General features: G+C 23.8%; 1 long non-coding RNA gene across 1 annotated transcript; it reads right to left on the minus strand.

The window, feature by feature from the left end:
• Positions 1–29,697: 29,697 nt before the first annotated feature.
• On the minus strand, positions 29,698–30,956 carry LOC148078946 (uncharacterized). The gene is made up of 5 exons (XR_015711406.1): positions 30,901–30,956; positions 30,764–30,799; positions 30,386–30,489; positions 29,938–30,040; positions 29,698–29,783 (listed from the first exon to the last, which is right to left on the minus strand). It is a non-coding gene; the product is annotated as an uncharacterized LOC148078946 (long non-coding RNA).
• Positions 30,957–69,794: the final 38,838 nt, after the last annotated feature.

Genomic DNA, 69,794 nt, shown 5'->3' on the forward strand with positions numbered 1-69,794 from the left:
TTTTGAAGAGGAAAAAAAAAGATTTTTTTTAATATTGGAGTTTTTAAGAGGTGAAAAAAAAAGAAATATTTTAATGTTGGAGTTTTGAAGAGGTAAAACAAAAAAAGAATAATGTTGTAGTTTGGAAGAGGTATAAAAAAGAAATATTTTAATGTTGGAGTTTTGAAGAGGTAAAAAAATAAGAAATATTTTAATGTTGGAGTTTTGAAGTGGTAAAAAATAAGAAATCTTTTAAAGTTGGTGTTTTGAAGAGTTAAAAAAATAAATAAAAATGTTGGAGTTTTGAAGAGGTAAAAAAAATAGATATTTTAATGTTGGAGTTTTGAAGAGCTAAAAAAAAAAAATAATGTTGGAGTTTTGAAGAGGAAAAAAAAAGATTTTTTTTAATATTGGAGTTTTTAAGAGGTGAAAAAAAAAGAAATATTTTAATGTTGGAGTTTTGAAGAGGTTAAAAAAAAGAAATCTTTTAATGTTGGAGTTTTGAAGAGGAAAAAAAAAAAATAATATTGGAGTTTTGAAGAGGTATAAAAAAATGATATTGGAGTTTTGAAGAGGAAAAAAAAAAGAAATCTTTTAATGTTGGCAGTTTGAAGAGGTAAAAAAATAATAATATTGGAGTTTTGAAGAGGAAAAAAAATATATATTTTAATGTTGGAAGTTTGAAGAGTAAAAAAAATAATAATAATATTGGAGTTTTGAAGAGGAATATAAAAAATAATATTGGAGTTTTGAAGAGGAAAAAAAAAAGAAATCTTTTAATGTTGGAGTTTTGAAGAGGTAAAAAAAAAAAGAAATATTTTAATGTTGGAGTTTTGAAGAGGTTAAAAAAAAAAAATCTTTTAATGTTGGAGTTTTGACGAGGAAAAAAATAATAATAATATTGGAGTTTTGAAGAGTTATAAAAAAAATAATATTGGAGTTTTGAAGAGGAAAAAAAAAGAAATCTTTTAATGTTGGCGTTTTGAAGAGGTAAAAAAATTATAATATTGGAGTTTTGAATAGGAAAAAAAAAAAAAAATTAATGTTGGAGTTTTGAAGTGGTAAAAAATAAGAAATCTTTTAAAGTTGGTGTTTTGAAGAGTTAAAAAAATAAATAAAAATTTTGGATTTTTGAAGAGGTAAAAAAAATAGATATTTTAATGTTGGAGTTTTGAAGAGCTAAAAAAAAATAAATAATGTTGGAGTTTTGAAGAGGAAAAAAAAAAGATTTTTTTTAATATTGGAGTTTTTAAGAGGTGAAAAAAAAGAAATATTATAATGTTGGAGTTTTGAAGAGGTAAAAAAAAAAAGAAATATTTTAATGTTGGAGTTTTGAAGAGGTTAAAAAAAAAGAAATCTTTTAATGTTGGAGTTTTGAAGAGGTAAAAAAATAATAATAACGTTGGAGTTTTGAAGAGAAAAAAAATATATATTTTAATGTTGGAGTTTTGAAGAGGAAAAAAAAAAAAATTATATTGGAGTTTTGAAGAGGTATAAAAAAAATAATATTGGAGTTTTGAAGAGGAAAAAAAAAAGAAATCTTTTAATGTTGGAGTTTTGAAGAGGTAAAAAAATAATAATAACGTTGGAGTTTTGAAGAGGTAAAAAAAAATAATATATTTTAATGTTGGAGTTTTGAAGAGGTATAACAAAACAAATATTTTAATGTTGGAGTTTTGAAGAGGTAAAAAAATAAGAAATATTTTAATGTTGGAGTTTTGAAGTGGTAAAAAATAAGAAATCTTTTAAAGTTGGTGTTTTGAAGAGTTAAAAAAAAAATAATTAATTTGGAGTTTTGAAGAGGTAAAAAAAAAAAAAAAATGTTGGAGTTTTGAAGATGAAAAAAAAAAAAACTTTTAATGTTGGAGTTTTGAAGAGGTAAAAAAAATAATAATAACGTTGGAGTTTTGTAGAGAAAAAAAGAAGAAATCTTTTAATATTGGAGTTTTGAAGAGGTAAAAAAATAAATAATAACAATAACGTTGGAGTTTTGAAGAGAAAAAAAGAAGAACTCTTTTAATATTGCAGTTTTGAATAGGTAAAAAAAATAAAAAATTAATGTGGAGTTTTGAAGAGGTAAAAAAAAGTAAAATAATAATAACGTTGGAGTTTTGAAGAGAAAAAAAGAAGAAATCTTTTAATATTGGAGTTTTGAATAGGTGAAAAAAATAAAAAATGAATGTGGTGTTTTGAAGAGGTAAAAAAAAAGACATCTTTTAATGTTGGAGTTTTGAAGAGCTAAAAAAAAATTAATAATTTTGGATTTTTGAAGAGGAAAAAAAAAAAGAATAATGTTGGAGTTTTGAAGAGGTAAAACAAAAAAAGAATAATGTTGGAGTTTTGAAGATGTAAAAAAAAAAAGAAATATTTAAATGTTGTAGTTTGGAAGAGGTATAAAAAAAGAAATATTTTAATGTTGGAGTTTTGAAGAGGTAAAAAAATAAGAAATATTTTAATGTTGGAGTTTTGAAGTGGTAAAAAATAAGAAATCTTTTAAAGTTGGTGTTTTGAAGAGTTAAAAAAATAAATAAAAATGTTGGAGTTTTGAAGAGGTAAAAAAAAGAGATATTTTAATGTTGGAGTTTTGAAGAGCTAAAAAAATAAATAATGTTGGAGTTTTGAAGAGGAAAAAAAAAGATTTTTTTTAATATTGGAGTTTTTAAGAGGTGAAAAAAAAAGAAATATTTTAATGTTGGAGTTTTGAAGAGGTAAAACAAAAAAAGAATAATGTTGTAGTTTGGAAGAGGTATAAAAAAGAAATATTTTAATGTTGGAGTTTTGAAGAGGTAAAAAAATAAGAAATATTTTAATGTTGGAGTTTTGAAGTGGTAAAAAATAAGAAATCTTTTAAAGTTGGTGTTTTGAAGAGTTAAAAAAATAAATAAAAATGTTGGAGTTTTGAAGAGGTAAAAAAAATAGATATTTTAATGTTGGAGTTTTGAAGAGCTAAAAAAAAAAAATAATGTTGGAGTTTTGAAGAGGAAAAAAAAAGATTTTTTTTAATATTGGAGTTTTTAAGAGGTGAAAAAAAAAGAAATATTTTAATGTTGGAGTTTTGAAGAGGTTAAAAAAAAAGAAATCTTTTAATGTTGGAGTTTTGAAGAGGAAAAAAAAAAAATAATATTGGAGTTTTGAAGAGGTATAAAAAAATGATATTGGAGTTTTGAAGAGGAAAAAAAAAAGAAATCTTTTAATGTTGGCAGTTTGAAGAGGTAAAAAAATAATAATATTGGAGTTTTGAAGAGGAAAAAAAATATATATTTTAATGTTGGAAGTTTGAAGAGTAAAAAAAATAATAATAATATTGGAGTTTTGAAGAGGTATATAAAAAATAATATTGGAGTTTTGAAGAGGAAAAAAAAAAGAAATCTTTTAATGTTGGAGTTTTGAAGAGGTAAAAAAATAATAATATTGGAGTTTTGAAGAGGTATAAAAAAATAATATTGGAGTTTTGAAGAGGAAAAAAAATAAATCTTTTAATGTTGGAGTTTTGAAGAGGAAAAAAAATATATAATAATATTGGAGTTTTGAAGAGGTATAAAAAAATAAAATAAATAAATGTTGGAGTTTTGAAGATGTAAAAAAAAAAGAAATCTTTTAATGTTGGAGTTTTGAAGAGGTAAAAAATAATAATATTGGAGTTTTGAAGAGGAAAAAAAAGAATTATTTTAATGTTGGAGTTTTGAAGAGGTAAAAAAAAAAAGAAATATTTTAATGTTGGAGTTTTGAAGAGGTTAAAAAAAAAAAATCTTTTAATGTTGGAGTTTTGACGAGGAAAAAAATAATAATAATATTGGAGTTTTGAAGAGTTATAAAAAAAATAATATTGGAGTTTTGAAGAGGAAAAAAAAAGAAATCTTTTAATGTTGGCGTTTTGAAGAGGTAAAAAAATTATAATATTGGAGTTTTGAATAGGAAAAAAAAAAAAAAAATTAATGTTGGAGTTTTGAAGTGGTAAAAAATAAGAAATCTTTTAAAGTTGGTGTTTTGAAGAGTTAAAAAAATAAATAAAAATTTTGGATTTTTGAAGAGGTAAAAAAATAGATATTTTAATGTTGGAGTTTTGAAGAGCTAAAAAAAAATAAATAATGTTGGAGTTTTGAAGAGGAAAAAAAAATTATTTTTTTTAATATTGGAGTTTTTAAGAGGTGAAAAAAAAGAAATATTATAATGTTGGAGTTTTGAAGAGGTAAAAAAAAAAAGAAATATTTTAATGTTGGAGTTTTGAAGAGGTTAAAAAAAAAGAAATCTTTTAATGTTGGAGTTTTGAAGAGGTAAAAAAATAATAATAACGTTGGAGTTTTGAAGAGAAAAAAAATATATATTTTAATGTTGGAGTTTTGAAGAGGAAAAAAAAAAAAAATTATATTGGAGTTTTGAAGAGGTATAAAAAAAATAATATTGGAGTTTTGAAGAGGAAAAAAAAAAGAAATCTTTTAATGTTGGAGTTTTGAAGAGGTAAAAAAAAAAAAATTAATGTTGGAGTTTTGAAGATGTAAAAAAAAAAAATATATTTTAATGTTGGAGTTTTGAAGAGGTATAACAAAACAAATATTTTAATGTTGGAGTTTTGAAGAGGTAAAAAAATAAGAAATATTTTAATGTTGGAGTTTTGAAGTGGTAAAAAATAAGAAATCTTTTAAAGTTGGTGTTTTGAAGAGTTAAAAAAAAATAATTATGTTGGAGTTTTGAAGAGGTAAAAAAAAAAAAATAATGTTGGAGTTTTGAAGATGAAAAAAAAAAAAAACTTTTAATGTTGGAGTTTTGAAGAGGTAAAAAAAATAATAATAACGTTGGAGTTTTGTAGAGAAAAAAAGAAGAAATCTTTTAATATTGGAGTTTTGAAGAGGTAAAAAAATAAATAATAACAATAACGTTGGAGTTTTGAAGAGAAAAAAAGAAGAACTCTTTTAATATTGCAGTTTTGAATAGGTAAAAAAAATAAAAAAATAATGTGGAGTTTTGAAGAGGTAAAAAAAAGTAAAATAATAATAACGTTGGAGTTTTGAAGAGAAAAAAAGAAGAAATCTTTTAATATTGGAGTTTTGAATAGGTGAAAAAAATAAAAAATGAATGTGGTGTTTTGAAGAGGTAAAAAAAAAGACATCTTTTAATGTTGGAGTTTTGAAGAGCTAAAGAAATTAATAATTTTGGAGTTTTGAAGAGGTAAAAAATAATAATAATAATGTTGGAATTTTGAAGAGGTAAAACAAAAAAATGTTGGAGTTTTGAAGAGGTAAAAAAAAAAAAAATGTTGGAGTTTTGAAGAGGTAAAAAAAAAAAAAAATGTTGGAGCTTTGAAGAGGTAAAAAAAAATAAAAATGTTGGAGTTTTGAAGAGGTAAAACAAATAAAAAATAAAATAATGTTGGAGTTTTGAAGAGGAAAAAAAAGAAAGAATTCTTTTAATGTTGGAGTTTTGAAGAGGTAGAAAAGAAAGAATTATTTTAAAGTTGGAGTTTTGAAGAGGTAAAAAAGAAAGAATTATTTTAATGTTGGAGTTTTGAAGAGGTAAAAAAAAAAAAAAATGTTGGAGCTTTGAAGAGGTAAAAAAAAATAAAAATGTTGGAGTTTTGAAGAGGTAAAACAAATAAAAAATAAAATAATGTTGGAGTTTTGAAGAGGAAAAAAAAGAAAGAATTATTTTAATGTTGGAGTTTTGAAGAGGTAGAAAAGAAAGAATTATTTTAAAGTTGGAGTTTTGAAGAGGTAAAAAAGAAAGAATTCTTTTAATGTTGGAGTTTTGAAGAGGAAAAAAAAAAATTATGTTGGAGTTTTAGAGAGGTAAAAAAAAAAAAGTTGGAATTTTGAAGAGGTTAAAAAGAAAGAATTCTTTTAATGTTGGACTTTTGAAGAGGTAAAAAAAGAAAGAATTCTTTTAATGTTGGAGTTTTGAAAAGGTACAAAAAAATTTTTTTTTAAATGTTGGAGTTTTGAAGGGAAAAAAAAAGGAAGAAAATTGTTGGACTTTTGAAGAGGTAAAAAAAGAAATAAATCTTTTAATGTTGGAGTTTTGAAGAGGTAAAAAAGAAAGAATTCTTTTAATGTTGGAGCTTTGAAGAGTTAAAAAAAAAAAATGTTGGAGTTTTGAAGAGGTAAAAAAAAAAGAAATTAATGTTGGAGTTTTGAAGATGTAAAAAAAATATATATATTTTAATGTTGGAGTTTTGAAGAGGTATAACAAAAGAAATATTTTAATGTTGGAGTTTTGAAGAGGTAAAAAAATAAGAAATATTTTAATGTTGGAGTTTTGAAGTGGTAAAAAATAAGAAATCTTTTAAAGTTGGTGTTTTGAAGAGTTTAAAAAAAAAATAATTATGTTGGAGTTTTGAAGAGGTAAAAAAAAAAAATAATGATGGGGTTTTGAAGATGAAAAAAAAATAAATAAAAATGTTGGAGTTTTGATGAGGTAAAAAAAATAATAATAACGTTGGAGTTTTGTAGAGAAAAAAAGAAGAAATCTTTTAATATTGGAGTTTTGAAGAGGTAAAAAAATAAATAATAATAATAACGTTGGAGTTTTGAAGAGAAAAAAAGAAGAACTCTTTTAATATTGGAGTTTTGAATAGGTAAAAAAAATAAAAAATTAATGTGGAGTTTTGAAGCGGTAAAAAAAAGTAAAATAATTATAACGTTGGAGTTTTGAAGAGAAAAGAAGAAGAAATCTTTTAATATTGGAGTTTTGAATAGGTGAAAAAAATAAAAAATGAATGTGGTGTTTTGAAGAAGTAAAAAAAAAGACATCTTTTAATGTTGGAGTTTTGAAGAGCTAAAGAAATTACTAATTTTGGAGTTTTGAAGAGGAAAAAAATTATAATAATAATGTTGGAGTTTTGAAGATGTAAAAAAAAGAGAAATATTTGAATGTTGTAGTTTGGAAGAGGTATAAAAAAAGAAATATTTTAATGTTGGAGTTTTGAAGAGGTAAAAAAAATAAAAATAACGTTGGAGTTTTGAAGATGAAAAAAAAAAAAAAATTTTAATATTGGAGTTTTGAAGAGGTAAAAAAAAAAAGTCTTTTAATGTTGGAGTTTTGAAGAGGTAAAAAAATAATAACGTTGGAGTTTTGAAGAGAAAAAAAGAAGAAATCTTTTAATATTGGAGTTTTGAAGAGAAAAAAAGAAGAAATCTTTTAATATTGGAGTTTTGAAGAGGTAAAAAAAAATAAAATAATAATAACGTTGGAGTTTTGAAGAGAAAAAAAGAAGAAATCTTTTAATATTGGAGTTTTGAATAGGTGAAATAATAATAAAAAATAATGTGGTGTTTTGTAGAGGTAAAAAAAAAAGACATCTTTTAATGTTGGAGTTTTGAAGAGCTAAAAAAAAATTAATAATTTTGGATTTTTGAAGAGGAAAAAAAAAAAATAATAATGTTGGAGTTTTGAAGAGGTAAAACAAAAAAAGAATAATGTTGGAGTTTTGAAGATGTAAAAAAAAAAAGAAATATTTAAATGTTGTAGTTTGGAAGAGGTATAAAAAAAGAAATATTTTAATGTTGGAGTTTTGAAGAGGTAAAAAAATAAGAAATATTTTAATGTTGGAGTTTTGAAGTGGTAAAAAATAAGAAATCTTTTAAAGTTGGTGTTTTGAAGAGTTAAAAAAATAAATAAAAATGTTGGAGTTTTGAAGAGGTAAAAAAAAGAGATATTTTAATGTTGGAGTTTTGAAGAGCTAAAAAAATAAATAATGTTGGAGTTTTGAAGAGGAAAAAAAAAGATTTTTTTTAATATTGGAGTTTTTAAGAGGTGAAAAAAAAAGAAATATTTTAATGTTGGAGTTTTGAAGAGGTAAAACAAAATAAGAATAATGTTGTAGTTTGGAAGAGGTATAAAAAAGAAATATTTTAATGTTGGAGTTTTGAAGAGGTAAAAAAATAAGAAATATTTTAATGTTGGAGTTTTGAAGTGGTAAAAAATAAGAAATATTTTAAAGTTGGTGTTTTGAAGAGTTAAAAAAATAAATAAAAATGTTGGAGTTTTGAAGAGGTAAAAAAAATAGATATTTTAATGTTGGAGTTTTGAAGAGCTAAAAAAAAAAAATAATGTTGGAGTTTTGAAGAGGAAAAAAAAAGATTTTTTTTAATATTGGAGTTTTTAAGAGGTGAAAAAAAAAGAAATATTTTAATGTTGGAGTTTTGAAGAGGTTAAAAAAAAGAAATCTTTTAATGTTGGAGTTTTGAAGAGGTAAAAAAATAATAAAAACGTTGGAGTTTTGAAGAGAAAAAATATATATATTTTAATGTTGGAGTTTTGAAGAGGAAAAAAAAAAAATAATATTGGAGTTTTGAAGAGGTATAAAAAAATGATATTGGAGTTTTGAAGAGGAAAAAAAAAAGAAATCTTTTAATGTTGGCAGTTTGAAGAGGTAAAAAAATAATAATATTGGAGTTTTGAAGAGGAAAAAAAAAATATATTTTAATGTTGGAAGTTTGAAGAGTAAAAAAAATAATAATAATATTGGAGTTTTGAAGAGGTATATAAAAAATAATATTGGAGTTTTGAAGAGGAAAAAAAAAAGAAATCTTTTAATGTTGGAGTTTTGAAGAGGTAAAAAAATAATAATATTGGAGTTTTGAAGAGGTATAAAAAAATAATATTGGAGTTTTGAAGAGGAAAAAAAATAAATCTTTTAATGTTGGAGTTTTGAAGAGGAAAAAAAATATATAATAATATTGGAGTTTTGAAGAGGTATAAAAAAATAAAATAAATAAATGTTGGAGTTTTGAAGATGTAAAAAAAAAAGAAATCTTTTAATGTTGGAGTTTTGAAGAGGTAAAAAATAATAATATTGGAGTTTTGAAGAGGAAAAAAAAGAATTATTTTAATGTTGGAGTTTTGAAGAGGTAAAAAAAAAAGAAATATTTTAATGTTGGAGTTTTGAAGAGGTTAAAAAAAAAATCTTTTAATGTTGGAGTTTTGACGAGGAAAAAAATAATAATAATATTGGAGTTTTGAAGAGTTATAAAAAAAATAATATTGGAGTTTTGAAGAGGAAAAAAAAAGAAATCTTTTAATGTTGGCGTTTTGAAGAGGTAAAAAAATTATAATATTGGAGTTTTGAATAGGAAAAAAAAAAAAAAAATTAATGTTGGAGTTTTGAAGTGGTAAAAAATAAGAAATCTTTTAAAGTTGGTGTTTTGAAGAGTTAAAAAAATAAATAAAAATTTTGGAGTTTTGAAGAGGTAAAAAAAATAGATATTTTAATGTTGGAGTTTTGAAGAGCTAAAAAAAAATAAATAATGTTGGAGTTTTGAAGAGGAAAAAAAAAAGATTTTTTTTAATATTGGAGTTTTTAAGAGGTGAAAAAAAAGAAATATTTTAATGTTGGAGTTTTGAAGAGGTGAAAAAAAAAAGAAATATTTTAATGTTGGAGTTTTGAAGAGGTTAAAAAAAAAGAAATCTTTTAATGTTGGAGTTTTGAAGAGGTAAAAAAATAATAATAACGTTGGAGTTTTGAAGAGAAAAAAAAATATATATTTTAATGTTGGAGTTTTGAAGAGGAAAAAAAAAAAAAATTATATTGGAGTTTTGAAGAGGTATAAAAAAAATAATATTGGAGTTTTGAAGAGGAAAAAAAAAAGAAATCTTTTAATGTTGGAGTTTTGAAGTGGTAAAAAATAAGAAATCTTTTAAAGTTGGTGTTTTGAAGAGTTAAAAAAATAAATAAAAATGTTGGAGTTTTGAAGAGGTAAAAAAAATAGATATTTTAATGTTGGAGTTTTGAAGAGCTAAAAAAAAAGAATAATGTTGGAGTTTTGAAGAGGAAAAAAAAAGATTTTTTTTAATATTGGAGTTTTTAAGAGGTGAAAAAAAAAGAAATATTTTAATGTTGGAGTTTTGAAGAAGTTAAAAAAAAAGAAATCTTTTAATGTTGGAGTTTTGAAGAGGTAAAAAAAATAATAATAACGTTGGAGTTTTGAAGAGAAAAAATATATATATTTTAATGTTGGAGTTTTGAAGAGGAAAAAAAAAAAATAATATTGGAGTTTTGAAGAGGTATAAAAAAATGATATTGGAGTTTTGAAGAGGAAAAAAAAAAGAAATCTTTTAATGTTGGCAGTTTGAAGAGGTAAAAAAATAATAATATTGGAGTTTTGAAGAGGAAAAAAAAAAAAAAATTTAATGTTGGAAGTTTGAAGAGTAAAAAAAATAATAATAATATTGGAGTTTTGAAGAGGTATATAAAAAATAATATTGGAGTTTTGAAGAGGAAAAAAAAAAGAAATCTTTTAATGTTGGAGTTTTGAAGAGGTAAAAAAATAATAATATTGGAGTTTTGAAGAGGTATAAAAAAAATAATATTGGAGTTTTGAAGAGGAAAAAAAATAAATCTTTTAATGTTGGAGTTTTGAAGAGGAAAAAAAATATATAATAATATTGGAGTTTTGAAGAGGTATAAAAAAATAAAATAAATAAATGTTGGAGTTTTGAAGATGTAAAAAAAAAAGAAATCTTTTAATGTTGGAGTTTTGAAGAGGTAAAAAATAATAATATTGGAGTTTTGAAGAGGAAAAAAAAGAATTATTTTAATGTTGGAGTTTTGAAGAGGTAAAAAAAAAAAGAAATATTTTAATGTTGGAGTTTTGAAGAGGTTAAAAAAAAAAATCTTTTAATGTTGGAGTTTTGACGAGGAAAAAAATAATAATAATATTGGAGTTTTGAAGAGTTATAAAAAAAATAATATTGGAGTTTTGAAGAGGAAAAAAAAAGAAATCTTTTAATGTTGGCGTTTTGAAGAGGTAAAAAAATTATAATATTGGAGTTTTGAAGAGGAAAAAAAAAAAAAAATTAATGTTGGAGTTTTGAAGTGGTAAAAAATAAGAAATCTTTTAAAGTTGGTGTTTTGAAGAGTTAAAAAAATAAATAAAAATTTTGGAGTTTTGAAGAGGTAAAAAAAATAGATATTTTAATGTTGGAGTTTTGAAGAGGTAAAAAAGAAAGAATTCTTTTAATGTTGGAGCTTTGAAGAGTTAAAAAAAAAAATGTTGGAGTTTTGAAGAGGTAAAAAAAAAAGAAATTAATGTTGGAGTTTTGAAGATGTAAAAAAAATATATATATTTTAATGTTGGAGTTTTGAAGAGGTATAACAAAAGAAATATTTTAATGTTGGAGTTTTGAAGAGGTAAAAAAATAAGAAATATTTTAATGTTGGAGTTTTGAAGTGGTAAAAAATAAGAAATCTTTTAAAGTTGGTGTTTTGAAGAGTTTAAAAAAAAAATAATTATGTTGGAGTTTTGAAGAGGTAAAAAAAAATAAATAATGATGGGGTTTTGAAGATGAAAAAAAAATAAATAAAAATGTTGGAGTTTTGATGAGGTAAAAAAAATAATAATAACGTTGGAGTTTTGTAGAGAAAAAAAGAAGAAATCTTTTAATATTGGAGTTTTGAAGAGGTAAAAAAATAAATAATAATAATAACGTTGGAGTTTTGAAGAGAAAAAAAGAAGAACTCTTTTAATATTGGAGTTTTGAATAGGTAAAAAAAATAAAAAATTAATGTGGAGTTTTGAAGCGGTAAAAAAAAGTAAAATAATAATAACGTTGGAGTTTTGAAGAGAAAAAAAGAAGAAATCTTTTAATATTGGAGTTTTGAATAGGTGAAAAAAATAAAAAATGATTGTGGTGTTTTGAAGAGGTAAAAAAAAAGACATCTTTTAATGTTGGAGTTTTGAAGAGCTAAAGAAATTACTAATTTTGGAGTTTTGAAGAGGAAAAAAATTATAATAATAATGTTGGAGTTTTGAAGATGTAAAAAAAAGAGAAATATTTGAATTTTGTAGTTTGGAAGAGGTATAAAAAAAGAAATATTTTAATGTTGGAGTTTTGAAGAGGTAAAAAAAAAAAAAATAACGTTGGAGTTTTGAAGATGAAAAAAAAAAAAAAAATTTTAATATTGGAGTTTTGAAGAGGTAAAAAAAAAAAGTCTTTTAATGTTGGAGTTTTGAATAGGTAAAAAAATAATAACGTTGGAGTTTTGAAGAGAAAAAAAGAAGAAATCTTTTAATATTGGAGTTTTGAAGAGAAAAAAAGAAGAAATCTTTTAATATTGGAGTTTTGAAGAGGTAAAAAAAAATAAAATAATAATAACGTTGGAGTTTTGAAGAGAAAAAAAGAAGAAATCTTTTAATATTGGAGTTTTGAATAGGTGAAATAATAATAAAAAATAATGTGGTGTTTTGTAGAGGTAAAAAAAAAAGACATCTTTTAATGTTGGAGTTTTGAAGAGCTAAAAAAAAATTAATAATTTTGGATTTTTGAAGAGGAAAAAAAAAAAATAATAATGTTGGAGTTTTGAAGAGGTAAAACAAAAAAAGAATAATGTTGGAGTTTTGAAGATGTAAAAAAAAAAAGAAATATTTAAATGTTGTAGTTTGGAAGAGGTATAAAAAAAGAAATATTTTAATGTTGGAGTTTTGAAGAGGTAAAAAAATAAGAAATATTTTAATGTTGGAGTTTTGAAGTGGTAAAAAATAAGAAATCTTTTAAAGTTGGTGTTTTGAAGAGTTAAAAAAATAAATAAAAATGTTGGAGTTTTGAAGAGGTAAAAAAAAGAGATATTTTAATGTTGGAGTTTTGAAGAGCTAAAAAAATAAATAATGTTGGAGTTTTGAAGAGGAAAAAAAAAGATTTTTTTTAATATTGGAGTTTTTAAGAGGTGAAAAAAAAAGAAATATTTTAATTTTGGAGTTTTGAAGAGGTAAAAAAAAAAAGAAATATTTTAATGTTGGAGTTTTGAAGAGGTTAAAAAAAAGAAATCTTTTAATGTTGGAGTTTTGAAGAGGAAAAAAAATAATAATAATATTGGAGTTTTGAAGAGGTATAAAAAAAAATAATATTGGAGTTTTGAAGAGGAAAAAAAAAAGAAATCTTTTAATGTTGGCGTTTTGAAGAGAAAAAAAAAATAATAATGTTGGAGTTTTGAAGAGGTAAAACAAAAAAAGAATAATGTTGTAGTTTGGAAGAGGTATAAAAAAGAAATATTTTAATGTTGGAGTTTTGAAGAGGTAAAAAAATAAGAAATATTTTAATGTTGGAGTTTTGAAGTGGTAAAAAATAAGAAATCTTTTAAAGTTGGTGTTTTGAAGAGTTAAAAAAATAAATAAAAATGTTGGAGTTTTGAAGAGGTAAAAAAAATAGATATTTTAATGTTGGAGTTTTGAAGAGCTAAAAAAAAAAAATAATGTTGGAGTTTTGAAGAGGAAAAAAAAAGATTTTTTTTAATATTGGAGTTTTTAAGAGGTGAAAAAAAAAGAAATATTTTAATGTTGGAGTTTTGAAGAGGTTAAAAAAAAATAAATCTTTTAATGTTGGAGTTTTGAAGAGGTAAAAAAATAATAATAACGTTGGAGTTTTGAAGAGAAAAAATATATATATTTTAATGTTGGAGTTTTGAAGAGGAAAAAAAAAAAATAATATTGGAGTTTTGAAGAGGTATAAAAAAATGATATTGGAGTTTTGAAGAGGAAAAAAAAAAGAAATCTTTTAATGTTGGCAGTTTGAAGAGGTAAAAAAATAATAATATTGGAGTTTTGAAGAGGAAAAAAAAAAAATATTTTAATGTTGGAAGTTTGAAGAGTAAAAAAAATAATAATAATATTGGAGTTTTGAAGAGGTATATAAAAAATAATATTGGAGTTTTGAAGAGGAAAAAAAAAAGAAATCTTTTAATGTTGGAGTTTTGAAGAGGTAAAAAAATAATAATATTGGAGTTTTAAAGAGGTATAAAAAAATAATATTGGAGTTTTGAAGAGGAAAAAAAATAAATCTTTTAATGTTGGAGTTTTGAAGAGGAAAAAAAATATATAATAATATTGGAGTTTTGAAGAGGTATAAAAAAATAAAATAAATAAATGTTGGAGTTTTGAAGATGTAAAAAAAAAAGAAATCTTTTAATGTTGGAGTTTTGAAGAGGTAAAAAATAATAATATTGGAGTTTTGAAGAGGAAAAAAAAGAATTATTTTAATGTTGGAGTTTTGAAGAGGTAAAAAAAAAAAGAAATATTTTAATGTTGGAGTTTTGAAGAGGTTAAAAAAAAAAAATCTTTTAATGTTGGAGTTTTGACGAGGAAAAAAATAATAATAATATTGGAGTTTTGAAGAGTTATAAAAAAAATAATATTGGAGTTTTGAAGAGGAAAAAAAAAGAAATCTTTTAATGTTGGCGTTTTGAAGAGGTAAAAAAATTATAATATTGGAGTTTTGAATAGGAAAAAAAAAAAAAAAATTAATGTTGGAGTTTTGAAGTGGTAAAAAATAAGAAATCTTTTAAAGTTGGTGTTTTGAAGAGTTAAAAAAATAAATAAAAATTTTGGAGTTTTGAAGAGGTAAAAAAAATAGATATTTTAATGTTGGAGTTTTGAAGAGCTAAAAAAAAAAAATAATGTTGGAGTTTTGAAGAGGAAAAAAAAAAGATTTTTTTTAATATTGGAGTTTTGAAGAGGTGAAAAAAAAGAAATATTTTAATGTTGGAGTTTTGAAGAGGTAAAAAAAAAAAGAAATATTTTAATGTTGGAGTTTTGAAGAGGTTAAAAAAAAAGAAATCTTTTAATGTTGGAGTTTTGAAGAGGTAAAAAAATAATAATAACGTTGGAGTTTTGAAGAGAAAAAAAATATATATTTTAATGTTGGAGTTTTGAAGAGGAAAAAAAAAAATAATAATATTGGAGTTTTGAAGAGGTATAAAAAAAATAATATTGGAGTTTTGAAGAGGAAAAAAAAAAGAAATCTTTTAATGTTGGAGTTTTGAAGAGGTAAAAAAATAATAATAACGTTGGAGTTTTGAAGAGAAAAAAAAAAATATTTTAATGTTGGAGTTTTGAAGAGAAAAAAAAATAATAATAATGTTGGAGTTTTGAAGAGGTAAAACAAAAAAAGAATAATGTTGGAGTTTTGAAGATGTAAAAAAAAAAGAAATATTTAAATGTTGTAGTTTGGAAGAGGTATAAAAAAGAAATATTTTAATGTTGGAGTTTTGAAGAGGTAAAAAAATAAGAAATATTTTAATGTTGGAGTTTTGAAGTGGTAAAAAATAAGAAATCTTTTAAAGTTGGTGTTTTGAAGAGTTAAAAAAATAAATAAAAATGTTGGAGTTTTGAAGAGGTAAAAAAAATAGATATTTTAATGTTGGAGTTTTGAAGAGCTAAAAAAAAAAATAATGTTGGAGTTTTGAAGAGGAAAAAAAAAGATTTTTTTTAATATTGGAGTTTTTAAGAGGTGAAAAAAAAAGAAATATTTTAATGTTGGAGTTTTGAAGAAGTTAAAAAAAAAGAAATCTTTTAATGTTGGAGTTTTGAAGAGGTAAAAAAATAATAATAACGTTGGAGTTTTGAAGAGAAAAAATATATATATTTTAATGTTGGAGTTTTGAAGAGGAAAAAAAAAAATAATATTGGAGTTTTGAAGAGGTATAAAAAAATGATATTGGAGTTTTGAAGAGGAAAAAAAAAAGAAATCTTTTAACGTTGGCAGTTTGAAGAGGTAAAAAAATAATAATATTGGAGTTTTGAAGAGGAAAAAAAAAAAAAATTTAATGTTGGAAGTTTGAAGAGTAAAAAATAATAATAATATTGGAGTTTTGAAGAGGTATATAAAAAATAATATTGGAGTTTTGAAGAGGAAAAAAAAAAGAAATCTTTTAATGTTGGAGTTTTGAAGAGGTAAAAAAATAATAATATTGGAGTTTTGAAGAGGTATAAAAAAAATAATATTGGAGTTTTGAAGAGGAAAAAAAATAAATCTTTTAATGTTGGAGTTTTGTAGAGGAAAACACATAATAATAATATTGGAGTTTTGAAGAGGTATATAAAAAATAATATTGGAGTTTTGAAGAGGAAAAAAAAAAGAAATCTTTTAATGTTGGAGTTTTGAAGAGGTATAAAAAATATAATATTGGAGTTTTGAAGAGGTATAAAAAAAATAATATTGGAGTTTTGAAGAGGAAAAAAAAAAAAAATCTTTTAATGTTGGAGTTTTGAAGAGGAAAAAAAAAAGAAATCTTTTAATGTTGGAGTTTTGAAGAGGTAAAAAATAATAATATTGGAGTTTTGAAGAGGAAAAAAAATATATATTTTAATGTTGGAGTTTTGAAGAGGTAAAAAAAATTACGTTGGAGTTTTGAAGAGGTAAAAAAAAAAATAATAATGTGGAGTTTTGAAGAGGTAAAAAAAAAAAAGACATCTTTTAATGTTGGAGTTTTGAAGAGGTAAAAAAAAAAATAATGTTGCAGTTTTGAAGAGGAAAAAAAAAAGAAATCTTTTAACGTTGGAGTTTTGAAGAGGTAAAAAAATAATAATATTGGAGTTTTGAAGAGAAAAAAAAATATATATTTTAATGTTGGAGTTTTGAAGAGAAAAAAAATTATAATAATATTGGAGTTTTGAAGAGGTATAAAAAAATAATATTGGAGTTTTGAAGAGGTATACAAAAAATAATATTGGAGTTTTGAAGAGGAAAAAAAAAAGAAATCTTTTAATGTTGGAGTTTTGAAGAGGTAAAAAAATAATAATATTGGAGTTTTGAAGAGGAAAAAATATATATATTTTAATGTTGGAGTTTTGAAGAGGTAAAAAAATAATAATATTGGAGTTTTGAAGAGGTATACAAAAAATAATATTGGAGTTTTGAAGAGGAAAAAATATATATATTTTAATGTTGGAGTTTTGAAGAGGTAAAAAAAAATACGTTGGAGTTTTGAAGAGGTAAAAAAAATAATAATAATGTGGAGTTTTGAAGAGGTAAAAAAAAAGAAGATATATTTTAATGTTGGAGTTTTGAAAAGGTTAAAAAAAAAGAAATCTTTTAATGTTGGGGTTTGAAGAGGTAAAAAAAAAGAAGATATCTTTTAATGTTGGAATTTTGAAGAGGTTAAAAAAAAAGAAATCTTTAAATGTTGGAGTTTTGAAGAGGTAAAAAAAAAAAATAGTCTTTTAATGTTGGAGTTTTGAAGAGGTAAAAAAATAATAAAAATAATGTTGGAGTTTTGAAGAGAAAAAAAGAAGAAATCTTTTAATATTGGAGTTTTGAAGAGGTAAAAAAAAAAATCTTTTAATGTTGGAGTTTTGAAGAGGTAAAAAAATAATAATAATAACGTTGAAGTTTTGAAGAGAAAAAAAGAAGAAATCTTTTAATATTGGAGTTTTGAATAGGTAAAAAAAATAAAAATAATAATGTGGAGTTTTGAAGAGTTAAAAAAAAGACATCTTTTAATGTTGGAGTTTTGAATAGGTAAAAAAAATAAAAAAATAATGTGGAGTTTTGAAGAGCTAAAAAAAAAATAATGTTGGAGTTTTGAAGATGTAAAAAAAATAGAAATCTTTTAATGTTGGAGTTTTGAAGAGGTATAAAAAATTAAAATAAATAAATGTTGGAGTTTTGAAGATGTAAAAAAAAAAGAAATATTTTAATGTTGGAGTTTTGAAGAGGTAAAAAATAATAATATTGGAGTTTTGAAGAGGAAAGAAAATATATATTTTAATGTTGGAGTTTTGTAGAGGTAAAAAAAAAAATAATGTTGCAGTTTTGAAGAGGAAAAAAAAAAGAAATCTTTTAACGTTGGAGTTTTGAAGAGGTAAAAAAATAATAATATTGGAGTTTTGAAGAGAAAAAAATATATATATTTTAATGTTGGAGTTTTGAAGAGAAAAAAAATAATAATAATATTGGAGTTTTGAAGAGGTATAAAAAAATAATATTGGAGTTTTGAAGAGGTATACAAAAAATAATATTGGAGTTTTGAAGAGGAAAAAAAAAAGAAATCTTATAATGTTGGAGTTTTGAAGAGGAAAAAAAATAATAATATTGGAGTTTTGAAGAGGAAAAAATATATATATTTTAATGTTGGAGTTTTGAAGAGGTAAAAAAATAATAATATTGGAGTTTTGAAGAGGTATACAAAAAATAATATTGGAGTTTTGAAGAGGAAAAAATATATATATTTTAATGTTGGAGTTTTGAAGAGGTAAAAAAAATAATAATAATGTGGAGTTTTGAAGAGGTAAAAAAAAAGAAGATATATTTTAATGTTGGAGTTTTGAAAAGGTTAAAAAAAAAGAAATCTTTTAATGTTGGGGTTTGAAGAGGTAAAAAAAAAGAAGATATCTTTTAATGTTGGAGTTTTGAAGAGGTTAAAAAAAAAAGAAATCTTTTAATGTTGGAGTTTTGAAGAGGTAAAAAAAAAAAATAGTCTTTTAATGTTGGAGTTTTGAAGAGGTAAAAAAATAATAAAAATAATGTTGGAGTTTTGAAGAGAAAAAAAGAAGAAATCTTTTAATATTGGAGTTTTGAAGAGGTAAAAAAAAAAATCTTTTAATGTTGGAGTTTTGAAGAGGTAAAAAAATAATAATAATAACGTTGGAGTTTTGAAGAGAAAAAAAGAAGAAATCTATTAATATTGGAGTTTTGAATAGGTAAAAAAAATAAAAATAATAATGTGGAGTTTTGAAGAGTTAAAAAAAAAAGACATCTTTTAATGTTGGAGTTTTGAATAGGTAAAAAAAAATAAAAAAATAATGTGGAGTTTTGAAGAGCTAAAAAAAAAATAATGTTGGAGTTTTGAAGATGTAAAAAAAATAGAAATCTTTTAATGTTGGAGTTTTGAAGAGGTATAAAAAAAGAAATATTTTAATGTTGGAGTTTTGAAGAGGTAAAAAAATAAGAAGTATTTTAATGTTGGAGTTTTGAAGTGGTAAAAAATAAGAAATCTTTTAAAGTTGGTGTTTTGAAAAGTTAAAAAAAAAAAAAATAATGTTGGAGTTTTGAAGAGGTAAAAAAAATAGATATTTTAATGTTGGAGTTTTAAGAGGTAAAAAAAAAAGACATCTTTTAATGTTGCAGTTTTGAAGAGCTTAAAAAAAAAAGAAATATTTTAATGTTGCACTTTTGAAGAGGTTAAAAAAAAGAAATATTTTAATGTTTGAGTTTTGAAAAGGTTAAAAAAAAGAAATCTTTTAATGTTGGGGTTTTGAAGAGGTAAAAAAAAAGAAGATATCTTTTAATGTTGGAGTTTTGAAGAGGTTAAAAAAAAAGAAATCTTTTAATGTTGGAGTTTTGAAGAGGTAAAAAAAAAAAAGTCTTTTAATGTTGGAGTTTTGAAGAGGTAAAAAAATAATAATAATAATGTTGGAGTTTTGAAGAATTAAAACAAAAAAATAATAATGTTGGAGTTTTGAAGATGTAAAAAAAATAGAAATCTTTTAATGTTGGAGTTTTGAAGATGTAAAAAAAATATATATATTTTAATGTTGGAGTTTTGAAGAGGTATAAAAAAAGAAATATTTTAATGTTGGAGTTTTGAAGAGGTAAAAAAATAAGAAATATTTTAATGATGGAGTTTTGAAGTGGTAAAAAATAAGAAATCTTTTAAAGTTGGTGTTTTGAAAAGTTAAAAAAATAAATAATAATGTTGGAGTTTTGAAGAGGCAAAAAAATAAAAATAATAATGTGGAGTTTTGAAGAGTTAAAAAAAAAGACATCTTTTAATGTTGGAGTTTTGAATAGGTAAAAAAAATAAAAAAATAATGTGGAGTTTTGAAGAGCGAAAAAAAAAATAATGTTGGAGTTTTGAAGATGTAAAAAAAATAGAAATCTTTTAATGTTGGAGTTTTGAAGAGGTATAAAAAAAGAAATATTTTAATGTTGGAGTTTTGAAGAGGTAAAAAAATAAGAAGTATTTTAATGTTGGAGTTTTGAAGTGGTAAAAAATAAGAAATCTTTTAAAGTTGGTGTTTTGAAAAGTTAAAAAAAAAAATAATAATGTTGGAGTTTTGAAGAGGTAAAAAAAATAGATATTTTAATGTTGGAGTTTTAAGAGGTAAAAAAAAAAGACATCTTTTAATGTTGCAGTTTTGAAGAGCTTAAAAAAAAAAGAAATATTTTAATGTTGCACTTTTGAAGAGGTTAAAAAAAAGAAATATTTTAATGTTTGAGTTTTGAAAAGGTTAAAAAAAAGAAATCTTTTAATGTTGGGGTTTTGAAGAGGTAAAAAAAAAGAAGATATCTTTTAATGTTGGAGTTTTGAAGAGGTTAAAAAAAAAGAAATCTTTTAATGTTGGAGTTTTGAAGAGGTAAAAAAAAAAAAGTCTTTTAATGTTGGGGTTTGAAGAGGTAAAAAAATAATAATAATAATGTTGGAGTTTTGAAGAATTAAAACAAAAAAATAATAATGTTGGAGTTTTGAAGATGTAAAAAAAATAGAAATCTTTAAATGTTGGAGTTTTGAAGATGTAAAAAAAAAATATATATTTTAATGTTGGAGTTTTGAAGAGGTATAAAAAAAGAAATATTTTAATGTAGGAGTTTTGAAGAGGTAAAAAAATAAGAAATATTTTAATGATGGAGTTTTGAAGTGGTAAAAAATAAGAAATCTTTTAAAGTTGGTGTTTTGAAAAGTTAAAAAAATAAATAATAATGTTGGAGTTTTGAAGAGGCAAAAAAATAATAATAATAATGTTGGAGTTTTGAAGAGAAAAAAAGAAGAAATTAATGTTGGAGTTTTGAAGAGGTAAAAAAGAAAGAATTATTTTAATGTTGGAGTTTTGAAGAGGTAAAAAAAATAATAATAATAATTTATGTTGTAGTTTTAGAGAGGTAAAAAATAAATAATTCTTTTAATGTTGGAGTTTTGAAGAGGTAAAAAAAAAAAAAAAAATGTTGGAGTTTTGAAGAGGTAAAAAAAAAAAAAAATTAATGTTGGAGTTTTGAAGAGGTAAAAAAGAAAGAATTTTTTTAATGTTGGAGTTTTGAAGAGTTAAAAAAAAAAAAAAGAATTCATGTTGGAGTTTTAGAGAGGTAAAAAGGAAAGAATTCTTTTAATGTTGGACTTTTGAAGAGGTAAAAAAAGAAATAAATCTTTTAATTTTGGAGTTTTGAAGAGGTAAAAAAAAATTAAAAAAATGTTGGAGTTTTGAAGAGTTAGAAAAGAAAGAATTATTTTAATGTTTTAGTATTGAAGAGGTAAAAAAGAAAGCATTGTTTTAAAGTTGAAGTTTTGAAGAGGTAAAAAAAATAATAATAATAAATTAATGTTGGAGTTTTGAAGAGGTAAAACAAATAACAAATAAAATAATGTTGGAGTTTTGAAGAGGTAAAAAAAAAAAAAAAAATTATGTTGGAGTTTTAGAGAGGGAAAAAAAAAAAGTTGGACTTTTGAAGAGATAAAAAAAAATAAATTAATGTTGGAGTTTTGAAGAGGTAAAAAAAGAAAATCTTTTAATGTTGGAGTTTTGAAGAGGTAAAAAAAAATTGAAAAAAAATGTTGGAGTTTTGAATAGGTAAAAAAAATAAAAAAAATAATGTTGGAGTTTTGAAGATGTAAAAAAAATAGAAATCTTTTAATGTTGGAGTTTTGAAGAGGTATAAAAAAAGAAATATTTTAATGTTGGAGTTTTGAAGAGGTAAAAAAATAAGAAGTATTTTAATGTTGGAGTTTTGAAGTGGTAAAAAATAAGAAATCTTTTAAAGTTGGTGTTTTGAAAAGTTAAAAAAATAAATAATAATGTTGGAGTTTTGAAGAGGTAAAAAAAATAGATATTTTAATGTTGGAGTTTTAAGAGGTAAAAAAAAAAAAAAAGAAATTATGTTGGAGTTTTAGAGAGGGAAAAAAAAAAAAGTTGGACTTTTGAAGAGATAAAAAAAAAAAATTAATGTTGGAGTTTTGAAGAGGTAAAAAAAGAAAATCTTTTAATGTTGGAGTTTTGAAGAGGTAAAAAAAAATTGAAAAAAAAAGTTGGAGTTTTGAAGAGGTAAAAAAAATTAAAAAAATAATGTGGAGTTTTGAAGAGCTAAAAAAAAAATAATGTTGGAGTTTTGAAGATGTAAAAAAAATAGAAATCTTTTAATGTTGGAGTTTTGAAGAGGTTTAAAAAAAGAAATATTTTAATGTTGGAGTTTTGAAGAGGTAAAAAAATAAGAAGTATTTTAATGTTGGAGTTTTGAAGTGGTAAAAAATAAGAAATCTTTTAAAGTTGGTGTTTTGAAAAGTTAAAAAAATAAATAATAATGTTGGAGTTTTGAAGAGGTAAAAAAAAAGAAGATATATTTTAATGTTTGAGTTTTGAAAAGGTTAAAAAAAAGAAATCTTTTAATGTTGGGGTTTTGAAGAGGCAAAAAAAAAGAAGATATCTTTTAATGTTGGAGTTTTGAAGAGGTTAAAAAAAAAAGAAATCTTTTAATGTTGGAGTTTTGAAGAGGTAAAAAAATAATAATAATAATGTTGGAGTTTTGAAGAATTAAAACAAAAAAATAATAATGTTGGAGTTTTGAAGATGTAAAAAAAATAGAAATCTTTTAATGTTGGAGTTTTGAAGATGTTAAAAAAAAAAAAAAAATTTAATGTTGGAGTTTTGAAGAGGTATAAAAAAAGAAATATTTTAATGTTGGAGTTTTAAAGAGGTAAAAAAATAAGAAATGTTTTAATGATGGAGTTTTGAAGTGGTAAAAAATAAGAAATCTTTTAAAGTTGGTGTTTTGAAAAGTTAAAAAAATAAATAATAATGTTGGAGTTTTGAAGAGGCAAAAAAATAATAATAATAATGTTGGAGTTTTGAAGAGAAAAAAAGAAGAAATTAATGTTGGAGTTTTGAAGAGGTAAAAAAGAAAGAATTATTTTAATGTTGGAGTTTTGAAGAGGTAAAAAAAATAATAATAATAATTTATGTTGTAGTTTTAGAGAGGTAAAAAATAAATAATTATTTTAATTTTGGAGTTTTGAAGAGGTAAAAAAAATAATAATAATAATTTATGTTGTAGTTTTAGAGAGGTAAAAAATAAATAATTCTTTTAATGTTGGAGTTTTGAAGAGGTAAAAAAAAAAAAAAAATGTTGGAGTTTTGAAGAGGTAAAAAAAAAAAGAAATTAATGTTGGAGTTTTGAAGAGGTAAAAAAGAAAGACATTTTTTAATGTTGGAGTTTTGAAGAGTTAAAAAAAAAAAAAAAGAATTCATGTTGGAGTTTTAGAGAGGTAAAAAAGAAAGAATTATTTTAATGTTGGACTTTTGAAGAGGTAAAAAAAGAAATAAATCTTTTAATTTTGGAGTTTTGAAGAGGTAAAAAAAAATTAAAAAAATGTTGGAGTTTTGAAGAGTTAGAAAAGAAAGAATTATTTTAATGTTTTAGTATTGAAGAGGTAAAAAAGAAAGCATTGTTTTAAAGTTGAAGTTTTGAAGAGGTAAAAAAAATAATAATAATAAATTAATGTTGGAGTTTTGAAGAGGTAAAACAAATAACAAATAAAATAATGTTGGAGTTTTGAAGAGGTAAAAAAAAAAAAAAAAATTATGTTGGAGTTTTAGAGAGGTAAAAAAAAAAAAGTTGGACTTTTGAAGAGATAAAAAAAAAGAAATTAATGTTGGAGTTTTGAAGAGGTAAAAAAAAAGTTGGACTTTTGAAGAGGTAAAAAAGAAAGAATTATTTTAATGTTGGAGTTTTGAAGAGGTAAAACAAATAAAAAATAAAATAATGTTGGAGTTTTGAAGAGGAAAAAAAGAAAGAATTCTTTTAATGTTGGAGTTTTGAAGAGGTAAAAAAAAAAAAAAAAATTATGTTGGAGTTTTAGAGAGGTAAAAAAAAAGTTGGACTTTTGAAGAGGTAAAAAAGAAAGAATTCTTTTAATGTTGGAGTTTTGAAGAGGTAAAAAAAAAAAAAACGTTGGAGTTTTGAAGAGGTAAAAAAAGAAATAAATCTTTTAATGTTGGAGTTATGAAGAGGTAAAAAAAAAAAAAAAAATTATGTTGGAGTTTTAGAGAGGTAAAAAAAAAAAAGTTGGACTTTTGAAGAGGTAAAACAAATAAAAAAAATGTTGGAGTTTTGAAGAGGTAAAACGAAAAAAAAGAAAAATGTTGGAGTTTTGAAGAGGTAAAACGAAAAAAAAGAAAAATGTTGGAGTTTTGAAGAGGTAAAAAAAAAAAAAAATTATGGAGTTTTGAAGAGGTAAAAAAAAAGTTGGACTTTTGAAGAGGTAAAAAAGAAAGAATTATTTTAATGGAGTTATGAAGAGGTAAAAAAAAATAAAAAAAAATGTTGGAGTTTTGAAGAGGTAAAAAAAAAAATTATGTTGGATTTTTAGAGGGGTAAATAAAAAAAAAGTTGGACTTTCGAAGAGGTAAAAAAAGAAAGAATTCTTTTAATGTTGGAGTTTTGAAGAGGTAAAAAAATTAAATTAAAAAAATGTTGGAGTTTTGAAGAGTTAGAAAAGAAAGAATTATTTTAATGTTTTAGTATTGAAGAGGTAAAAAAGAAAGCATTGTTTTAAAGTTGAAGTTTTGAAGAGGTAAAAAAAATAATAATAATAAATTAATGTTGGAGTTTTAGAGAGGTAAAAAATAAATAATTATTTAATGTTGGAGTTTTGAAGAGGAAAAAAATAAAAAAAATAACGTTGGAGTTTAAGAGAGGTAAAAAAGAAAGAATTATTTTAATGTTGGAGTTTTGAAGAGGTAAAAAAGAAAGAATTCTTTTAATGTTGGATTTTTGAAGAGGTAAAAAAAAAAAAAAATTATGTTGGAGTTTTAGAGAGGTCAAACAGAAAGAATTATTTTAATGTTGGAGTTTTGAAGAGGTAAAAAAGAAAGAATTATTTTAATGTTGGAGTTATGAAGAGGTAAAAAAGAAAGAATTCTTTTAATGTTGGAGTTTTGAAAAGGTAAAAAAAATAATAATAATAATAAATAGTGTTGGAGTTTTAGAGAGGTAAAAAAGAAATAATTATTTTAATGTTGGAGTTTTGAAGAGGTAAAAAAGAAAGAATTCTTTTAATGTTGGAGTTTTGAAGAAGTAAAAAAGAAAAAAATATTTTAATTTTGGAGTTTTGAAGAGGTAAAAAAATAAATAAAAATGGTTGAGTTTTGAAGGGGTAAAAAAATAAATAAATATTTTAATGTTGGACTTTTGAAGAGGTAAAAAAGAAAGAATTCCTTTAATGTTGGAGTTTTGAAGAGGTAAAAATATATATATATATATATGTTGGAGTTTTAGAGAGGTAAAAAAGAAAGAATTATTTTAACGTTGGAGTTTTGAAGAGGTAAAAAAGAAAGAATTCTTTTAATGTTGGAGTTTTTGGTGGCCAGGGATCCTTTCATGTTTGTCTTTGACAACAAGGAGGATATGCAAATGTTTATGAGAGTGTCTTGATCGGATAGATCCGAGAGATTGTGCTGAATGTATTTTAGATGCTTGTGAGTCGGTGAGTTGTCTTTGTATTCAACTGTTGGGGAATTTGTAAATAAAGTGGGTTTGTACTTGTTTTGTTATGAAATTGAATTGTTTCTTCATGAAAGTTGTTTTGTCATAAACCAAGTTAACCACTGACACCTTGGATGCAATATGTATAAACAGGTCTCTCTTGAAAAAATAAATAAAGGTTAATGATGCAAAATAGAAAATAAAACTGCACAAACAAACAATTTACACATCTTGATTTTAGAGCATCTATGATTTTTATGGCAATCAAAATTATATTAAAGATTTTGATTTACAAAAAAGTTTGATACCTGAATAAAAACATTTAAATTCCAAACTAGCAAGAATGACAGTAAATATATAAAGTCTTAATAAAAGATACATTCTCGAAATGTATACTCAAAACAAAATAAGGGTAAAAGCCTAATAAACATGTTTCCTGATGACAGTGTTTCATATTAAAAAAATTAATCGTAATATAATCCACGCCTAATTACTGGATATTTTCTCCTAACTCGTTCATTTAAGTACGAACAAATATTTCGTAGTGATTGTAGTCAAAGTTTATATTTAGATTCAATTATTCTCTGTCCAAACATTGATCTAACTGTGTTATACAAACAAGTATTTGTTTAGAAATAACTGGAAATAATTGATCCAAAAATTAGCTTCACTAGTATTCAAAGTAGCATTTGATGATGTACAAAATAGTTTTATCAACGCTCGTAGTTAATTCATTTTCATTAAAGTTCATTTTTATTATACACATTACTCCCATCTAGTGACCATTTAGTATAACTACATCGATTATTCTAAATAAATTAGTTGGAATATTCTGTATTTTTAAATCTACAACAATTTGGAGTACAATTACTGTATGCAGACATAGAAATAAATGTGACTGTGTTCTTGTACACACTGAATGTTTTTATTAACACACCATAATAAATAAAACCACTTCTGTAAAAAAAGAAAATGTTCTTTGTTTTGCAACATTGGATCCTCCAATTTTTAATGAAGAAGACGAGGGTGAGAGGCTTTGATGCCCAGTGTCGATGCTTAACAGAAGAGTGACTAATTTATATTTTAATGTTTAAGTTTTGAAGAGGTAAAAAAAAAAAAAAAAAAAAGTTTAATGTTGGAGATTTGAAGATGAAAAAACAAACAAAATTGTTTTTAATGTTGGAGTTTTGAAGAGGTAAAAAAAAAGAAACATTTTTTTTTTTAATGTTGGAGTTTTGCTCCATGCTCAGTTTTGTGGGCGTGTTAGTACGCCAATTTAGTGTGCATGGCGCACAGACGTACTAAAAATACTAACTTTGAGTACGCTAGAATGCGATTTGAGACACAGCAATGCTGAATCAAATTTTTACAATGCTGATGTGATGATCAGTCACAATATAGACAATGCTGACTTAAAATTATGCTTGACTTGTAGGGGAGTACCGGTAGTTATACATTACTGTCACCGGGGGACCTGAGCCGGTGCCTGGCCATTGCTCCCCTGGGCTCATGCGGTGGCACTCGACCCGGCTACTGGCCATGTCCGCAGGGTATTGGGGGGGGCTCCGCCGCCGCTGCTGTGGTGGATCCCTATCTCCTTGACTCGGTCCCCTGCTATGGACTTGGTGGCAGCCTGACGGTCTGGGGGTCTTCCGTGGCCCGGCCTGGCCCCGGGGCCCTATCCCCTGACTGGTTCTTCTGGCTGTCCCTCTGCCTCCGTGCCTGCGCCTGGTGCCTCCCCCTCTCTGCTTCCTCAGTCGTCCTCGCCTGTGCTTGCCCTCTCACGCCCCCCGTGGTGGTCCGCCTTCTCGCTGGTGTTTGGGGTTGGCTCTGGTGGTTATCTCGCCTGCCGGGTCCTGGTCTCCCGCGGGTTCCTGCTGCAGCTTGGGCCCCTGTGTCTGGATCCTGCTGTGCTAGGTATGTGCCCTCTGGCCTGGCTATTTCAACCCCCCCCTCTCCCCTCTATATATCTTCACCCGTCACCAGAGTCTGTATACCTGTGTATTGTATACATTTGTCCCAAATCCACACCTTTTTATTTCTCTCCCGGAGCCCCAGGGATCCATCTCCAGAGCTGCTGCTGATCCAGGGATCCACCTCCAGAGCTGCTGCTGATCCAGGATCTTCACCACGTCATCAGATCCCGAGTTCTCTCCAGCACCCCCATGGACCCTCCTACACTCTCCTCTTTTCTCTCACTATATCCTCCCTCACTCCTCTCCTTATCCATCTGTCTACCCCCCCATCCTTCCTCCCAGCCGGTCAAAGCGGCAGGCCGTCAACAAGGAGTCTGGTTCCGCTCTAGGTTTCTGCTCACTGTACAGTGTTTTGTTTCTTGCTCTTTGTTGAATTGCTGGGATCTATTTTTCCTTAATCAACCGTAGTCTTATTTCAACTGTATAGTGTCTTGAGATAACTTTGTTATGATAAGACACTTTAAATAAAATTGAATTGAATTGAATAGTTAGTTTTCAAAGGACATTAACACCGTCACTGCTGTAGGACTATAAGATGTTTTCCCACACCTGTTATGATTATTTTTTAATCTTGAGCATAACCAAAGTCTTTATATCCTATACATATAATACATTCACCTGTTAAGGTAAGGTATGGTAAAACTGTATTGATCCCTCAGGAGAAATTGTTTTTTTTCATAAAAAAATAAATCGAAATTATATTTTGCATAGTTACCAGACCAGAGCGTCGAGGGGCGTTAAAGTTAGTGTGGCTGGGTGGTGTTGATTCATTTAAACATACTTTATCATCTATAGACAGCCAGGTTTTGGTTAAGCAGAATAAGTCAATGTTTTTTATCTGATATGAGTTCATTAATAAGTGCAGCTTTTGAGGACAGGGATCCGATATTCAACAATCCACACTTAATTCTCCTGTCCTGTACACTAGAAGGGGAAGAATGTATTTGAATTAGATTTGCTTTAACAACTCTTATACTGCAGACATTTGTTCTTGGTTTTATTAAACAGGGCTGCCTCCTGATCTGCGCTCTCAGTTGTCATGAGTTGTAATGATGAATATTTGTTATAAGAGAACAATTGTTTCAATTGTATTGAAGCATAAATGTTTGCTATTTACCAATTAGTGTTAAATATTAGTTGTATTGATAATGACAAAATGGGGACACTTGAAAAAAAAGAATGCCCCCTACTGTTAAGTCTTTCTGTAAGTTTGTTTATTGGATATAATGAATAGTTTTAGTAGCACTAGAGGGCAGCAGAGAGTACAAGTTGCTTTGCGTGCAGGTGGAGAGAGAGGACGAGCTAATGAGCTCACCTGTGCAGGTGAAGCTTCTGTCTACAGAGCATGACTGCAGCCAAGGTAATGTTAACTCTTCTGTTAAATTGTTCTCATTTGGAGAGAATATCTAAGGATTATTGACATAAACGTGTGGTGTGACTGCAGTTCACACTTTTAATGATGTCGTCATTAAGTAGAAAAATGATTAATGACATACATGACCTTTAGATCGTCCAGCTCTTTCTGGAGGACCCCCTGTGTTTCCAGACATCAGAGACAAGTAAGTTTAGATAAAAGTTCCTTTTAATTCACTAAGATTCTCACCGATGCTCATCAATGAAGATTTATTTTCTTCCATCACCTTTTCCTAATTAATAAGAGTCAAATGTTATCAAACAAGATTCAGACTAGAATCTGATTCATTATGAATTAAACATATTTAAACTTGGGTAGGTAACAATTTCACTGTAACAAAATTAATTTAATGAGTTAGATTAAAAATACTGGAAAGGAAAATCAATTCTTACATACCTCTGGTCTTCTTCTGTGGTCTTTTTTGTCTGGTTAAGAAGAAAATAAGTAAAACAAACCTGCCCAGATGTTCATAAATCAATGTACAAATGAGATTTCATTGGACTTTTACCTCTTTGTCTTTTTATAAACAAAACTACAGAACATGTGATCAGTAGAACGATCATAATCACAGCAACAATAATTCCAGCCACTTCTCCTGGTGTCAAACCTTCTCGACATACAGAGTCAGAAGAAATGGTTCCTTCTCGTAGATATGTTGAACATCTACAAAGACAAGTGGAGACAATTTAGAAGAAAACATCTGGAGCAAACATTTGTGAAGCTTCACTCACTGTTTGTGATCCTGACATGACGTGAACGTTCCATTTGAAAATGTTCTTCACTGCAGGTTCCACACTCAGTGTCTGTGGAGGACGTTCCTGTGAAGAACATTGTGTGTGTCTTATAGTTTCTGCACTCTTGCATTTCACATGTTGGATGTGAAACTCACCTGCTCTGATGATGAACCGTCCTGGTTCACATGTGGAGTGTTGCTGTGCTGCCACACATGTGTCCACTGAGCCGTCCACACAGAAAAAACCCTCCAGAGGTTCACACTTGGTGTTTGCTGTGAAGGTACATGATCTGATCTCTCTCAGTCCTGTTAGTCAATAACAAATTCTACATCAAATCTACATACTGACCAACTCATCATTCTAGTGATGAACAAACTTTACCTTCAGTAGAGACGAGACACTTGAAACGATGTTTCTCTCCGTTATATTTGTTCATGTAAGTTCCATCATCACAGTCAGTGCAGGACGTACCTTGAAATTCTATACAATCAACTCTTACTTTGTTACCTGTTAGACAAATAAATAAATCAGTAGTTTAAGTGAAAGTTTGAGACTTGATCCCACTATTGTCTGAGAACTGATAATGAAGTCTCGACCACTTCTTACTTAAAATCAATATAAGTCATAAATCAACACTTCGAGGACTAAGACTGGATCTTACCTGGAAAACACTTTGGACAACATTCTTCTCCTTCATCTGTCCTCAACACATATTCAGTTGAGTGACAGGTGAGTGTGTTTACCTCCGTTATAGTAGAAAACAACTGTATAAACAAAACAACATAAATCACTGATCAAAGAAATAATGCTCAGTTGTTCATGCAAATATTTAACACTGACAAAAGAGCGACTGATATTTAAATCAAAATAAATGGTATATTTTTCTTTCTTTAAATCGTATTATCCTATTGACATACTTTACATTATACTTCACAGTTTTAACAAGATAAAGGACTGATTCCTGGTTTTACCTTCAACAAAATACCTTCATATTAAGAACATGTTATAGAATCACACACACAGTAACTATTCTGGTTGAAGATCACACTAAATGTTTTACTACAAATAATCTCACAGTGAAAATTGTATCATATAAAAACAAAACTCACCAGTAAAGGAAGAATCGACATAAATCCACTCGTCATGTTTTCAGGACTTTATCCAGAATTAATTCATGAACTCTGGTTTAAAAACATCTGTCAACAAGGAACATCTGGAGTGAAAAAAATTCAAAAGGATTCAACTGAAATCATGTTTGTTTTTTACCTTTATACTTCATTTGGACCTTTGACTGCTATAAACACTGTAGGTTGTCAGTGAAAAAAAAGATAATAATCTTCAATATCAATGTCAGTTGGATTCTGTTTCTATCTCATCCATGCACACATTGTTAATATTTAAACTCTAACAAATATAAAGTTGAAAATGTTGATCTGCTAATTTATTTGGAAATACATTTACTTTCTATAAAAACAAAAACATTTTACCTGGTGACTCTACTTTGCTCCTGGTCCTTTGTGACGCTGAATACAGGAAAAAAACGTTTAAATCTTTAACATCCTGGTCCTTGTCTTACATTAGAAACACAACACTACACAACATCTACACACTTTTACTTGCTCACCATTTCCCTGAGAAAATTCAAAAGGTTACAATCTTATCGGTTGTGTTGGTTCTGACCCTGCAGCGTCTTCCTGAAAGTCTTGTGGAGTCAGTTCTAGAATCAAAGTTCACAACATTTAAAGGAGGAGAGACAGAGTTAATGTTTCATCTTGTCGCACATGCGCAGATGGATCATGGTTTACTGACGCTAAAATAATGTATAATATATCTACACGCGCAAACATAAAACGAATGCGCACGCGCACACATAAAACGAATGCGCACGCGCAAACATAAAACGAATGCGCACGCGCACACATAAAATGAATGCGCACGCGCAAACATAAAACGAATGCGCACACATTAAAATGAAGAGACTTTAATAAACAACAACATGTACCTCTGCTCCTTTCAGCTGCTATCATTGATAGCTTCGTAGATTCTTCTGCGTCTGACTGCTCTCCTCCTACCGTAACATCTTCACAAAAGCGCAAGTTTTTTTTTTATAGTTGCGGTTGTCGTAGTGACTTTGACTGTTATAAACCACCATGTAGGTGGACAACGCATGTGCAAATGCATCGTTTCCAACTTTGTGTACTGTACTGACACTAATATATAAACAATTTCCCAAAGGAGACCTCCTGAGGGATCAATAAAGTTTTACCTTACCTTACCTTACCTTATATAATGTTTTTCCATCATATTTGTCCATCATGACGAGTGCCATGGATCATACATGAACACACATGTTTAATGATAAATATTTGTTACCAGAGAACAATTGTTTCAACTGTAATGAAGCATAAATGTTTGCTATTTACCAATTAGTATTAAATATTAGCAATATTGATGTTTGAGACAAAATGGGGACACTTGAAAAAAAGAATGACCCACACTGTTAAGTCTTAAACAGTGTGGGTCACTGTTAAGAGGGCAGCAGAGAGTACAAGTTGCTTTGCATGCAGGTGGAGAGAGAGGACGAGCTAATGAGATCACCTGTGCAGATGAAGCTTATGTCTACAGAGCATGACTGCAGCCAAGGTAATGTTAACTCTTCTGTTAAATTGTTCTCATTTGGAGAGAATATCCAAGGATTATGGACATAAACTTGTAGTGTGACTGCAGTTCACACTTTTAATGATGTCGTCATTAAGTAGAAAAATGATTAATTACATACATGACCTTAATAATTGATCCAGATCTACTGTATGTTCATGTGTCAAAAACATTAAAAAAAAAGAAATCTTTATATTTTGGAGTTTTGAAGAGGTAAAAAAATAATAATAATAATAATTTAGGAGTTTTGAAGAGGTAGAAAAAAAAAGAAATGTTTTAATGTTGGAGTTTTAGGAGGTACAAATAAAATAAATCTTTTAATGTTGGAGTTTTGAAGAGATAAAAAAATAATAATAATAATGTTGCAGTTTTGAAGAGAAAAAAAGAAGAAATCTTTTAATGTTGGAGTTTTGAAGAGGTAAAAAAATATATATATATATATGTTGGAGTTTTAGTAGAGGAAAAAAAAATGAATGTTGGAGTTTTGAAGAGGTAAGAAAAAAGAAATATTTTAATGTTGGAGTTTTGAAGAGGTAAAACAAATATATATTTTAATGGTGGAGTTTTGAAGAGGTAAAAGAAAAGAAATATTTAAATGTTGGAGTTTTGAAGAGTTAAAAAAAAGAAATATTTTATCGTAGGAGTTTTGAAGAGGTAAAAAAAAAGAAATCTTTTAACGTTGAAGTTTTGAAGAGGAAAAAAAAAAATCTTTTAATGTTGGAGTTTTGAAGAGGTAAAAAAATAATAATATTGGAGTTTTGAAAAGGAAAAAATATATATATTTTAATGTTGGAGTTTTGAAGAGGAAAAAAAAAAATCTTTTAATGTTGGAGTTTTGAATAGGTAAAAAAAAAAAAATATTGGAGTTTTGAAGAGGAAAAAAAAAAGAAATCTTTTAATGTTGGAGGTTTGAAGAGGTAAAAAAAAAAAAAACTTTTAATGTTGGAGTTTTGAAGAGGTAAAAAAAAAATAATAATAATGTTGGAGTTTTGAAGAGAAAAAAAGAAGAATTCTTTTAATATCGGAGTTTTGAATAGGTAAAAAAATTAAAAGAAATAAATGTTGGAGTTTTGAAGATGTAAAAAATAAGAAATCTTTTAATGTTGGAGTTTTGAAGAGGTAAAAAAAAAGAAATATTTTAATGTTGGAGTTTTGAAGAGGCTAAAAAAAAGAAATATTTTAATGTTGGAGTTTTGAAGAGGTAAAAAATAAAAAATAAAAAATAAAAAAAATGTTGGAGTTTTGAATATGTAAAAAAAAAGAAATCTTTTAATGTTGGAGTTTTGAAGAGGTAAAAAAATAATAATAACGTTGGAGTTTTGAAGAGAAAAAAAGAAGAAATCTTTTAATATTGGAGTTTTGAATAGGTAAAAAAAATAAAAAAATAATGTGGAGTTTTGAAGAGATAAAAAAAAGAAGACATCTTTTAATGTTGGAGTTTTGAAGAGCTAAAAAAAAAATAATGTTGTAGTTTTGAAGAGGAAAAAAACAAAAATAATAATGTTGGAGTTTTGAAGAGGTAAAACAAAAAAAGAATAATGTTGGAGTTTTGAAGATGTAAAAAAAATAGAAATATTTTAATGTTGGAGTTTGGAAGATGTAAAAAAAATATATATATTTTAATGTTGGAGTTTTGAAGTGGTAAAAAATAAGAAATCTTTTAAAGTTGGTGTTTTGAAGAGTTAAAAACATAAATAATAATGTTGGAGTTTTGAAGAGGTAAAAAAAAGAGATATTTTGATGTTGGAGTTTTGAAGAGCTAAAAAAAAAAAAATAATGTTGGAGTTTTGAAGATGAAAAAAAAAAGATTTTTTTTAATATTGGAGTTTTTAAGAGGTGAAAAAAAAAGAAATCTTTTGCTGTTGGAGTTTTGAAGAGCTAAAAAAAAAATAATAACGTTGGAGTTTTGAAGAGGAAAAAAAAAAAAATCTTTTAATGTTGGAGTTTTGAAGAGGTAAAAAAAAATAAATCTTTTAATGTTGGAGTTTTGAAGAGGTTAAAAAAATAAATCTTTTAATGTTGGAGTTTTGAAGAGGTAAAAAAAAAAGAAATCTTTTAATGTTGGAGTTTTGAAGAGGTAAAAAAAATTAAAAAAATAATATTCGAGTTTTGAAGAAAGTTGGAGTTTTGAAGAGGTAAAAAAAAAATGAATGTTGGAGTTTTGAAGAGGTAAAAAAAAAGATTTTTTTTAATGTTGGAGTTTTGAAGAGGATAAAAAAAAAGAAATCTTTTAATGTTGGAGTTTTGAAGAGGTAAAAAAAAAAAAAATGAAAGTTGGAGTTTTGAAGAGGTAAAAAAAAAAATGAATGTTGGAGTTTTGAAGAGGTAAAAAAAAAGATTTTTTTTAATGTTGGAGTTTTGAAGAGGTAAAAAAAATAAATAAATTACTCTTCGAGTTTTGAAGATGTAAAAAAAAAAGAAATCTTTTAATGTTGGAGTTTTAGGAGGTAAAAATAAAATAAATATTTTAATGTTGAAGTTTTGAAGAGGCAAAAAAAAAAGAAATATTTTAATGTTGGAGTTTTGAAGAGGTAAAAAAAATAAATAAATTACTCTTCGAGTTTTGAAGATGTAAAAAAAAAAGAAATCTTTTAATGTTGGAGTTTTAGGAGGTAAAAATAAAATAAATATTTTAATGTTGAAGTTTTGAAGAGGCAAAAAAAAAAGAAATATTTTAATGTTGGAGTTTTGAAGAGGTAAAAAAAAAAAATGATGTTGGAGTTTTGAAGAGGTAAAAAAAAAGAAATATTTTAATGTTGGAGTTTTGAAGAGGTAAATAAAATAAATCTTTTAGTGTTATAGTTTTAAGAGGTAAAACAAATAGATAACTTTAAATGTTGGAGTTTTGAAGAGGTAAAAAAAAAAGATTTTTTTTAATGTTGGAGTTTTGAAGAGGATAAAAAAAAAATATATTTTAATGTTGAAGTTTTGAAGAGGCAAAAAAAAAAGAAATATTTTAATGTTGGAGTTTTGAAGAGGTAAAAAAAAAAAATGATGTTGGAGTTTTGAAGAGGTAAAAAAAAAGAAATATTTTAATGTTGGAGTTTTGAAGAGGTAAATAAAATAAATCTTTTAGTGTTATGGTTTTAAGAGGTAAAACAAATAGATAACTTTAAATGTTGGAGTTTTGAAGAGGTAAAAAAAAAAGATTTTTTTTAATGTTGGAGTTTTGAAGAGGATAAAAAAAAAGAAATCTTTTAATGTTGGAGTTTTGAAGAGGTAAAAAAAATAAATATATTTTAACGTTGGAGTTTTGAAGAGGTAAAAAAAAAAAATGATGTTGGAGTTTTGAAGAGGTAAAAAAAAAGAAATATTTTAATGTTGGAGTTTTGAAGAGGTAAATAAAATAAATCTTTTAGTGTTATAGTTTTAAGAGGTAAAACAAATAGATAACTTTAAATGTTGGAGTTTTGAAGAGGTAAAAAAAAAAGATTTTTTTTAATGTTGGAGTTTTGAAGAGGATAAAAAAAAAGAAATCTTTTAATGTTGGAGTTTTGAAGAGGTAAAAAAAAAAAAAAATACTCTTCGAGTTTTGAAGATGTAAAAAAAAAAGAAATCTTTTAATGTTGGAGTTTTAGGAGGTAAAAATAAAATAAATCTTTTAATGTTGGAGTTTTGAAGAGGTAAACAAAAAAGAAATATTTTAATGTTGGAGTTTTGAAGAGGTAAAAAAAAAGAAATATTTTAATGTTGGAGTTTTGAAGAGGCAAAAAAAAAATAAATATTTTAATGTTGGAGTTTTGAAGAGGTAAAAAAAATAAAAATATTTTAACGTTGGAGTTTTGAAGAGGTAAAAAAAAAAAATGATGTTGGAGTTTTGAAGAGGTAAAAAAAAAGAAATATTTTAATGTTGGAGTTTTGAAGAGGTAAAAAAAAAAAATGATGTTGGAGTTTTGAAGAGGTAAAAAAAAAGAAATATTTTAATGTTGGAGTTTTGAAGAGGTAAAAAAAAAAGATTTTTTTTAATGTTGGAGTTTTAGGAGGTAAAAATAAAATAAATCTTTTAATGTTGGAGTTTTGAAGAGGTAAACAAAAAATAAATATTTTAATGTTGGAGTTTTGAAGAGGTAAAAAAAAAGAAATATTTTAATGTTGGAGTTTTGAAGAGGCAAAAAAAAAAGAAATATTTTAATGTTGGAGTTTTGAAGAGGTAAAAAAAATAAAAAGATTTTAACGTTGGAGTTTTGAAGAGGTAAAAAAAAAAAATGATGTTGGAGTTTTGAAGAGGTAAAAAAAAAGAAATCTTTTAATGTTGGAGTTTTGAAGAGGTACACAAATAAAAAAAAATAATCTTCGAGTTTTTAAGATGTAAAAAAAAAAGATATCTTTTAAAGTTGGAGTTTTAGGAGGTAAAAATAAAATAAATCTTTTAATGTTGGAGTTTTAGGAGGTAAAAATGAAATAAATCCTTTAATGTTGGCGTTTTGAAGAGATAAAAAATAATAATAATAATGTTGCAGTTTTGAAGAGAAAAAAAGAAGAAATCTTTAAATGTTGGAGTTTTGAAGAGGTAAAAAAATATATATATATATATATGTGGGAGTTTTGTATAGGAAAAAAAAATGAATGTTGGAGTTTTGAAGAGGAAAAAAAAAAATAATATTGGAGTTTTGATGAGGAAAAAAAAAAAAAATATTTTAATGTTGGAGTTTTGAAGAGGTAAAAAAAATAAAAATATTTTAACGTTGGAGTTTTGAAGAGGTAAAAAAAAAAAATGATGTTGGAGTTTTGAAGAGGTAAAAAAAAAGAAATATTTTAATGTTGGAGTTTTGAAGAGGTAAAAAAAAAAGATTTTTTTTAATGTTGGAGTTTTGAAGAGGATAAAAAAAAAGAATTCTTTTAATGTTGGAGTTTTGAAGAGGTACACAAATAAAAAAAAATAATCTTCGAGTTTTTATGATGTAAAAAAAAAAGAAATCTTTTAAAGTTGGAGTTTTAGGAGGTAAAAATAAAATAAATCTTTTAATGTTGGAGTTTTAGGAGGTAAAAATGAAATAAATCCTTTAATGTTGGAGTTTTGAAGAGATAAAAAATAATAATAATAATGTTGCAGTTTTGAAGAGAAAAAAAGAAGAAATCTTTAAATGTTGGAGTTTTGAAGAGGTAAAAAAAAAATATATATATATATATATGTTGGAGTTTTGTATAGGAAAAAAAAATGAATGTTGGAGTTTTGAAGAGGAAAAAAAAAATAATATTGGAGTTTTGAAGAGGAAAAAAAAAAGAAATCTTTTAATGTTGGAGGTTTGAAGATGTAAAAAAAAATAAATCTTTTAATGTTGGAGTTTTGAAGAGGTAAAAAATAAAAAATCCAAAAAAAAAAAAAAAATTTTGGAGTTTTGAAGATGTAAAAAAAAAGAAATCTTTTAATGTTGGTGTTTTGAAGAGGATAAAAAAAAAGAAATCTTTTAATGTTGGAGTTTTGAAGAAGTAAAAAAAAAAAATGAATGTTGGAGTTTTGAAGAGGTAAAAAAAAAGATTTTTTTTAATGTTGGAGTTTTGAAGAGGATAAAAAAAAAGAAATCTTTTAATGTTGGAGTTTTGAAGAGGTAAAAAAAAAAAAAAAATTACTCTTCGAGTTTTGAAGATGTAAAAAAAAAAGAAATCTTTTAATGTTGGAGTTTTAGGAGGTAAAAATAAAATAAATATTTTAATGTTGAAGTTTTGAAGAGGCAAAAAAAAAAGAAATATTTTAATGTTGGAGTTTTGAAGAGGTAAAAAAAAAGAAATATTTTAATGTTGGAGTTTTGAAGAGGCAAAAAAAAAAGAAATATTTTAATGTTGGAGTTTTGAAGAGGTAAAAAAAAAAAATTATATTTTAACGTTGGAGTTTTGAAGAGGTAAAAAAAAAAAATGATGTTGGAGTTTTGAAGAGGTAAAAAAAAAGAAATATTTTAATGTTGGAGTTTTGAAGAGGTAAATAAAATAAATATTTTAGTGTTATAGTTTTTAGAGGTAAAACAAATAGATAACTTTAAATGTTGGAGTTTTGAAGAGGTAAAAAAAAAAGAAATATTTTAATGTTGGAGTTTTGAAGAGGATAAAAAAATATATATATTTTAATGTTGAAGTTTTGAAGAGGCAAAAAAAAAAGAAATATTTTAATGTTGGAGTTTTGAAGAGGTAAAAAAAAAAAAAAAATTACTCTTCGAGTTTTGAAGATGTAAAAAAAAAAAGAAATCTTTTAATGTTGGAGTTTTAGGAGGTAAAAATAAAATAAATATTTTAATGTTGAAGTTTTGAAGAGGCAAAAAAAAAGAAATATTTTAATGTTGGAGTTTTGAAGAGGTAAAAAAAAAGAAATATTTTAATGTTGGAGTTTTGAAGAGGCAAAAAAAAAAGAAATATTTTAATGTTGGAGTTTTGAAGAGGTAAAAAAAATATATATATTTTAACGTTGGAGTTTTGAAGAGGTAAAAAAAAAAAATGATGTTGGAGTTTTGAAGAGGTAAAAAAAAAGAAATATTTTAATGTTGGAGTTTTGAAGAGGTAAATAAAATAAATATTTTAGTGTTATAGTTTTAAGAGGTAAAACAAATAGATAACTTTAAATGTTGGAGTTTTGAAGAGGTAAAAAAAAAAGATTTTTTTTAATGTTGGAGTTTTGAAGAGGATAAAAAAAAAGAAATCTTTTAATGTTGGAGTTTTGAAGAGGTAAAAAAAAAAAAAAATTACTCTTCGAGTTTTGAAGATGTAAAAAAAAAAGAAATCTTTTAATGTTGGAGTTTTAGGAGGTAAAAATAAAATAAATCTTTTAATGTTGGAGTTTTGAAGAGGTAAACAAAAAAAAAAAATTTTAATGTTGGAGTTTTGAAGAGGTAAAAAAAAAGAAATATTTTAATGTTGGAGTTTTGAAGAGGCAAAAAAAAAAGAAATATTTTAATGTTGGAGTTTTGAAGAGGTAAAAAAAATAAAAAGATTTTAACGTTGGAGTTTTGAAGAGGTAAAAAAAAAAATGATGTTGGAGTTTTGAAGAGGTAAAAAAAAAGAAATCTTTTAATGTTGGAGTTTTGAAGAGGTACACAAATAAAAAAAAATAATCTTCGAGTTTTTAAGATGTAAAAAAAAAAGAAATCTTTTAAAGTTGGAGTTTTAGGAGGTAAAAATAAAATAAATCTTTTAATGTTGGAGTTTTAGGAGGTAAAAATGAAATAAATCCTTTAATGTTGGAGTTTTGAAGAGATAAAAAATAATAATAATAATGTTGCAGTTTTGAAGAGAAAAAAAGAAGAAATCTTTAAATGTTGGAGTTTTGAAGAGGTAAAAAAATATATATATATATATATATATGTGGGAGTTTTGTATAGGAAAAAAAAATGAATGTTGGAGTTTTGAAGAGGAAAAAAAAAAATAATATTGGAGTTTTGAAGAGGAAAAAGAAAAGAAATCTTTTAATGTTGGAGGTTTGAAGATGTAAAAAAAAAAATATATTTTAATGTTGGAGTTTTGAAGAGGTAAAAAATAAAAAATCCAAAAATAAAAAAAAAATGTTGGAGTTTTGAAGATGTAAAAAAAAAGAAATCTTTTAATGTTGGTGTTTTGAAGAGGTAAAAAAAAAAAAATCTTTTAACGTTGGAGTTTTGAAGAGGTAAAAAAAGAATAATAACGTTGGAGTTTTGAAGAGAAAAAAAGAAGAAATCTTTTAATATTGGAGTTTTGAATAGGTAAAAAAAATAAAAAAATAATGTGGAGTTTTGAAGAGATAAAAAAAAAAAATAATGTTGGAGTTTTGAAGAGGAAAAAAAAAAATAATAATGTTGGAGTTTTGAAGAGGTAAAACAAAAAAATAATAATGTTGGAGTTTTGAAGATGTAAAAAAAATAGAAATATTTTAATGTTGGAGTTTGGAAGATGTAAAAAAAATATATATATTTTAATGTTGGAGTTTTGAAGAGGTAAAAAAAAAGAAATATTTTAATGTTGGAGTTTTGAAGAGGCAAAAAAAAAAGAAATATTTTAATGTTGGAGTTTTGAAGAGGTAAAAAAAAAGAAATATTTTAATGTTGGAGTTTTGAAGAGTTAAAAAAAAAAGAAATATTTTAATGTTGGAGTTTTGAAGAGGAAAAAAAAAAGAAAAATTGTATTGTTGGAGTTTTGAAGAGGTAAAAAAAATAAAAATATTTTAATGTTGGAGTTTTGAAGAGTTAAAAAAAAGAAATATTTTAATGTTGGAGTTTTGAAGAGGAAAAAAAAAAGAAAAATTTTAATGTTGGAGTTTTGAAGAGGTAAAAAAAATAAAAATATTTTAATGTTGGAGTTTTGAAGAGGTAAAAAAAAAAATGATGTTTGAGTTTTGAAGAGGTAAAAAAAAAGAAATATTTTAATGTTGGAGTTTTGAAGAGGTAAATAAAATAAATCTTTTAGTGTTATAGTTTTAAGAGGTAAAAAAAAATAGATAACTTTAAATGTTGGAGTTTTGAAGAGGTAAAAAAAAAAGAAATCTTTTAATGTTGGAGTTTTGAAGAGGTAAAAAAAAAATGATGTTTGAGTTTTGAAGAGGTAAAGAAAAAGAAATATTTTAATGTCGGAGTTTTGAAGAGGTAAATAAAATAAATATTTTAGTGTTATAGTTTTAAGAGGTAAAAAAAATAGATAACTTTAAATGTTGGAGTTTTGAAGAGGTAAAAAAAAAGATTTTTTTTAATGTTGGAGTTTTGAAGAGGATAAAAAAAAAGAAATCTTTTAATGTTGGAATTTTGAAGAGGTAAACAAATAAAAAAAATTAATCTTCGAGTTTTTAAGATGTAAAAAAAAAAGAAATCTTTTAAAGTTGGAGTTTTAGGAGGTAAAAATAAAATAAATCTTTTAATGTTGGAGTTTTAAGAGGTAAAAATGAAATAAATCTTTTAATGTTGGAGTTTTGAAGAGATAAAAAATAATAATAATAATGTTGCAGTTTTGAAGAGAAAAAAAGAAGAAATCTTTTAATGTTGGAGTTTTGAAGAGGTAAAAAAATATATATATATATATGTTGGAGTTTTGAAGAGGAAAAAAAAAATGAATGTTGGAGTTTTGAAGAGGTAAGAAAAAAGAAATATTTTAATGGTGGAGTTTTGAAGAGGTAAAACAAATATATATTTTGATGGTGGAGTTTTGAAGAGGTAAAAGAAAATAAATATTTAAATGTTGGAGTTTTGAAGAGTTAAAAAAAAAGAAATATTTTATCGTATGTGTTTTGAAGAGGTAAAAAAAAAGAAATCTTTTAACGTTGAAGTTTTGAAGAGGAAAAAAAAAAAAATCTTTTAATGTTGGAGTTTTGAAGAGGTAAAAAAATAATAATATTGGAGTTTTGAAAAGGAAAAATTATATATATTTTAATGTTGGAGTTTTGAAGAGGAAAAAAAAAATAACAATATTGGAGTTTTGAAGAGGTATAAAAAAAAGAATATTGGAGTTTTGAAGAGGAAAAAAAAAAAATCTTTTAATGTTGGAGTTTTAAAGAGGTAAAACAAATAAAAAATGAAATAATCTTGGAGTTTTGAAGAGGTAAACAAAAAAAAAAAAAATAACGGAGTTTTGAAGAGAAAAAAAGAAGAAATCTTTTAACGTTGGAGTTTTGAAGAGGTAAAAAAAAATTTAAAAAAATGTTGGAGTTTTGAAGATGTAAAAAAAATATATATATTTTAATGTTGGAGTTTTGAAGAGGTAAAAAAATAAGAAATCTTTTAATGTTGGAGTTTTGAAGTGGTAAAAAATAAGAAATCTTTTAAAGTTGGTGTTTTGAAGAGTTAAAAAAATAAATAATAATGTTGGAGTTTTGAAGAGGTAAAAAAAAAAAAATAATGTTGGAGTTTTGAAGAGAAAAAAAGAAGAAATCTTTTAATGTTGGAGTTTTGAAGAGGTAAAAAAAGAAATAAATCTTTTAATTTTGGAGTTTTGAAGAGGTAAAAAAAAAAATGTTGGAGTTTTGAAGATGTAAAAAAAATATATATATTTTAATGTTGGAGTTTTGAAGAGGTAAAAAAATAAGAAATCTTTTAATGTTGGAGTTTTGAAGTGGTAAAAAATAAGAAATCTTTTAAAGTTGGTGTTTTGAAGAGTTAAAAAAATAAATAATAATGTTGGAGTTTTGAAGAGGTAAAAAAAAAAAAATAATGTTGGAGTTTTGAAGAGAAAAAAAGAAGAAATCTTTTAATGTTGGAGTTTTGAAGAGGTAAAAAAAGAAATAAATCTTTTAATTTTGGAGTTTTGAAGAGGTAAAAAAAAAATGTTGGAGTTTTGAAGAGGTAAAAAAAAAATATATATTTTAATGTTGGAGTTTTGAAGAGGTAAAAAAATAAGAAATCTTTTAATGTTGGAGTTTTGAAGTGGTAAAAAATAAGAAATCTTTTAAAGTTGGTGTTTTGAAGAGTTAAAAAAATAAATAATAACGTTGGAGTTTTGAAGAGGTAAAAAAAAAAAAATAATGTTGGAGTTTTGAAGAGAAAAAAAGAAGAAATCTTTTAATGTTGGAGTTTTGAAGAGGTAAAAAAAGAAATAAATCTTTTAATTTTGGAGTTTTGAAGAGGTAAAAAAAAAAATGTTGGAGTTTTGAAGAGGTAAAAAAAATATATATATATTTTAATGTTGGAGTTTTGAAGAGGTATAACAAAAGAAATATTTTAATGTTGGAGTTTTGAAGAGGTAAAAAAATAAGAAATCTTTTAATGTTGAAAACAAATAAAAAATAAAATAATGTTGGAGTTTTGAAGAGGTAAACAAAAAAAAAAAAATAATAACGTTGGAGTTTTGAAGAGAAAAAAAGAAGAAATCTTTTAATGTTGGAGTTTTGAATAGGTAAAAAAAAAAAAAAATAATGTGGAGTTTTGAAGAGGTAAAAAAAATAAATAATAATGTTGGAGTTTTGAAGAGGTAAAACAAAAAAAGAATAATGTTGGAGTTTTGAAGATGTAAAAAAAATAGAAATATTTTAATGTTGGAGTTTGGAAGATGTAAAAAAAAAATATATATTTTAATGTTGGAGTTTTGAAGAGGTAAAAAAAAAGAAATATTTTAATGTTGGAGTTTTGAAGAGGCAAAAAAAAAAGAAATATTTTAATGTTGGAGTTTTGAAGAGGCAAAAAAAAAAGAAATCTTTTAATGTTGGAGTTTTGAAGAGGTAAGAAAAAAGAAATATTTTAATGGTGGAGTTTTGAAGAGGTAAAACAAATATATATTTTAATGGTGGAGTTTTGAAGAGGTAAAAGAAAATAAATATTTAAATGTTGGAGTTTTGAAGAGGAAAAAAAAAAATAACAATATTGGAGTTTTGAAGAGGTATAAAAAAAATAATATTGGAGTTTTGAAGAGGAAAAAAAAAAATCTTTTAATGTTGGAGTTTTGAAGAGGTAAAAAGAAATTAAAAAAAATGTTGGAGTTTTGAAGATGTAAAAAAAAAATATATATTTTAATGTTGGAGTTTTGAAGAGGTATAACAAAAGAAATATTTTAATGTTGGAGTTTTGAAGAGGTAAAAAAATAAGAAATCTTTTAATGTTGGAGTTTTGAAGTGGTAAAAAATAAGAAATCTTTTAAAGTTGGTGTTTTGAAGAGTTAAAAAAATAAATAATAACGTTGGAGTTTTGAAGAGGTAAAAAAAAAATAATAATGTTGGAGTTTTGAAGATGAAAAAAAAAAAATTTTTTTTAGTATTGGAGTTTTGAAGAGGTAAAACAAATGAAAAATAAAATAATGTTGGAGTTTTGAAGAGGTAAACAAAAAAAAAAAAATAATAACGGAGTTTTGAAGAGAAAAAAAGAAGAAATCTTTTAATGTTGGAGTTTTGAATAGGTAAAAAAAATAAATAATAATGTGGAGTTTTGAAGAGGTAAAAAAAATAAATAATAATGTTGGAGTTTTGAAGAGGTAAAACAAAAAAAGAATAATGTTGGAGTTTTGAAGATTTAAAAAAAATAGAAATCTTTTAATGTTGGAGTTTTGAAGATGTAAAAAAAATATATATATTTTAATATTGGAGTTTTGAAGAAGTTTAAAAAAAGAAATATTTTAATGTTGGAGTTTTGAAGAGGTAAAATAATAAGAAATCTTTTAATGTTGGAGTTTTGAAGTGGTAAAAAATAAGAAATCTTTTAAAGTTGGTGTTTTGAAGAGTTAAAAAAAAAAAATAATGTTGGAGTTTTGAAGAGGAAAAAAAAAAGATTTTTTTTAATATTGGAGTTTTTAAGAGGTGAAAAAAAAGAAATATTTTAATGTTGGAGTTTTGAAGAGGTAAAAAAAAGAAGAAATATTTTAATGTTGGAGTTTTGAAGAAGTTAAAAAAAAAGAAATCTTTTAATGTTGGAGTTTTGAAGAGGTAAAAAAATTTTAATAACGTTGGAGTTTTGAAGAGAAAAAAAAAAAAAATAATATTGGAGTTTTGAAGAGGTATAAAAAAAATTATATTGGAGTTTTGAAGAGGAAAAAAAAAAGAAATCTTTTAATGTTGGCGTTTTGAAGGGGTAAAAAAATAATAATATTGGAGTTTTGAAGAGGAAAAAAAAAATATATTTTAATGTTGGAGTTTTGAAAAGGTAAAACAAAAAAAGAATAATGTTTGAGTTTTGAAGATGTAAAAAAAAAAGAAATATTTAAATGTTGTAGTTTGGAAGAGGTATAAAAAAAAATATTTTAACGTTGGAGTTTTGAAGTGGTAAAAAATAAGAAATCTTTTAAAGTTGGTGTTTTGAAGAGTTAAAAAAATAAATAATAATGTTGGAGTTTTGAAGAGGTAAAAAAAAGAGATATTTTGATGTTGGAGTTTTGAAGAGCTAAAAAAAAAATAATAATGTTGGAGTTTTGAAGATGAAAAAAAAAAGATTTTTTTTAATATTGGAGTTTTTAAGAGGTGAAAAAAAAAAATAACGTTGGAGTTTTGAAGAGGAAAAAAAAGAAATCTTTTAATGTTGGAGTTTTGAAGAGGTAAAAAAAAAAAAAAAAAAAAAATGTTGGAGTTTTGAAGAGGAAAAAAAATAAATAAAATAAATGTTGGAGTTTTGAAGATGTAAAAAGAAAAATAAATCTTTTAATGTTGGAGTTTTGAAGAGGTAAAAAAATAATAATATTGGAGTTTTGAAGAGGAAAAAAATATATATTTTAATGTTGGAGTTTTGAAGACGTAAAAAAAAAAAATCTTTTAATGTTGGAATTTTGAAAAGGTTAAAAAAAAAAAATCTTTTAATGTTTGAGTTTTGAAGAGGTAAAAAAATAATAATAATAATGTTGGAGTTTTGAAGAGAAAAAAAGAAGAAATCTTTTAATATTGGAGTTTTGAATAGGTAAAACAATTAAAATAAATAAATGTTGGAGTTTTGAAGATGTTAAAACAAAGAAATGTTTTAATGTTGGAGTTTTAAAGAGGTAAAATAATAATAATAATAACGTTGGAGTTTTGAAGAGAAAAAAAGAAGAAATCTTTTAATATTGGAGTTTTGAATACGTAAAAAAAAAAATAATAATAATGTGGAGTTTTGAAGAGGTAAAAAAAAGACATCTTTTAATGTTGGAGTTTTGAAGAGGAAAAAAAAAATAATATTGGCGTTTTGAAAAGGAAAAAAAAGAGAAATCTTTTAATGTTGGAGTTTTGAAGAGGTATAAAAAATTAAAATAAATAAATGTTGTAGTTTTGAAGATGTAAAAAAAATAGAAATATTTTAATGTTGGAGTTTTGAAGATGTAAAAAAAATATATATATTTTAATGTTGGAGTTTTGAAGAGGTATAACAAAAGAAATATTTTAATGTTGGAGTTTTGAAGAGGTAAAAAAATAAGAAATATTTTAATGTTGGAGTTTTGAAGTGGTAAAAAATAAGAAATCTTTTAAAGTTGGTGTTTTGAAGAGTTAAACAAAAAAAATAATAATGTTGGAGTTTTGAAGTGGTAAAAAAATAAAATAATGTTGGAGTTTTGAAGATGAAAAAAAAAAAAATCTTTTAATGTTGGAGTTTTGAAGAGGTAACAAAAATAATAATAACGTTGGAGTTTTGAAGAGAAAAAAAGAAGAAATCTTTTAATATTGGAGTTTTGAAGAGGTAAAAAAATAAATAATAATAATAACGTTGGAGTTTTGAAGAGAAAAAAAGAAGAAATCTTTTAATATTGGAGTTTTGAATAGGTAAAAAAAATAAAAAATTAATGTGGAGTTTTGAAGAGGTAAAAAAAAATAAAATAATAATAACGTTGGAGTTTTGAAGAGAAAAAAAGAAGAAATCTTTTAATATTGGAGTTTTGAATAGGTGAAAAAAAAAAAAAAATAATGTGGTGTTTTGAAGAGGTAAAAAAAAAGACATATTTTAATGTTGGAGTTTTGAAGAGGTAAAAAAAAAAATGTTGGAGTTTTGAAGAGGTAAAAAAAAAATATATATTTTAATGTTGGAGTTTTGAAGAGGTATAACAAAAGAAATATTTTAATGTTGGAGTTTTGAAGAGGTAAAAAAATAAGAAATCTTTTAATGTTGAAAACAAATAAAAAATAAAATAATGTTGGAGTTTTGAAGAGGTAAACAAAAAAAAAATAATAATAACGTTGGAGTTTTGAAGAGAAAAAAAGAAGAAATCTTCTAATGTTGGAGTTTTGAATAGGTAAAAAAAAAAAATAATAATGTGGAGTTTTGAAGAGGTAAAAAAAATAAATAATAATGTTGGAGTTTTGAAGAGGTAAAACAAAAAAAGAATAATGTTGGAGTTTTGAAGATGTAAAAAAAATATAAATATTTTAATGTTGGAGTTTGGAAGATGTAAAAAAAATATATATGTTTTAATGTTGGAGTTTTGAAGAGGTAAAAAAAAAGAAATATTTTAATGTTGGAGTTTTGAAGAGGCAAAAAAAAAAGAAATATTTTAATGTTGGAGTTTTTTTACCTATTCAAAAAATTAATAATTTTGGAGTTTTGAAGAGGAAAAAAATAATAATAATAATGTTGGAGTTTTGAAGATGTAAAAAAAAAAGAAATATTTAAATGTTGTAGTTTGGAAGAGGTATAAAAAAAGAAATATTTTAATGTTGGAGTTTTGAAGAGATAAAAAAAAATTAATAATGTTGGAGTTTTGAAGATGAAAAAAAAAAGATTTTTGTTAATATTGGAATTTTGAAGAGGTAAAAAAATATATTTTAATGTTGGAGTTTTGAAGAGAAAAAAAGAAGAAATCTTTTAATATTGGAGTTTTGAATAGGTGAAAAAAAAAAAAAGAATTTGGTGTTTTGAAGAGGTAAAAAAAAGACATCTTTTAATGTTGGAGTTTTGAAGAGTCAAAAAAAAATTAATAATTTTGGAGTTTTGAAGAGGAAAAAAAAAAAATGTTGGAGTTTTGAAGAGGTAAAACAAAAAAAGAATAATGTTGGAGTTTTGAAGATGTAAAAAAAAAAGAAATATTTAAATGTTGTAGTTTGGAAGAGGTATAAAAAAATAAATATTTTAATGTTGGAGTTTTGAAGAGGTAAAAAAATAAGAAATATTTTAATGTTGGAGTTTTGAAGTGGTAAAAAATAAGAAATCTTTTAAAGTTGGTGTTTTGAAGAGTTAAAAAAATAAATAATAATAATAACGTTGGAGTTTTGAAGAGAAAAAAAGAAGAAATCTTTTAATATTGGAGTTTTGAATAGGTAAAAAAAATAAAAAATTAATGTGGAGTTTTGAAGAGGTAAAAAAAAAGACATCTTTTAATGTTGGAGTTTTGAAGAGCCAAAAAAAAAAAAATAATGTTGGAGTTTTGAATAGGTAAAACAAATAAAGAATAATGTTGGAGTTTTGAAGATGTAAAAAAGAAAGAATTCTTTTAATGTTGGAGTTTTGAAGAGTTCAAAAAAAGAAAAAAAATAATTAATGTTGGAGTTTTAGAGAGGTAAAAAAGAAAGAATTCTTTTAATGTTGGACTTTTGAAGAGGTAAAAAAGGAAATAAATCTTTTAATTTTGGAGTTTTGAAGAGGTAAAAAAAAAAAATGTTGGAGTTTTGAAGAGGTAAAAAAAATATATATATTTTAATGTTGGAGTTTTGAAGAGGTATAACAAAAGAAATATTTTAATGTTGGAGTTTTGAAGAGGTAAAAAAATAAGAAATCTTTTAATGTTGAAAACAAATAAAAAATAAAATAATGTTGGAGTTTTGAAGAGGTAAACAAAAAAAAAATAATAATAACGTTGGAGTTTTGAAGAGAAAAAAAGAAGAAATCTTCTAATGTTGGAGTTTTGAATAGGTAAAAAAAAAAAATAATAATGTGGAGTTTTGAAGAGGTAAAAAAAAAAAATAATAATGTTGGAGTTTTGAAGAGGTAAAACAAAAAAAGAATAATGTTGGAGTTTTGAAGATGTAAAAAAAATAGAAATATTTTAATGTTGGAGTTTGGAAGATGTAAAAAAAATATATATATTTTAATGTTGGAGTTTTGAAGAGGTAAAAAAAAAGAAATATTTTAATGTTGGAGTTTTGAAGAGGCAAAAAAAAAAGAAATATTTTAATGTTGGAGTTTTGAAGAGGCAAAAAAAAAAGAAATCTTTTAATGTTGGAGTTTTGAAGAGGTAAGAAAAAAAAAATATTTTAATGGTGGAGTTTTGAAGAGGTAAAACAAATATATATTTTAATGGTGGAGTTTTGAAGAGGTAAAAGAAAATAAATATTTAAATGTTGGAGTTTTGAAGAGTTAAAAAAAAAGAAATATTTTATCGTATGTGTTTTGAAGAGGTAAAAAAAAAGAAATCTTTTAACGTTGAAGTTTTGAAGAGGAAAAAAAAAAATCTTTTAATGTTGGAGTTTTGAAGAGGTAAAAAAATAATAATATTGGAGTTTTGAAAAGGAAAAAATATATATATTTGAATGTTGGAGTTTTGAAGAGGAAAAAAAAATATAACAATATTGGAGTTTTGAAGAGGTATAAAAAAAATAATATTGGAGTTTTGAAGAGGAAAAAAAAAAATCTTTTAATGTTGGAGTTTTGAAGAGGTAAAAAAAGAAATAAATCTTTTAATTTTGGAGTTTTGAAGAGGTAAAAAGAAATTAAAAAAAATGTTGGAGTTTTGAAGATGTAAAAAAATATATATATTTTAATGTTGGAGTTTTGAAGAGGTATAACAAAAGAAATATTTTAATGTTGGAGTTTTGAAGAGGTAAAAAAATAAGAAATCTTTTAATGTTGGAGTTTTGAAGTGGTAAAAAATAAGAAATCTTTTAAAGTTGGTGTTTTGAAGAGTTAAAAAAATAAATAATAATGTTGGAGTTTTGAAGAGGTAAAAAAAAAATAATAATGTTGGAGTTCTGAAGATGAAAAAAAAAAATTTTTTTTTAGTATTGGAGTTTTGAAGAGGTAAAACAAATGAAAAATAAAATAATGTTGGAGTTTTGAAGAGGTAAACAAAAAAAAAAAAATAATAACGGAGTTTTGAAGAGAAAAAAAGAAGAAATCTTTTAATGTTGGAGTTTTGAATAGGTAAAAAAAAAAAATAATAATGTGGAGTTTTGAAGAGGTAAAAAAAATAAATAATAATGTTGGAGTTTTGAAGAGGTAAAACAAAAAAAGAATAATGTTGGAGTTTTGAAGATTTAAAAAAAATAGAAATCTTTTAATGTTGGAGTTTTGAAGATGTAAAAAAAATATATATATTTTAATATTGGAGTTTTGAAGAAGTTTAAAAAAAGAAACATTTTAATGTTGGAGTTTTGAAGAGGTAAAATAATAAGAAATCTTTTAATGTTGGAGTTTTGAAGTGGTAAAAAATAAGAAATCTTTTAAAGTTGGTGTTTTGAAGAGTTAAAAAAAAAAAATAATGTTGGAGTTTTGAAGAGGAAAAAAAAAGTTTTTTTTTAATATTGGAGTTTTTAAGAGGTGAAAAAAAAGAAATATTTTAATGTTGGAGTTTTGAAGAGGTAAAAAAAAGAAGAAATATTTTAATGTTGGAGTTTTGAAGAAGTTAAAAAAAAAGAAATCTTTTAATGTTGGAGTTTTGAAGAGGTAAAAAAATAATAATAACGTTGGAGTTTTGAAGAGAAAAAAAATATATATTTTAATGTTGGATTTTGAAGAGGAAAAAAAAAAAAATAATATTGGAGTTTTGAAGAGGTATAAAAAAAATTATATTGGAGTTTTGAAGAGGAAAAAAAAAAGAAATCTTTTAATGTTGGCGTTTTGAAGAGGTAAAAAAATAATAATATTGGAGTTTTGAAGAGGAAAAAAAAAATATATTTTAATGTTGGAGTTTTGAAGAGGTAAAACAAAAAAAGAATAATGTTGGAGTTTTGAAGATGTAAAAAAAAAAGAAATATTTAAATGTTGTAGTTTGGAAGAGGTATAAAAAAGAAATATTTTAACGTTGGAGTTTTGAAGTGGTAAAAAATAAGAAATCTTTTAAAGTTGGTGTTTTGAAGAGTTAAAAAAAAAAATAATAATGTTGGAGTTTTGAAGAGGTAAAAAAAATAGATATTTTGATGTTGGAGTTTTGAAGATGTAAAAAGAAAAATAAATCTTTTAATGTTGGAGTTTTGAAGAGGTAAAAAAATAATAATATTGGAGTTTTGAAGAGGAAAAAAATATATATTTTAATGTTGGAGTTTTGAAGACGTAAACAAAAAAAAATCTTTTAATGTTGGAATTTTGAAAATGTTAAAAAAAAAAAATCTTTTAATGTTTGAGTTTTGAAGAGGTAAAAAAATAATAATAATAATGTTGGAGTTTTGAAGAGAAAAAAAGAAGAAATCTTTTAATATTGGAGTTTTGAATAGGTAAAAAAATTAAAATAAATAAATGTTGGAGTTTTGAAGATGTAAAAACAAAGAAATGTTTTAATGTTGGAGTTTTAAAGAGGTAAAATAATAATAATAATAACGATGGAGTTTTGAAGAGAAAAAAAGAAGAAATCTTTTAATATTGGAGTTTTGAATACGTAAAAAAATAAATAATAATAATGTGGAGTTTTGAAGAGGTAAAAAAAAGACATCTTTTAATGTTGGAGTTTTGAAGAGGAAAAAAAAAATAATATTGGCGTTTTGAAAAGGAAAAAAAAGAGAAATCTTTTAATGTTGGAGTTTTGAAGAGGTATAAAAAATTAAAATAACTAAATGTTGTAGTTTTGAAGATGTAAAAAAAATAGAAATATTTTAATGTTGGAGTTTTGAAGTGGTAAAAAATAAGAAATATTTTAATGTTGGAGTTTTGAAGAGGTAAAAAAATAAGAAATATTTTAATGTTGGAGTTTTGAAGTGGTAAAAAATAAGAAATCTTTTAAAGTTGGTGTTTTGAAGAGTTAAACAAAAAAAATAATAATGTTGGAGTTTTGAAGTGGTAAAAAAATAAAATAATGTTGGAGTTTTGAAGATGAAAAAAAAAAAAATCTTTTAATGTTGGAGTTTTGAAGAGGTAACAAAAATAATAATAACGTTGGAGTTTTGAAGAGAAAAAAAGAAGAAATCTTTTAATATTGGAGTTTTGAAGAGGTAAAAAAATAAATAATAATAATAACGTTGGAGTTTTGAAGAGAAAAAAAGAAGAAATCTTTTAATATTGGAGTTTTGAATAGGTAAAAAAAATAAAAAATTAATGTGGAGTTTTGAAGAGGTAAAAAAAAATAAAATAATAATAACGTTGGAGTTTTGAAGAGAAAAAAAGAAGAAATCTTTTAATATTGGAGTTTTGAATAGGTGAAAAAAAAAATAAAATAATGTGGTGTTTTGAAGAGGTAAAAAAAAAGACATATTTTAATGTTGGAGTTTTGAAGAGCTAAAAAAAATTAATAATTTTGGAGTTTTGAAGAGGAAAAAAATAATAATAATAATGTTGGAGTTTTGAAGATGTAAAAAAAAAAGAAATATTTAAATGTTGTAGTTTGGAAGAGGTATAAAAAAAGAAATATTTTAATGTTGGAGTTTTGAAGAGATAAAAAAAAATAATAATGTTGGAGTTTTGAAGATGAAAAAAAAAAGATTTTTGTTAATATTGGAATTTTGAAGAGGTAAAAAAAATATATTTTAATGTTAGAGTTTTGAAGAGGTAAAAAAATAATAATAACGTTGGAGTTTTGAAGAGAAAAAAAGAAGAAATCTTTTAATATTGGAGTTTTGAATAGGTAAAAAAAATAAAAAATTAATGTGGAGTTTTGAAGAGGTAAAAAAAAAGACATCTTCTAATGTTGGAGTTTTGAAGAGCCAAAAAAAAAATAATAATGTTGGAGTTTTGAATAGGTAAAACAAATAAAGAATAATGTTGGAGTTTTGAAGATGTAAAAAAGAAAGAATTCTTTTAATGTTGGAGTTTTGAAGAGTTCAAAAAAATAAAAAAAAGAATTAATGTTGGAGTTTTAGAGAGGTAAAAAAGAAAGAATTCTTTTAATGTTGGACTTTTGAAGAGGTAAAAAAAGAAATAAATCTTTTAATTTTGGAGTTTTGAAGAAGTAAAAAAAAATTAAAAAAATGTTGGAGTTTTGAAGAGTTAGAAAAGAAAGAATTATTTTAATGTTTTAGTATTGAAGAGGTAAAAAAGAAAGCATTGTTTTAAAGTTGAAGTTTTGAAGAGGTAAAAAAAAAAATTATAATAAATTAATGTTGGAGTTTTGAAGAGGTAAAACAAATAACAAATAAAATAATGTTGGAGTTTTGAAGAGGTAAAAAAAAAAAAAAAAAAATTATGTTGGAGTTTTAGAGAGGTAAAAAAAAAAAAGTTGGACTTTTGAAGAGATAAAAAAAAAGAAATGAATGTTGGAGTTTTGAAGAGGTAAAAAAAGAAAATCTTTTAATGTTGGAGTTTTGAAGAGGTAAAAAAAAAAAAAAAAATTATGTTGGAGTTTTAGAGAGGTAAAAAAAAAGTTGGACTTTTGAAGAGGTAAAAAAGAAAGAATTATTTTAATGTTGGAGTTTTGAAGAGGTAAAACAAATAAAAAATAAAATAATGTTGGTGTTTTGAAGAGGAAGAAAAAGAAAGAATTCTTTGAATGTTGGAGTTTTGAAGAGGTAAAAAAAAAAAAAAAAAAATTATGTTGGAGTTTTAGAGAGGTAAAAAAAAAGTTGGACTTTTGAAGAGGTAAAAAAGAAAGAATTCTTTTAATGTTGGAGTTTTGAAGAGGTAAAAAAAAAAGAAATTAATGTTGGAGTTTTGAAGAGTTAGAAAAGAGAGAATTATTTTAATGTTTTAGTATTGAAGAGGTAAAAAATAAAGCATTGTTTTAAAGTTGAAATTTTGAAAAGGTAAAAAAAAGAATAATAATAAATTAATGTTGGAGTTTTGAAGAGGTAAAACAAATAACAAATAAAATAATGTTGGAGTTTTGAAGAGGTAAAAAAAAAGAATTCTTTTAATGTTGGAGTTTTGAAGAGGTAAAAAAAAAAGAAATTAATGTTGGAGTTTTGAAGAGGTAAAAAAAAAAAACCGTTGGAGTTTTGAAGAGGTAAAAAAAGAAATAAATCTTTTAATGTTGGAGTTATTAAGATGTAAAAAAAAAAAAAAAAAAAAGTTGGAGTTTTGAAGAGGTAAAAAAAGAAATAAATCTTTTAATGTTGGAGTTATGAAGATGTAAAAAAAAAAAAAAAAAAAAGTTGGAGTTTTGAAGAGGTAAAAAAAAAAAAATGGAGTTTTGAAGAGGTAAAAAAAGGAACAAAAAATCAATGTTGGAGTTTTGAAGAGGTAAAAAAAAATAAAAAAAATTGAGTTTTGAAGAGGTAAAAAAAAAAAAAATGTAGGAGTTTTGAAGAGGTAAAAAAAGGAACAAAAAATCAATGTTGGAGTTTTGAAGAGGTAAAAAAAAATAAAAAAAATTGAGTTTTGAAGAGGTACAAAAAAAAAAAATGTAGGAGTTTTGAAGAGGTAAAAAAAGGAACAAAAAATCAATGTTGGAGTTTTGAAGAGGTAAAAAAAAAAAAAATGGAGTTTTGAAGAGGTAAAAAAAAAAGAAAAAAAAGTTGGAGTTTTGAAGAGGTAAAAAAAGGAACAAAAAATCAATGTTGGAGTTTTGAAGAGGTAAAAAAAAAAAAAAAAAATGTAGGAGTTTTGAAGAGGTAAAAAAAGGAACAAAAAATCAATGTTGGAGTTTTGAAGAGGTAAAAAAAAAAAAAAATGTTGGAGTTTTGAAGAGGTAAAAAAAAAAAAAAAAAATTTGGAGTTTTGAAGAGGTAAAAAAAAAAAAAGAAAAATGTAGGAGTTTTGAAGAGGTAAAAAAAAAAAAAAAATTGAGTTTTGAAGAGGTAAAAAAAAAATAAAAAACAGTTGGAGTTTTGAAGAGGTAAAAAAAAAAAAAAAAAAAAAATTTGGAGTTTTGAAGAGGTAAAAAAAAAAATTAGGAGTTTTGAAGAGGTAAAAAAAAAAAAAAAATTGTGGAGTTTTGAAGAGGTAAAAAAAAAAAAAAAATTGTGGAGTTTTGAAGAGGTAAAAAAAAAATAAAAAAAGTTGGAGTTTTGAAGAGGTAAAAAAAAAAAAAAAAAAAATTGTGGAGTTTTGAAGAGGTAAAAAAAGGAACAAAAAATCAATGTTGGAGTTTTGAAGAGGTAAAAAAAAAAAAAAAAAAGTTGGAGTTTTGAAGAGGTAAAAAAAAAATAAAAAAAAAATTGTGGAGTTTTGAAGAGGTAAAAAAAAAAAAAAGTTGGAGTTTTGAAGAGGTAAAAAAAAAAAAAAAAATTGAGTTTTGAAGAGGTAAAAAAAAAAAAAAAAAAAATTGAGTTTTGAAGAGGTAAAAAAAGGAACAAAAAATCAATGTTGGAGTTTTGAAGAGGTAAAAAAAAATAAAAAAAATTGAGTTTTGAAGAGGTAAAAAAAAAAAAAATGTAGGAGTTTTGAAGAGGTAAAAAAAGGAACAAAAAATCAATGTTGGAGTTTTGAAGAGGTAAAAAAAAAAAAAAAGGAGTTTTGAAGAGGTAAAAAAAAAAGAAAAAAAAGTTGGAGTTTTGAAGAGGTAAAAAAAAATAAAAAAAATTGAGTTTTGAAGAGGTAAAAAAGAAAAAAATGGAGTTTTGAAGAGGTAAAAAAAAAAAAAAAAATTGAGTTTTGAAGAGGTAAAAAAAAAAATGTTGGAGTTTTGAAGAGGTAAAAAAAGGAACAAAAAATCAATGTTGGAGTTTTGAAGAGGTAAAAAAAAAAAAAAAAAATGTAGGAGTTTTGAAGAGGTAAAAAAAGGAACAAAAAATCAATGTTGGAGTTTTGAAGAGGTAAAAAAAAAAAAAATGTTGGAGTTTTGAAGAGGTAAAAAAAAAAAAAAAAATTTGGAGTTTTGAAGAGGTAAAAAAAAAAAAAGAAAAATGTAGGAGTTTTGAAGAGGTAAAAAAAAAAATAAAAAACAGTTGGAGTTTTGAAGAGGTAAAAAAAAAAAAAAAAAAAAAATTTGGAGTTTTGAAGAGGTAAAAAAAAAAATTAGGAGTTTTGAAGAGGTAAAAAAAAAAAAAAAATTGTGGAGTTTTGAAGAGGTAAAAAAAAATAAAAAAAAATTGTGGAGTTTTGAAGAGGTAAAAAAAAAAAAAAAAAAGTTGGAGTTTTGAAGAGGTAAAAAAAAAAAAAGTTGGAGTTTTGAAGAGGTAAAAAAAAAAAAAAAAGTTGGAGTTTTGAAGAGGTAAAAAAAAATAAAAAAAATTGGAGTTTTGAAGAGGTAAAAAAAAAAAAAAAAAAATTTGGAGTTTTGAAGAGGTAAAAAAAGGAACAAAAAATCAATGTTGGAGTTTTGAAGAGGTAAAAAAAAAAAAAAAAGTTGGAGTTTTGAAGAGGTAAAAAAAAATAAAAAAAATTGGAGTTTTGAAGAGGTAAAAAAAAAAAAAAAAAAATTTGGAGTTTTGAAGAGGTAAAAAAAGGAACAAAAAATCAATGTTGGAGTTTTGAAGAGGTAAAAAAAAAAAAAAAAAAAAATTGAGTTTTGAAGAGGTAAAAAAAAAAAAAAAAGTTGGAGTTTTGAAGAGGTAAAAAAAATAAAAAAAATTGGAGTTTTGAAGAGGTAAAAAAAAAAAAAAAAAAATTTGGAGTTTTGAAGAGGTAAAAAAAGGAACAAAAAATCAATGTTGGAGTTTTGAAGAGGTAAAAAAAAAAAAAAAAAAAATTGAGTTTTGAAGAGGTAAAAAAAAAAAAGTTGGAGTTTTGAAGAGGTAAAAAAAAAAAATAAAAAAAATTGTGGAGTTTTGAAGAGGTAAAAAAAGGAACAAAAAATCAATGTTGGAGTTTTGAAGAGGTAAAAAAAAAAGAAAAAAAAGTTGGAGTTTTGAAGAGGTAAAAAAAGAAATAAATCTTTTAATGTTGGAGTTATGAAGATGTAAAAAAAAAAAAAAAAAAAAGTTGGAGTTTTGAAGAGGTAAAAAAAAAAAAATAAAAAAAAATGGAGTTTTGAAGAGGTAAAAAAAGGAACAAAAAATCAATGTTGGAGTTTTGAAGAGGTAAAAAAAAATAAAAAAAATTGAGTTTTGAAGAGGTAAAAAAAAAAAAATGTAGGAGTTTTGAAGAGGTAAAAAAAGGAACAAAAAAACAATGTTGGAGTTTTGAAGAGGTAAAAAAAAAAGAAAAAAAAGTTGGAGTTTTGAAGAGGTAAAAAAAAATAAAAAAAATTGAGTTTTGAAGAGGTAAAAAAGAAAAAAATGGAGTTTTGAAGAGGTAAAAAAAAAAAAAAAAAGAGTTTTGAAGAGGTAAAAAAAAAAATGTTGGAGTTTTGAAGAGGTAAAAAAAGGAACAAAAAATCAATGTTGGAGTTTTGAAGAGGTAAAAAAAAAAAAAAAAATGTAGGAGTTTTGAAGAGGTAAAAAAAGGAACAAAAAATCAATGTTGGAGTTTTGAAGAGGTAAAAAAAAAATAAAAAACAGTTGGAGTTTTGAAGAGGTAAAAAAAAAAAAAAAAAAAAATTTGGAGTTTTGAAGAGGTAAAAAAAAAAATTAGGAGTTTTGAAGAGGTAAAAAAAAAAAAAAATTGTGGAGTTTTGAAGAGGTAAAAAAAAAAAAAAAAAAATTGTGGAGTTTTGAAGAGGTAAAAAAAAAAAAAAAAAAAGTTGGAGTTTTGAAGAGGTAAAAAAAAAAAAAAAAAATTGTGGAGTTTTGAAGAGGTAAAAAAAAAAGAAAAAAAAGTTGGAGTTTTGAAGAGGTAAAAAAAGAAATAAATCTTTTAATGTTGGAGTTATGAAGATGTAAAAAAAAAAAAAAAAAAAGTTGGAGTTTTGAAGAGGTAAAAAAAAAAAAAAAAAAAAAATGGAGTTTTGAAGAGGTAAAAAAAGGAACAAAAAATCAATGTTGGAGTTTTGAAGAGGTAAAAAAAAATAAAAAAAATTGAGTTTTGAAGAGGTAAAAAAAAAAAAATGTAGGAGTTTTGAAGAGGTAAAAAAAGGAACAAAAAAACAATGTTGGAGTTTTGAAGAGGTAAAAAAAAAAGAAAAAAAAGTTGGAGTTTTGAAGAGGTAAAAAAAAATAAAAAAAATTGAGTTTTGAAGAGGTAAAAAAGAAAAAAATGGAGTTTTGAAGAGGTAAAAAAAAAAAAAAAAAGAGTTTTGAAGAGGTAAAAAAAAAAATGTTGGAGTTTTGAAGAGGTAAAAAAAGGAACAAAAAATCAATGTTGGAGTTTTGAAGAGGTAAAAAAAAAAAAAAAAATGTAGGAGTTTTGAAGAGGTAAAAAAAGGAACAAAAAATCAATGTTGGAGTTTTGAAGAGGTAAAAAAAAAATAAAAAACAGTTGGAGTTTTGAAGAGGTAAAAAAAAAAAAAAAAAAAAAATTTGGAGTTTTGAAGAGGTAAAAAAAAAAATTAGGAGTTTTGAAGAGGTAAAAAAAAAAAAAAAATTGTGGAGTTTTGAAGACGTAAAAAAAAAATAAAAAAAATTGTGGAGTTTTGAAGAGGTAAAAAAAAAAAAAAAAAGTTGGAGTTTTGAAGAGGTAAAAAAAAAAAAAAAAATTGTGGAGTTTTGAAGAGGTAAAAAAAAAAATAAAAAAAAATTGTGGAGTTTTGAAGAGGTAAAAAAAAAAAAAAGTTGGAGTTTTGAAGAGGTAAAAAAAAAAAAAAAAAATTGTGGAGTTTTGAAGAGGTAAAAAAAAAAAAAAAAAAAAATTGTGGAGTTTTGAAGAGGTAAAAAAAAAAAAAAAGTTGGAGTTTTGAAGAGGTAAAAAAAAAAAAAAAAATTGAGTTTTGAAGAGGTAAAAAAAAAAAAAAAAAAAATTTGGAGTTTTGAAGAGGTAAAAAAAGGAACAAAAAATCAATGTTGGAGTTTTGAAGAGGTAAAAAAAAAATAAAAAAAAATTGAGTTTTGAAGAGGCAAAAAAAAGGAACAAAAAATCAATGTTGGAGTTTTGAAGAGGTAAAAAAAAAAATAAAAAAAAATTGAGTTTTGAAGAGGTAAAAAAAAAAAAAAGTTGGAGTTTTGAAGAGGTAAAAAAAGGAACAAAAAATCAATGTTGGAGTTTTGAAGAGGTAAAAAAAAAAAAAAAAAAAAAATTGTAGAGTTTTGAAGAGGTAAAAAAAAAAAAAATGTTGGAGTTTTGAAGAGGTAAAAAAAAAAAAAAAAAAAAGTTGGAGTTTTGAAGAGGTAAAAAAAAAAAAAAGTTGGAGTTTTGAAGAGGTAAAAAAAAAAAAAAAAAAAATTGTAGAGTTTTGAAGAGGTAAAAAAAAAAAAAAAAGTTGGAGTTTTGAAGAGGTAAAAAAAAAAAAAAAAAATTGGAGTTTTGAAGAGGTAAAAAAAAAAAAAAAAAAATTTGGAGTTTTGAAGAGGTAAAAAAAGGAACAAAAGATCAATGTTGGAGTTTTGAAGACGTAAAAAAAAAAAAAAGTTGGAGTTTTGAAGAGGTAAAAAAAAAAAAAAGTTGGAGTTTTGAAGAGGTAAAAAAAAAAAAAAAAAAAAATTGTAGAGTTTTGAAGAGGTAAAAAAAAAAAAAAAAGTTGGAGTTTTGAAGAGGTAAAAAAAAATAAAAAAATTTGGAGTTTTGAAGAGGTAAAAAAAGGAACAAAAAATCAATGTTGGAGTTTTGAAGAGGTAAAAAAAGGAACAAAAAATCAATGTTGGAGTTTTGAAGAGGTAAAAAAAAAAAAAAAAAAAAATTGAGTTTTGAAGAGGTAAAAAAAAAAAAAGTTGGAGTTTTGAAGAGGTAAAAAAAAAAAAATTGTGGAGTTTTGAAGAGGTAAAAAAAGGAACAAAAAATCAATGTTGGAGTTTTGAAGAGGTAAAAAAAAAAAAAATGTTGGAGTTTTGAAGAGGTAAAAAAAAAAAAAAAAAAAAATTGTGGAGTTTTGAAGAGGTAAAAAAAGGAACAAAAAATCAATGTTGGAGTTTTGAAGAGGTAAAAAAAAAAAAAAAAAAGTTGGAGTTTTGAAGAGGTAAAAAAAAAAAAAGTTGGAGTTTTGAAGAGGTAAAAAAAAAAAAAAAAATTGAGTTTTGAAGAGGTAAAAAAAAAAAAAAAATTGTGGAGTTTTGAAGACGTAAAAAAAAATAAAAAAAATTGTGGAGTTTTGAAGAGGTAAAAAAAAAAAAAAAAAAGTTGGAGTTTTGAAGAGGTAAAAAAAAAAAAAAAAAAATTGTGGAGTTTTGAAGAGGTAAAAAAAAAATAAAAAAAAATTGTGGAGTTTTGAAGAGGTAAAAAAAAAAAAAAGTTGGAGTTTTGAAGAGGTAAAAAAAAAAAAAAAAAAATTGTGGAGTTTTGAAGAGGTAAAAAAAAAAAAAAAAAAAATTGTGGAGTTTTGAAGAGGTAAAAAAAAAAAAAAAGTTGGAGTTTTGAAGAGGTAAAAAAAAAAAAAAAAATTGAGTTTTGAAGAGGTAAAAAAAAAAAAAAAAAAAAATTTGGAGTTTTGAAGAGGTAAAAAAAGGAACAAAAAATCAATGTTGGAGTTTTGAAGAGGTAAAAAAAAAATAAAAAAAAATTGAGTTTTGAAGAGGCAAAAAAAAGGAACAAAAAATCAATGTTGGAGTTTTGAAGAGGTAAAAAAAAAAATAAAAAAAAATTGAGTTTTGAAGAGGTAAAAAAAAAAAAAAGTTGGAGTTTTGAAGAGGTAAAAAAAGGAACAAAAAATCAATGTTGGAGTTTTGAAGAGGTAAAAAAAAAAAAAAAAAAAAAAATTGTAGAGTTTTGAAGAGGTAAAAAAAAAAAAAATGTTGGAGTTTTGAAGAGGTAAAAAAAAAAAAAAAAAAAAGTTGGAGTTTTGAAGAGGTAAAAAAAAAAAAAAGTTGGAGTTTTGAAGAGGTAAAAAAAAAAAAAAAAAAAAATTGTAGAGTTTTGAAGAGGTAAAAAAATAAAAAAAATTGTGGAGTTTTGAAGACGTAAAAAAAAAATAAAAAAAATTGTGGAGTTTTGAAGAGGTAAAAAAAAAAAAAAAAAAGTTGGAGTTTTGAAGAGGTAAAAAAAAAAAAAAAAAATTGTGGAGTTTTGAAGAGGTAAAAAAAAAAATAAAAAAAAATTGTGGAGTTTTGAAGAGGTAAAAAAAAAAAAAAGTTGGAGTTTTGAAGAGGTAAAAAAAAAAAAAAAAAAATTGTGGAGTTTTGAAGAGGTAAAAAAAAAAAAAAAAAAAATTGTGGAGTTTTGAAGAGGTAAAAAAAAAAAAAAAGTTGGAGTTTTGAAGAGGTAAAAAAAAAAAAAAAAATTGAGTTTTGAAGAGGTAAAAAAAAAAAAAAAAAAAAATTTGGAGTTTTGAAGAGGTAAAAAAAGGAACAAAAAATCAATGTTGGAGTTTTGAAGAGGTAAAAAAAAAATAAAAAAAAATTGAGTTTTGAAGAGGCAAAAAAAAGGAACAAAAAATCAATGTTGGAGTTTTGAAGAGGTAAAAAAAAAAATAAAAAAAAATTGAGTTTTGAAGAGGTAAAAAAAAAAAAAAGTTGGAGTTTTGAAGAGGTAAAAAAAGGAACAAAAAATCAATGTTGGAGTTTTGAAGAGGTAAAAAAAAAAAAAAAAAAAAAATTGTAGAGTTTTGAAGAGGTAAAAAAAAAAAAAATGTTGGAGTTTTGAAGAGGTAAAAAAAAAAAAAAAAAAAAGTTGGAGTTTTGAAGAGGTAAAAAAAAAAAAAAGTTGGAGTTTTGAAGAGGTAAAAAAAAAAAAAAAAAAAAATTGTAGAGTTTTGAAGAGGTAAAAAAAAAAAAAAAAGTTGGAGTTTTGAAGAGGTAAAAAAAAAAAAAAAAAATTGGAGTTTTGAAGAGGTAAAAAAAAAAAAAAAAAAATTTGGAGTTTTGAAGAGGTAAAAAAAGGAACAAAAGATCAATGTTGGAGTTTTGAAGAGGTAAAAAAAAAAAAAAGTTGGAGTTTTGAAGAGGTAAAAAAAAAAAAAGTTGGAGTTTTGAAGAGGTAAAAAAAAAAAAAAAAAAAAATTGTAGAGTTTTGAAGAGGTAAAAAAAAAAAAAAAAGTTGGAGTTTTGAAGAGGTAAAAAAAAATAAAAAAATTTGGAGTTTTGAAGAGGTAAAAAAAAATAAAAATAAATTTGGAGTTTTGAAGAGGTAAAAAAAGGAACAAAAAATCAATGTTGGAGTTTTGAAGAGGTAAAAAAAAAAAAAAAAAAAAATTGAGTTTTGAAGAGGTAAAAAAAAAAAAGTTGGAGTTTTGAAGAGGTAAAAAAAAAAAAAAAAAAAAATTGTGGAGTTTTGAAGAGGTAAAAAAAGGAACAAAAAATCAATGTTGGAGTTTTGAAGAGGTAAAAAAAAAAAAAAATGTTGGAGTTTTGAAGAGGTAAAAAAAAAAAAAAAAAAAAATTGTGGAGTTTTGAAGAGGTAAAAAAAGGAACAAAAAATCAATGTTGGAGTTTTGAAGAGGTAAAAAAAAAAAAAAAAAAGTTGGAGTTTTGAAGAGGTAAAAAAAAAAAAAGTTGGAGTTTTGAAGAGGTAAAAAAAAAAAAAAAAATTGAGTTTTGAAGAGGTAAAAAAAAATAAAAAGTTGGAGTTTTGAAGAGGTAAAAAAAGGAACAAAAAATCAATGTTGGAGTTTTGAAGAGGTAAAAAAAAAAAAGTTGGAGTTTTGAAGTGGTAAAAAAAAAAAAAGAAAAAATTGTGGAGTTTTGAAGAGGTAAAAAAAAAAAAAAAATTGAGTTTTGAAGAGGTAAAAAAAGGAACAAAAAATCAATGTTGGAGTTTTGAAGAGGTAAAAAAAAAAAAAATGGAGTTTTGAAGAGGTAAAAAAAAAAAAAAAAAAAAATTGTGGAGTTTTGAAGAGGTAAAAAAAGGAACAAAAAATCAATGTTGGAGTTTTGAAGAGGTAAAAAAAGGAACAAAAAATCAATGTTGGAGTTTTGAAGAGGTAAAAAAAAAAAAAAAAAAGTTGGAGTTTTGAAGAGGTAAAAAAAAAAAAAGTTGGAGTTTTGAAGAGGTAAAAAAAAAAAAAAAAATTGAGATTTGAAGAGGTAAAAAAAAATAAAAAGTTGGAGTTTTGAAGAGGTAAAAAAAGGAACAAAAAATCAATGTTGGAGTTTTGAAGAGGTAAAAAAAAAAAAGTTGGAGTTTTGAAGTGGTAAAAAAAAAAAAAAAAAAAATTGTGGAGTTTTGAAGAGGTAAAAAAAAAAAAAAATTGAGTTTTGAAGAGGTAAAAAAAGGAACAAAAAATCAATGTTGGAGTTTTGAAGAGGTAAAAAAAAAAAAAATGGAGTTTTGAAGTGGTAAAAAAAAAAAAAAAAAAAGTTGGAGTTTTGAAGAGGTAAAAAAAAAAAAAAATTGAGTTTTGAAGAGGTAAAAAAAAAAATAAAAAAAATTGGAGTTTTGAAGAGGTAAAAAAAGGAACAAAAAATCAATGTTGGAGTTTTGAAGAGGTAAAAAAAAAAAAAAAAAAAAATTGAGTTTTGAAGAGGTAAAAAAAAAAATAAAAAAAATTGTGGAGTTTTGAAGAGGTAAAAAAAGGAACAAAAAATCAATGTTGGAGTTTTGAAGAGGTAAAAAAAAAAAAAAAAAAAATTGTGGAGTTTTGAAGAGGTAAAAAAAGGAACAAAAAATCAATGTTGGAGTTTTGAAGAGGTAAAAAAAAAAATTGTTGGAGTTTTGAAGAGGTAAAAAAAAAAAAAAAAAAAGTTGGAGTTTTAAAGAGGTAAAAAAAAAAAGTTGGAGTTTTGAAGAGGTAAAAAAAAAAAAAAAAAAAAATGTTGGAGTTTTGAAGAGGTAAAAAAAAAAAAAAAAAAAGTTGGAGTTTTGAAGAGGTAAAAAAAAAATAAAAAAAAATTGAGTTTTGAAGAGGTAAAAAAAGGAACAAAAAATCAATGTTGGAGTTTTGAAGAGGTAAAAAAAAAATATAAAAAAATTGAGTTTTGAAGAGGTAAAAAAAAATAAAAAGTTGGAGTTTTGAAGAGGTAAAAAAAAAAAATAAAAAAAATTGTGGAGTTTTGAAGAGGTATAAAAAGGAACAAAAAATCAATGTTGGAGTTTTGAAGAGGTAAAAAAAAAAAAAATGTTGGAGTTTTGAAGAGGTAAAAAAAAAAAAAAAGTTGGAGTTTTGAAGAGGTAAAAAAAGGAACAAAAAATCAATGTTGGAGTTTTTAAGAGGTAAAAAAAAAAAGAAAAAAAATTGTAGAGTTTTGAAGAGGTAAAAAAAAAAAATAAAAAAAATTGTGGAGTTTTGAAGAGGTAAAAAAAGGAACAAAAAATCAATGTTGGAGTTTTGAAGAGGTAAAAAAAAAAAAAAAAAAAGTTGGAGTTTTGAAGAGGTAAAAAAAAAAAAAAAAAAAATTGTGGAGTTTTGAAGAGGTAAAAAAAAAAAAAAAGTTGGAGTTTTGAAGAGGTAAAAAAAAAAAAAAAAAAAGTTGGAGTTTTGAAGAGGTAAAAAAAAAAAAAAAAAAAAATTGTGGAGTTTTGAAGAGGTAAAAAAAGGAACAAAAAATCAATGTTGGAGTTTTGAAGAGGTAAAAAAAAAAAAAAAGTTGGAGTTTTGAAGAGGTAAAAAAAAAAAAAAAAAAAGTTGGAGTTTTGAAGAGGTAAAAAAAAAAAAAAAAAAAAATTGTAGAGTTTTGAAGAGGTAAAAAAAAAAAAAAAAAAAAATTGTAGAGTTTTGAAGAGGTAAAAAAAAAAAAAAGTTGGAGTTTTGAAGAGGTAAAAAAAAAAAAAAAAAAAAATTGTGGAGTTTTGAAGAGATAAAAAAAGGAACAAAAAATCAATGTTGGAGTTTTGAAGAGGTAAAAAAAAAAAAAAAAAAAAGTTGGAGTTTTGAAGAGGTAAAAAAAAAAAAAAGTTGGAGTTTTGAAGAGGTAAAAAAAAAAAATGTTGGAGTTTTGAAGAGGTAAAAAAAAAATAAAAAAATTTGGAGTTTTGAAGAGGTAAAAAAAAAAAAAATGTTGGAGTTTTGAAGAGGTAAAAAAAAAAAAAAAAAAAAATTGTGGAGTTTTGAAGAGGTAAAAAAAGGAACAAAAAATCAATGTTGGAGTTTTGAAGAGGTAAAAAAAAAAAAAAAAAAGTTGGAGTTTAAAAGAGGTAAAAAAAAAAAAAAGTTGGAGTTTTGAAGAGGTAAAAAAAAAAAAAAAAATTGTAGAGTTTTGAAGAGGTAAAAAAAAAAAAAAGTTGGAGTTTTGAAGAGGTAAAAAACAAAAAAAAAAAAAATTGGAGTTTTGAAGAGGTAAAAAAAGGAACAAAAAATCAATGTTGGAGTTGTGAAGAGGTAAAAAAAAAAAAAATGTTGGAGTTTTGAAGAGGTAAAAAAAAAAAAAAAAAAGTTGGAGTTTTGAAGAGGTAAAAAAAAAAAATAAAAAAAATTGTGGAGTTTTGAAGAGGTAAAAAAAGGAACAAAAAATCAATGTTGGAGTTTTGAAGAGGTAAAAAAAAAAGAAAAAGTTGGAGTTTTGAAGAGGTAAAAAAAAAAAAAAAAAAAAATTGTAGAGTTTTGAAGAGGTAAAAAAAAAAATAAAAAAAAAATTGTAGAGTTTTGAAGAGGTAAAAAAAAAAAAAAGTTGGAGTTTTGAAGAGGTAAAAAAAAAAAAAAAAAAAAATTGTGGAGTTTTGAAGAGATAAAAAAAGGAACAAAAAATCAATGTTGGAGTTTTGAAGAGGTAAAAAAAAAAAAAAAAAAAAGTTGGAGTTTTGAAGAGGTAAAAAAAAAAAAAAGTTGGAGTTTTGAAGAGGTAAAAAAAAAAAATGTTGGAGTTTTGAAGAGGTAAAAAAAAAATAAAAAAATTTGGAGTTTTGAAGAGGTAAAAAAAAAAAAATGTTGGAGTTTTGAAGAGGTAAAAAAAAAAAAAAAAAAAAATTGTGGAGTTTTGAAGAGGTAAAAAAAGGAACAAAAAATCAATGTTGGAGTTTTGAAGAGGTAAAAAAAAAAAAAAAAAAGTTGGAGTTTAAAAGAGGTAAAAAAAAAAAAAAGTTGGAGTTTTGAAGAGGTAAAAAAAAAAAAAAAAAAGTTGGAGTTTTGAAGAGGTAAAAAAAAAAAAAAAAAATTGTAGAGTTTTGAAGAGGTAAAAAAAAAAAAAAGTTGGAGTTTTGAAGAGGTAAAAAACTAAAAAAAAAAAAATTGGAGTTTTGAAGAGGTAAAAAAAGGAACAAAAAATCAATGTTGGAGTTGTGAAGAGGTAAAAAAAAAAAAAATGTTGGAGTTTTGAAGAGGTAAAAAAAAAAAAAAAAAAAAATTGTAGAGTTTAAGAGGTAAAAAAAAAAAAATTGTGGAGTTTTGAAGAGGTAAAAAAAAAATTAAAAAAAATTGAGTTTTGAAGAGGTAAAAAAAGGAACAAAAAATCAATGTTGGAGTTTTGAAGAGGTAAAAAAAAAAAAAAGTTGGAGTTTTGAAGAGGTAAAAAAAAAAAAATGTTGGAGTTTTGAAGAGGTAAAAAAAAAAAAAAAAAATTTGGAGTTTTGAAGAGGTAAAAAAAAAAAAAAAAAATTTGGAGTTTTGAAGAGGTAAAAAAAGGAACAAAAAATAAAAAGTTGGAGTTGTGAAGAGGTAAAAAAAGGAACAAAAAATCAATGTTGGAGTTTTGAAGAGGTAAAAAAAAAAAAAAAAAAAAATTGTGGAGTTTTGAAGAGGTAAAAAAAGGAACAAAAAATCAATGTTGGAGTTTTGAAGAGGTAAAAAAAAAGAAAAATGTAGGAGTTTTGAAGAGGTAAAAAAAAAAAAAAAAAAGTTGGAGTTTTGAAGAGGTAAAAAAAAAAAAAAATGTTGGAGTTTTGAAGAGGTAAAAAAAAAAAAAAAAAAAAAATTGTAGAGTTTTGAAGAGGTAAAAAAAAAAAAAATGTTGGAGTTTTGAAGAGGTAAAAAAAAAAAAAAAAAAAAATTGTAGAGTTTTGAAGAGGTAAAAAAAAAAAAAAGTTGGAGTTTTGAAGAGGTAAAAAAAAAAAAAAAAAGTTGGAGTTTTGAAGAGGTAAAAAAAAAAAAAAGTTGGAGTTTTGAAGAGGTAAAAAAAAGAAAAAAAAAAGTTGGAGTTTTGAAGAGGTAAAAAAAAAATAAAAAAAAATTGTGGAGTTTTGAAGAGATAAAAAAAGGAACAAAAAATCAATGTTGGAGTTTTGAAGAGGTAAAAAAAAAAAAAAGTTGGAGTTTTGAAGAGGTAAAAAAAAAAAAAAATGTTGAAGTTTTGAAGAGGTAAAAAAAAAAAAAAAAAAAAAATTGTAGAGTTTTGAAGAGGTAAAAAAAAAAAAAAGTTGGAGTTTTGAAGAGGTAAAAAAAAAAAAAAAAAGTTGGAGTTTTGAAGAGGTAAAAAAAAAAAAAAGTTGGAGTTTTGAAGAGGTAAAAAAAAGAAAAAAAAAAATTGTGGAGTTTTGAAGAGGTAAAAAAAAAAAAAAAAAAAATTGTGGAGTTTTGAAGAGGTAAAAAAAAAAAAAAAAAAGTTGGAGTTTTGAAGAGGTAAAAAAAAAAAAAAAAAATTGTAGAGTTTTGAAGAGGTAAAAAAAAAAAAAAAGTTGGAGTTTTGAAGAGGTTAAAAACAAAAAAAAAAAAAATTGGAGTTTTGAAGAGGTAAAAAAAGGAACAAAAAATCAATGTTGGAGTTGTGAAGAGGTAAAAAAAAAAAAAATGTTGGAGTTTTGAAGAGGTAAAAAAAAAAAAAAAAAAGTTGGAGTTTTGAAGAGGTAAAAAAAAAAAAAATGTTGGAGTTTTGAAGAGGTAAAAAAAAAAAAAATGTTGGAGTTTTGAAGAGGTAAAAAAAAAAAAAAAAAAAAAATTGTAGAGTTTAAGAGGTAAAAAAAAAAAAATTGTGGAGTTTTGAAGAGGTAAAAAAAAAATTAAAAAAAATTGAGTTTTGAAGAGGTAAAAAAAGGAACAAAAAATCAATGTTGGAGTTTTGAAGAGGTAAAAAAAAAAAAAAAAAAAGTTGGAGTTTTGAAGAGGTAAAAAAAAAAAAAAAAAATTGTGGAGTTTTGAAGAGGTAAAAAAAGGAACAAAAAATCAATGTTGGAGTTTTGAAGAGGTAAAAAAAAAAATAAAAAAAATTGTGGAGTTTTGAAGAGGTAAAAAAAGGAACAAAAAATCAATGTTGGAGTTTTGAAGAGGTAAAAAAAAAAAAAAGTTGGAGTTTTGAAGAGGTAAAAAAAAAAAAATGTTGGAGTTTTGAAGAGGTAAAAAAAAAAAAAAAAAATTTGGAGTTTTGAAGAGGTAAAAAAAAAATAAAAAAATTTGGAGTTTTGAAGAGGTAAAAAAAGGAACAAAAAATAAAAAGTTGGAGTTGTGAAGAGGTAAAAAAAGGAACAAAAAATCAATGTTGGAGTTTTGAAGAGGTAAAAAAAAAAAATAAAAATAATTGTGGAGTTTTGAAGAGGTAAAAAAAGGAACAAAAAATCAATGTTGGAGTTTTGAAGAGGTAAAAAAAAAAAAAATTGGAGTTTTGAAGAGGTAAAAAAAAAAAAAAAAATGTTGGAGTTTTGAAGAGGTAAAAAAAAAAAAAAAAAAAAAATTGTAGAGTTTTGAAGAGGTAAAAAAAAAAAAAGTTGGAGTTTTGAAGAGGTAAAAAAAAAAAAAAAAAGTTGGAGTTTTGAAGAGGTAAAAAAAGGAACAAAAAATCAATGTTGGAGTTTTGAAGAGGTAAAAAAAAAATAAAAAAAATTGTGGAGTTTTGAAGAGGTAAAAAAAGGAACAAAAAATCAATGTTGGAGTTTTGAAGAGGTAAAAAAAAAAAAAAGTTGGAGTTTTGAAGAGGTAAAAAAAAAAAAATGTTGGAGTTTTGAAGAGGTAAAAAAAAAAAAAAAAAATTTGGAGTTTTGAAGAGGTAAAAAAAAAATAAAAAAATTTGGAGTTTTGAAGAGGTAAAAAAAGGAACAAAAAATAAAAAGTTGGAGTTGTGAAGAGGTAAAAAAAGGAACAAAAAATCAATGTTGGAGTTTTGAAGAGGTAAAAAAAAAAAATAAAAATAATTGTGGAGTTTTGAAGAGGTAAAAAAAGGAACAAAAAATCAATGTTGGAGTTTTGAAGAGGTAAAAAAAAAAAAAATTGGAGTTTTGAAGAGGTAAAAAAAAAAAAAAAAATGTTGGAGTTTTGAAGAGGTAAAAAAAAAAAAAAAAAAAAAATTGTAGAGTTTTGAAGAGGTAAAAAAAAAAAAAAAAATGTTGGAGTTTTGAAGAGGTAAAAAAAAAAAAAAAAAAAAATTGTAGAGTTTTGAAGAGGTAAAAAAAAAAAAAGTTGGAGTTTTGAAGAGGTAAAAAAAAAAAAAAAAAGTTGGAGTTTTGAAGAGGTAAAAAAAAAAAAAGTTGGAGTTTTGAAGAGGTAAAAAAAAGAAAAAAAAAAGTTGGAGTTTTGAAGAGGTAAAAAAAAAAAAAAAAAGTTGGAGTTTTGAAGAGGTAAAAAAAAAAAAAATAATAAATTGTGGAGTTTTGAAGAGGTAAAAAAAAAAAAAAAGTTGGAGTTTTGAAGAGGTAAAAAAAAAAAAAAGTTGGAGTTTTGAAGAGGTAAAAAAAAAAAAAAAAAAAAGATTGTAAAGTTTTGAAGAGGTAAAAAAAAAATAAAAAAAAATTGAGTTTTGAAGAGGTAAAAAAAAGAAAAAAAAAAGTTGGAGTTTTGAAGAGGTAAAAAAAAAAAAAAAAAAAAATTGTAGAGTTTTGAAGAGGTAAAAAAAAAAAAAAAAATTTGGAGTTTTGAAGAGGTAAAAAAAAAAAAAATGTTGGAGTTTTGAAGAGGTAAAAAAAAAAAAAAAAAAAATTGTGGAGTTTTGAAGAGGTAAAAAAAGGAACAAAAAAATAATGTTGGAGTTTTGAAGAGGTAAAAAAAAAAAAAAAAAAGTTGGATTTTTGAAGAGGTAAAAAAAAAAAAAAGTTGGAGTTTTGAAGAGGTAAAAAAAAAAAAAAAAAAATTGTAGAGTTTTGAAGAGGTAAAAAAAAAAAAAAGTTGGAGTTTTGAAGAGGTAAAAAAAAAAAAAAAATTTGGAGTTTTGAAGAGGTAAAAAAAAAAAAAAAAAATTGGAGTTTTGAAGAGGTAAAAAAAGGAACAAAAAATCAATGTTGGAGTTGTGAAGAGGTAAAAAAAAAAAAAATGTTGGAGTTTTGAAGAGGTAAAAAAAAAAAAAAAAAAAAATTGTAGAGTTTAAGAGGTAAAAAAAAAAAAAAAGTTGGAGTTTTGAAGAGGTAAAAAAAAAAAATTGTGGAGTTTTGAAGAGGTAAAAAAAAAAATTGTGGAGTTTTGAAGAGGTAAAAAAAAAATTAAAAAAAATTGAGTTTTGAAGAGGTAAAAAAAGGAACAAAAAATCAATGTTGGAGTTTTGAAGAGGTAAAAAAAAAAAAAAAAAAAATTGTGGAGTTTTGAAGAGGTAAAAAAAGGAACAAAAAATCAATGTTGGAGTTTTGAAGAGGTAAAAAAAAAAAAAAAAAAAAATTGTGGAGTTTTGAAGAGGTAAAAAAAGGAACAAAAAATCAATGTTGGAGTTTTGAAGAGGTAAAAAAAAAAAAAAGTTGGAGTTTTGAAGAGGTAAAAAAAAAAAATTGTGGAGTTTTGAAGAGGTAAAAAAAAAAATTGTGGAGTTTTGAAGAGGTAAAAAAAAAATTAAAAAAAATTGAGTTTTGAAGAGGTAAAAAAAGGAACAAAAAATCAATGTTGGAGTTTTGAAGAGGTAAAAAAAAAAAAAAAAAAAATTGTGGAGTTTTGAAGAGGTAAAAAAAGGAACAAAAAATCAATGTTGGA

Source organism: Callionymus lyra, chromosome 6 (genome assembly GCF_982586985.1).
Source record: "Callionymus lyra chromosome 6, fCalLyr1.hap1.1, whole genome shotgun sequence".
Classification (NCBI taxonomy): Eukaryota; Metazoa; Chordata; class Actinopteri; order Syngnathiformes; family Callionymidae; genus Callionymus; species Callionymus lyra.